Source organism: Dermochelys coriacea, chromosome 1 (genome assembly GCF_009764565.3).
Source record: "Dermochelys coriacea isolate rDerCor1 chromosome 1, rDerCor1.pri.v4, whole genome shotgun sequence".
Lineage (NCBI taxonomy): Eukaryota > Metazoa > Chordata > Testudines > Dermochelyidae > Dermochelys > Dermochelys coriacea.
In genome coordinates, this window is record NC_050068.2 from 104878187 (window position 1) to 104950275 (window position 72089).

Genomic DNA, 72089 nt, shown 5'->3' on the forward strand with positions numbered 1-72089 from the left:
ATTATAAATATTCTGCAAACCAAATTCTTCCAGTTTCACTGTGCATTCCCCATTGTTTGCAATATATCTCTCTCTTCTCATGCATAACAAGACCTTCCTATGTTTTGTAAGTTCAGGTCAAAGTACATTCTACTATATCCAGTTTGTAAGAAGTTTTCCAGAGATTTAAAATGTGTAACAGCTCAGATGTATTTTATGCATTATTATTTGTATTACTGTAATGCCTAGGGGTCCCAGTCATGGATCAGGGCCCATTGTCCTAGGAAACTATACAAACACAGAACAAAGAGGCTGTCACCTGTCTCAAAGAATTTACAATCTAAGTATAACCCAAGAAACAACAGATGGATAGACAGACTGACCAATGGGGCAGTACAAGGAAACAATATTGATCAGCATGATACGCCTTCGGTCAGCAGACCAGAACCCTAATTGTTGTCCAGTGTTTGTAGGCCTCTGGACAGCCTGGCCAGGGCTGGGGAAGCTCATGATCCATCCAGAAGACCAAATTCGGTGATGAATCCTCGTCACTTGCCACCTGAGGCAAGTTGTCCATATAATAAGAAAAAGAGCAAAGGAGAGTTTTAAGAAGGGTTTTAATGAGCTGCTAGTTTTGCATATGTTTCCATGGAGATTGTCACAGGTGTGAGGGGCAGTGTGGGAGAAAACACAAAGGTGATTGTTTGAAAATGTAACAAGTGGGGGATGAAGGTCGACATCATGGGTCAATTGAGGCGGGAGCTGACCTTTCAATAGTGAATGAGAAATAATAGGTAGGTAGGGTGGGGAGAGGTTATGAAGGCCCTTAAAAGTGAAAACAAATAGCTAATGTTTGATGTGATAGAGAAGGGGAAGCAAGTGAAGGGATACAAAGAGAGGGGTGACATCCATCTTGTAAAAAGAACAGGAGTACTTGTGGCACCTGTTCTTTTTGCAGATACAGACTAACACGACTGCTTGAAATCCATCTTGTAAGTAGTTTCTGAGAGGTTCAAAAAGGTCTAACATCTCCAAAGTACTGATCATTAATACATAAACATTAATAAACAGTTCTATGACAGATCTGAGCAAGTTCTATTCACCTGTAAAATAGGGGTAATGACAGTTACCTCCTTTGTAAAGCACTTTAAGATCTACTGATGACAAGTGCTACATAAGAACTAGGTGGTAGTAGTAGTAGTAGTTCCTGTTTTCCATTAATATTGTAGATTTTTTTAAATTTGTATGATCTTACATTTCTATTTTAATAAACATTGGCAATAATTTTTTCCCCCCACACCATTAATGTACAAATTCCAGCATGGATTAGCTAGAAAAGAACAACAAGCAATAGATATACACTAGCACCCTGTTTCTTGAAGGCTGGAACTTTCTTCTTGTTTAGGCTAAATTATCCAAGTAAAGCACCAAGACACCTACAAGTAATTAGCCCTGGTTTATAAAGTGTTGTGAAAGTTTTCTACTCTGACCAAATCTATTTTCACCGACTGCACTTCTGCACCAGTATGGATCCAATGATCCAGAATTTCTCAGAAATTCATGTAAAAGTATTTTGGTTCAGGTATCCACTGGAAGAAAAAGGAGAATCTTTCTATCACAAAAAGTGGCCAAACAATTTTAGAACGCTATTGTTCAATACATACATAAGAGCCCTTATCAATAATATTACATTGATTTTCCTCACCATTTTGTAAGAAAAGTAAGGCCAAACTGAAGCTGCAAAAACACAAAAACAAAAAACACCTGATCCATGTTCCCTACTGGTGTAAATAAGTATAACTCATTTTAGTGAAGCTATGCTCATTTATACCAGCTGTGGATCTGGCTCATTTATTTACACTGAAAGGCCCTGATGCACCAAACTGGTCTACAGAGGCCTGGTGTGTGCCCAGCACATTAAATTAAACGGTTTAACTAAAATGGAACCCTTTTAAATCAAAATTACAACACACACACACACACACACACACACACACACACACACACACACACACACTAGAATCACTTCATAAAACAGAATATTTAAATAAGGCCTGGAGTCAGGCCAGTACTTAGGCATGTGTTTAAAGTTAAGTCCATCAAAGTTAATTATGGCTACACTAGGGGCGGAAAGGGTTATTTTTAACATGTTAACTGTCATATGTTATCTAATACATGTTAAAATCCAAGTTGTAATTTTAACACGTTAGCTGAGTGAGGTAAACTGTAGATCCCTCCTTAGGATTTATCTCAACCAACTAACTAATGTTGGAACTACCGCTTGCCTAGTCTATGCTCAGATTATTAACATGCGATAGCTAACGTGTTGATAATGCATCTTTTCCACCTCCACAACTGCTGATGGGACTGAAACTCTTCCCTAAAGTTAAACATGCTGCCCTGAACTGGGGCCCTAATACTCTACCCTTCTGTAGTTCATGCAAGACAAGATGACATTTTCCTTCAAAACTCACTGGCTGTGACTACAGACTTCTGCAGTCATAGCTATGTTGCTCAGAGTGTAAAAGGTGTAATACCTGACAGACATATCTATCCCAGCAGAAATCTGTAGTGTACAACCTGTAGATGCAATTATACTGGCAAAACTGTGCTTTTACTGGTATAGCTTGTTTCATTCAGGGTTGGTAGAATAAGCTATACCAGTAATAGTGCTTTTTGCCAGTATAAACTGCATCCACACTAGGAGCACTTTGCCAGTGTGGTATGCTATACCAGTAAAGAGTTCCTATTGTAGACACGTCCATCATTCAAGTGTGATCCATCTCTTGCCTTAAAGTAGTTTTAATAAATGCATTATTTAACTTGGGTCTATTGTATATAGACTGCATTGGTATACATGTACACACACACACACACACACACACACACACACACAGTATATAACAATGATTGTCCTTTCGACCCCATGATAGATGGCTTCTTTCTTTAGTTAATAACAGTGACCGAAATCAGTCTTACAGCAACAGATGTTATGACACAAACAGAGAATTATGCTTTCTAGTATAAATAGTTAGGGTGTGAAGTGAAATTTCAGGGAAATATTTCCTGTTTAGATACATTTATCTTCAACAATAAGTGATGGAGGGAAGAAAAGATCCTGTAAATATATTATAGGTAAAAACTCATGTTTTAGTAATATCTTCTTAAAGTTTGACCTGACATGAAAACTTATTTAAATTAAATTAATTGTCGCTTTCTCCACCTACACTCAGGCTCAGATGCACTTATTAAACCACTTATTAAACTACATCTCCATTTTAAAATATAATTGTGTATCTTTCTGGTCTAATATGTATACCAACGAGTTACAGTCAACATCTCTAATTGGACTGGAAGGCAGTAAACTGAACACTCAATAGTCCCTGCTTAATAACAGAGTACCTAGTCTATTGCAGAGTTTTGGAGAAAGTGGCATAGGAAATGTAGCCCTAAATATTAAAATATTCATCAGATTTTCCGTATACTTCTCACCTAGCAGAACTATGTCTCTTAGAATACAATTCAAATTATCCGTTAAGAGAAGAAAATATCAGAAGAGGCAACTGATAGGTTACTAGTGTAGTTGCATTTTGTTACAGGATTAATTCAGTTTTTCCTCAGATGGTGACTTAGAGAGGACACAGTAGTGTACTACGACAAAATTAACAAAACTAGTGGTGAGTCAAGGAGATGTCGTCTAATCCTTGAGATAAAACTTTTCAAAATTCCAGTGATAAAGCTTCAGCCTTTCCATTAGTTTGAACAATTCTACCATAGAATATGAGGGTTGGAAGGGACCTCAGGAGGTCATCTAGTCCAACCCCCTGCTCAAAACAGGGCCAATCCCCAACTAAATCATCCCAGCCAGGGCTTTGTCAAGCCTGACCTTGAAAACCACTAAGGAAGGAGATTCCACCACCTCCCTAGGCAACGCATTCCAGTGCTTCACTACCCTCCTAGTGAAAAAGTTTCCTAATATCCAACCTAAACCTCCCCCACTGCAACTTGAGACCATTACTCCTTGTTCTTAATTTTTAATGAATCTGTAAACTCAGGAGTTGTACAGAATGATTGGAGAATTGCTAATATAGTTCCTATTTTTAACAAGGGGAAAAAAAAAAAAAAAGTGATCCGGGTAACTACAGGCCAGTTAGTTTGACATCTGTAGTATGCAAGGTCCTGGAAAAAATTTTGAAGGAGAAATTAATTAAGGACATTGAAGTCAATGGTAAATGGGACAAAATACAACATGGTTTTACAAAAGGTAAATCATGCCAAACCAACCTGATCTCCTTCTTTGAAAAAGTAACAGATTTTTTAGATAAAGGAAATGCAGTGGATTTAATTTACCTAGATTTCAGTAAGGCATTTGATACCGTGCCACATGGAGAATTAGTTAAATTGGAGAAGATGGGGATCAATATGAACATCAAAAGGTGGATAACGAATTGGTTAAAGGGGAGACTGCAACGGGTCCTACTGAAAGGCGAACTGTCAGGTTGGAGGGAGGTTACCAGTGGAGTTCCTCAGGGATCGGTTTGGGGACCAATCTTTTTATTACTGACCTTAGCACAAAAAGTGGGAGTGTGCTAATAAAGTGTTCAAATGATACAAAGCTGGGAGGTATTGCCAATTCAGAGAAGGAACGGGATATTATACAGGAGGATCTGGAAGACCTTGTAAACTGGATTACTAGTAATAGGATGAAATTTAATAGTGAGAAGTGTAAGGTTATGCATTTAGGGATTAATAACAAGAATTTTAGTTATAAGTTGGGGACGCATCAATTAGAAGCAACAGAAGAGGAGAAGGACCTTGGAGTAGCAATTTTACTTCCTGGGCTCCAGCTGGCAAGCACCTCCAGAGGTTCAGAGGAATCACAGGTTCTGCATAGACCCTGGACAGCATCAGACTCCAGACACCTATGAACAGCAGAGTGCTGGTGCAACAGTGGGATGTCATAGCTCGTGTTCGGGACCTGTGAGGGGGCAGAGAAGAGAGAACAAACTTCCACACTCTCCCAGTATGTCCTGGAAGAGTCTGGGACCAATATTGCAGGGTGAGCATGAAGCAATGACCTATGTGAGGGTGGCCATAATAAAAGTCAAGGACTTCTCTGGCCTTTTCCTGCCTCAACGTCAGGGTAGGCACTGACAAGTCTGCCTGACGTGTATTTTCCAAGCGGGGAGGGATAGCTCAGTGGTTTAAGCATTGGCCTGGGTTGTGAGTTCAATCCTTGAGGGGGCCATTTAGGGATCTGGGGCAAAAATTGGGAATTGGTCCTGCTTTGAGCAGGGGGTTGGACTAGATGACCTCCTGAGGTCCCTTCCAACTCTGATATTCTATTGGTTGATCATAGGATGACTATGAGCTGCCAATGTGATATGGCTGTGAAAAAAGCTAATGCGGTTTTGGGATGCATCAGGAGAGGCATTTCCAGTAGGGATAAGGAGGTTTTAGCACCATTATACAAGGCACTGGTGAGACCTCACCTAGAATACTGTGTGCAGTTCTGGTCTCCCATGTTTAAAAAGGATGAATTCAAACTGGAGCTGGTACAGAGAAGGGCTACTAGGATGATCCGAGGAATGGAAAACGTGTCTTATGAAAGGAGACTTAAGGAGCTTGGCTTGTTTAGCCTAACTAAAAGAAGGTTGAGGGGAGATATGATTGCTCTCTATAAATATATCAGAGGGATAAATTCAGGAGAGGGAGAGGAATTATTTCAGCTCAGCACCAATGTGGACACAAGAACAAATGGGTATAAACTGGCCACCAGGAAGTTTAGATTTGAAATCAGATGAAGGTTTCTAACCATCAGAGGAGTGAAGTTTTGGCATAGCCTTCCAAGGGAAGCAGTGGGGGCAAAAGATCTATCTGGTTTTGAGATTCTACTCGATAAGTTTATGGAGGAGATGGTATGATGGGATAATGGGATTTTGGTAAGTAATTAATCTTTAAATATTCAGGAGAAATAGGACTAATGCCCTGAGATGGGATATTAGATGGATGGGATCCGAGTTACCCAGGAAAGAATTTTCTGTAGTATCTGGCTGGTGAATCTTGCCCATATGCTCAGGGTTTAGCCGATTGCCATATTTGGGGTCGGGAAGGAATTTTCCTCCAGGGCAGATTGGAGAGGCCCTGGAGGTTTTTTGCCTTCCTCTGTAGCATGGGGCACGGCTGAGGGAGGCTTCTCTTCTCCTTGAATTCTTTAAACCGTGATTTGAGGACTTCAATAGCTCAGACATAGGTGAGGTTTTTCATAGGAGTGGGTGGGTGAGATTCTGTGGCCTGCGCTGTGCAGGAGATCGGACTAGATGATCAGAATGGTCCCTTCTGACCTTAGTATCTATGAATCTATGTTCTGTCATCTGCTACCACTGAGAACAGTCTAGATCCATCCTCTCTGGAACCCCCTTTCAGGCAGTTGAAAGTGTTACACTAATAAAAATGACACCAATAGGATCTTGCAAGAGGGACAAGACAAATTGCCACGTTTATTGTAACTACAACAAAATATTCCTATATGCAATTTCTATATAGATCCATTCACACACACATTCACACACAGGTTCTACATAAAGGTTGTTTTAGTTACCAGCCTAGATGTTGCTCGTGCCAAGTCACTGGCCAGGTAGCCTGGACACGAGAGTGGAGCTGAGTCATTGTCAGATGCGCATCCGATGCTCCTGGAGGGTGGTCTTAGAACCAGACTCAAAAAACACAGTCCCTGGACCAAATTTTTATAGGTCTCTGGTTCAGTACAAGTCTATGGAAGTTGCTTCATCATGCTGAATTTACAATAGAGATGACCATCAATCAGCAGGTGGTACATCCATGACAGTTCCATGATGGCTAGGTGTTATCTTCTTGTTCTTCCTGGATGCGTTTTGGGTGGACGTTTTCGAGCGGCAGCGAACCAGCGGAGCAGCGGGGACAGCAGAGCAGCTCACAGCAGGAGTTTGCCTGGGACTGGTAAGTATCCGAGTGTGTGTGTTTGCTTGCTGAGGAAGTATCCGAGCGTGTGTTTGCTGGGACGGCAGGGAGAGAGCCTGAGTGAGTGTCTGATTGGCTGCTAGCCTGCAGGGGGCGGGCATTAGGGTGTCTGTGTGTTTGCGTCAGGGAAGCCTGGCTGTTTAAAAATAGCCAGAGCCTCGCGAACCAGCTGAGCGGCAGCGGAGCAGCGGGGACAGCAGAGCAGCTCACAGCAGGAGTTTGCCTGGGAGTTCGCCTGGAGTGAGCCCAGTGAGGCTTACATCTTGCCAACGTCTCTGAGGAAGCTCATAGTAGGTAGGTGATATGGAAGGGGGGGGTTCAGCTGTTGTGACCTGCACTGGATGTGCCATGTTTGTCTTTCTTCCACAGGACAGAAGCGACTTTGTCTGTACAAAGTGCAAGCTGGTCTCCATATTGGAAGAGAAGATTGAAGGTCTGGAGCAACAGGTAACGACCCTGCGTTGTATACGAGAGACTGAGGATTTCCTGGACCAAACTCAGGATAGCCTTCTAGGGGCACAAAGCTCTAAAGATATAGAGCAGGTTGCACAGAGGAGCCAAGAGGCCAGTGAAGAAGCTTGGCAACATGTGACCTCCAGAAGAGGTAAGCGGAATGTCCGGGTTCCAGTAACACAGACACAGGTAACTAACCGCTTTCATGTTCTCTCCACAGGTACCATTGCGGAGAGTGGACCAGATGATAGGTCTGGGGGGAGAAAGCGGAAGGAGACTCCGCTGGTTGGGAGGCATGAGATGCGATGTCCTGAGGTTGGGGGTTCCACGACCACCACTCCCAAGAGGAGAAGGCGGGTGGTGGTGGTCGGGGACTCTCTCCTCCGGGGGACTGAGTCATCTATCTGCCGCCCTGACCGGGAAAACCGAGAAGTCTGCTGCTTGCCAGGGGCTAAGATTCGTGATGTGACGGAGAGACTGCCGAGACTCATCAAGCCCTCGGATCGCTACCCCTTCCTGCTTCTCCACGTGGGCACCAATGATACTGCCAAGAATGACCTTGAGCGGATCACTGCGGACTACGTGGCTCTGGGAAGAAGGATAAAGGAGTTGGAGGCGCAAGTGGTGTTCTCGTCCATCCTCCCCGTGGAAGGAAAAGGCCTGGGTAGGGACCGTCGAATCGTGGAGGTCAACGAATGGCTACGCAGGTGGTGTCGGAGAGAAGGCTTTGGATTCTTTGACCATGGGATGGTGTTCCATGAAGGAGGAGTGCTGGGCAGAGACGGGCTCCATCTTACGAAGAGAGGGAAGAACATCTTTGCCAGCAGGCTGGCTAACCTAGTGAGGAGGGCTTTAAACTAGGTTCACCGGGGGAAGGAGACCAAAGCCCTGAGGTAAGTGGGAAAGCGGGATACCGGGAGGAAGCACAGGCAGGAATGTCTGTGAGGGGAGGGCTCCTGCCTCATACTGGGAATGAGGGGCGATCAACAGGTTATCTCAAGTGCTTATATACAAATGCACAAAGCCTTGGAAACAAGCAGGGAGAACTGGAGGTCCTGGTGATGTCAAAGAATTATGACGTGATTGGAACAACAGAGACTTGGTGGGATAACTCACATGACTGGAGTACAGTCATGGATGGTTATAAACTGTTCAGGAAGGACAGGCAGGGCAGAAAAGGTGGGGGAGTAGCACTGTATGTAAGGGAGCAGTATGACTGCTCAGAGCTCCGGTACGAAACTGTGGAAAAACCTGAGTGTCTCTGGATTAAGTTTAGAAGTGTGTGCAACAAGAGTGATGTCATGGTGGGAGTCTGCTATAGACCACCGGACCAGGGGGATGAGGTGGATGAGGCTTTCTTCCGGCAACTCACGGAAGCTACTAGATCGCATGCCCTGATTCTCATGGGTGACTTTAATTTTCCTGATATCTGCTGGGAGAGCAATACAGCGGTGCATAGACAATCCAGGAAGTTTTTGGAAAGCGTAGGGGACAATTTCCTGGTGCAAGTGCTAGGGGAGCCAACTAGGGGGAGCGCTTTTCTTGACCTGCTGCTCACAAACCGGGTAGAATTAGTGGGGGAAGCAAAAGTGGATGGGAATCTGGGAGGCAGTGACCATGAGTTGGTTGAGTTCAGGATCCTGACGCAGGGAAGAAAGGTAAGCAGCAGGATACGGACCCTGGACTTCAGGAAAGCAGACTGACTCCCTCAGGGAACAGATGGCCAGGATCCCCTGGGGGACTAACATGAAAGGGAAGGGAGTCCAGGAGAGCTGGCTGTATTTCAAGGAATCCCTGTTGAGGTTACAGGGACAAACCATCCCGATGAGTCGAAAGAATAGTAAATATGGCAGGCGACCAGCTTGGCTTAATGGTGAAATCCTAGCGGATCTTAAACATAAAAAAGAAGCTTACAAGAAGTGGAAGGTTGGACATATGACCAGGGAAGAGTATAAAAATATTGCTCGGGCATGTAGGAAAGATATCAGGAGGGCCAAATCGCACCTGGAGCTGCAGCTAGCAAGAGATGTCAAGAGTAACAAGAAGGGTTTCTTCAGGTATGTTGGCAACAAGAAGAAAGCCAAGGAAAGTGTGGGCCCCTTACTGAATGAGGGAGGCAAGCTAGTGACAGAGGATGTGGAAAAAGCTAATGTACTCAATGCTTTTTTTGCCTCTGTTTTCACTAACAAGGTCAGCTCCCAGACTGCTGTGCTGGGCATCACAAAATGGGGAAGAGATGGCCAGCCCTCTGTAGAGATAGAGGTGGTTAGGGACTATTTAGAAAAGCTGGACGTGCACAAGTCCATGGGGCCGGACGAATTGCATCCGAGAGTGCTGAGGGAATTGGCGGCTGTGATTGCAGAGCCCTTGGCCATTATCTTTGAAAACTCGTGGCGAACGGGGGAAGTCCCGGATGACTGGAAAAAGGCTAATGTAGTGCCCATCTTTAAAAAAGGGAAGAAGGAGGATCCTGGGAACTACAGGCCGGTCAGCCTCACCTCAGTCCCTGGAAAAATCATGGAGCAGGTCCTCAAAGAATCAATCCTGAAGCACTTAGAGGAGAGGAAAGTGATCAGGAACAGTCAGCATGGATTCACCAAGGGAAGGTCATGCCTGACTAATCTAATCGCCTTTTATGATGAGATTACTGGTTCTGTGGATGAAGGGAAAGCAGTGGATGTATTGTTTCTTGACTTTAGCAAAGCTTTTGACACGGTCTCCCACAGCATTCTTGTCAGCAAGTTAAGGAAGTATGGGCTGGATGAATGCACTATAAGGTGGGTAGAAAGCTGGCTAGATTGTCGGGCTCAACGGGTAGTGATCAATGGCTCCATGTCTAGTTGGCAGCCGGTGTCAAGTGGAGTGCCGCAGGGGTCGGTCCTGGGGCCCGTTTTGTTCAATATCTTCATAAATGATCTGGAGGATGGTGTGGATTGCACTCTCAGCAAATTTGCGGATGATACTAAACTGGGAGGAGTGGTAGATACGCTGGAGGGGAGGGATAGGATACAGAAGGACCTAGACAAATTGGAGGATTGGGCCAAAAGAAATCTAATGAGGTTCAATAAGGATAAGTGCAGGGTCCTGCACTTAGGATGGAAGAATCCAATGCACCGCTACAGACTAGGGACCGAATGGCTCGGCAGCAGTTCTGCGGAAAAGGACCTAGGGGTGACAGTGGATGAGAAGCTGGATATGAGTCAGCAGTGTGCCCTTGTTGCCAAGAAGGCCAATGGCATTTTGGGATGTATAAGTAGGGGCATAGCGAGCAGATCGAGGGACGTGATCGTTCCCCTCTATTCGACACTGGTGAGGCCTCATCTGGAGTACTGTGTCCAGTTTTGGGCCCCACACTACAAGAAGGATGTGGATAAATTGGAAAGAGTACAGCGAAGGGCAACGAAAATGATTAGGGGTCTAGAGCACATGACTTATGAGGAGAGGCTGAGGGAGCTGGGATTGTTTAGTCTGCAGAAGAGAAGAATGAGGGGGCATTTGATAGCTGCTTTCAACTACCTGAAAGGGGGTTTCAAAGAGGATGGCTCTAGACTGTTCTCAATGGTAGCAGATGACAGAACGAGGAGTAATGGTCTCAAGTTGCAATGGGGGAGGTTTAGATTGGATATTAGGAAAAACTTTTTCACTAAGAGGGTGGTGAAACACTGGAATGCGTTACCTAGGGAGGTGGTAGAATCTCCTTCCTTAGAGGTTTTTAAGGTCAGGCTTGACAAAGCCCTGGCTAGGATGATTTAACTGGGACTTGGTCCTGCTTTGAGCAGGGGGTTGGACTAGATGACCTTCTGGGGTCCCTTCCAACCCTGATATTCTATGATTCTATGATTCTATGGATTCCGGTTCGCCCTCCAGGGGTCATCCAGTTATCTCCACTTTGCATATTCTTTGGCCCATCTATACCAAGGTTGAAATTCTTAGGATTAGGCTGGCACCATTTACTAACCAATTATTTTCCTGCTTCAGGCTCTCAATTCCATGCACTCATTCATTCTTTTACTTAACACAATCTATGACTCTTGATTCATAGAAGCAGTTTTATCCCACTATCTATTTTTCCCCTCTTTGGATACCAAGATTTACATAGGCATGACAAGGGGCCCCTGCGGGCTAAGTGCATCAGGGTGTTGTTTTAAAGAACAGCATTGTTTCCTCAAAGTTCTTTCCAGCACAGACTTTGTCCTGTACCGGCCTGAAATAATTAGTACGTCGACTTCAGCTATGTTATTCATGTAGCTGAAGTTGCATAACTTAGATCGATTTCCCCCCCACCCCCGCCAAGTGTAGACCAGGGCTAATTTCACTGATATTTTTGACTTAAACTAACAAAATAAAATCAGACAATCAGATGTCCTCAGTGTAACCTATGTAGTCAAAGTGGGTTATGCTTCGGTGGTGGGGTAGTAATCCTTCCTATGCATTTCAGGTGGTAATCTGACAAATTTGAAGCATTATATCTTAATACGTTTATCTTAGTATAGATAGTTATAAATGTTAATTTTGTTTCCCTGACAGGCTGGAAAACATGAGGCCATTTTTAAGAATGTACATGATCTCCTTGCAAAGTTGGCTTGGGATTTCTCTCCTGAGCAACTTGATCACCTGTTTGATTGCTTTAAGGTAACACACATTTTTCAGCTGTTTTATTACTGTAAATACTGAATATAGTTAACTTGCCTTTAATGTACTGGATGTAATAATTAGTATTTTGATTATGCATAATCTGCTAAAAGCATTTTTACATATTCAAATTAGCACAGTAGAACTCTTTAAATTGACTGTCATACTCTTTAGATAAATTCTGTGCAGTCTCCTTAGCACTTTGGCCTTGCATTTGTTACAGAGTGAAATTCAACAGCATGGAACTGATGTTCATACCTTTACAATACCTATATATTCTTTTGTCCATCTTTATTTCTACTACATAATTATAATTCTATCATGCTTATATAACCTTGAGGGTGACCCAACAGAAAGCAGCTATCAAATCCCCCCTCATTCTTCTCTTCTGCAGACTAAACAATCCCAGTTCCCTCAGCCTCTCCTCATCAGTCATGTGTTCCATTCCCCTAATCATTTTTGCTGCCCTCTGCTGGATGCTTTCCAATTTTTTTTTCCACATCCTTCTTGTAGTGTGGGGCCCAAAACTTGACAAAGTCCTCCAGATGAGGCCTCACCAATGTTGAGTAGAGGGGAACGATCACGTCCCTTGATCTGCTGGCAATGCCCCTACTTATACAACCCAAAATGCCGTTAGCCTTCTTGGCAACAAGGGCACACTGTTGACTCATATCCAGCTTCTTGTCCACTGTAACCCCTAGGTCCCTTTCTGCAGAACTGCTGCCAAACCATTCTATTCCTAGTCTGTAGCAGTGCATGGCATTATTCTGTCCTAAGTGCAGGATTCTGCATTTGTCTTTGTTGAACCTCATCAGATTGCTTTTGGCTCAATCCTCTTGTCTAGGTCCCTCTGTATCCTATCCCTACCCTCCAGCATATCTACCACTCCTCCCAGTTTAGTGTCATCTGCAAACTTGCTGAGGGTACAGTACATGCCATCCTCCAGATTAATGAAGATATTGAACAAAACTGGCCCCAGGACAGACCCTTTGGGTACTCTGCTTGATACCAGCTGCCAACTAGACATGGAGCCATTGATCACTACCGGTTGAGCCCAACGATCTAGCCAGCTTTCTATCCACCTTATAGTCCATTCATCCAGCCCATACTACTTTAACTTGCTGGCAAGAATACTGTGGGAGATCATATCAAAAGATTTTCTAAAGTCAAGGAACACGTCCACTGCTTTCCCCTCATCCACTGATCCAGTTATTTCATCATAGAAAGCAATTAGATTAGTCAGGCATGACTTTCCCCTGGTGAATCCATGCTGACTGTTCCTGATTACTTTCCTCTCCTCTAAGTGCTTCAGAATTGATTCCTTGAGGACCTGCTCTATGATTTTTCCAGGGATTGAGGTGAGGCTGATTGGCCTGTAGTTCTCCAGATCCTCCTTTTTCCCCTTTCTTAAAATGGGCACTATATTAGCCTTTTTCCAGTTGTTTTGGATGTCCCCCGATCACCATGAGTTTTCAAAGATAATGGCCAATGGCTCTCCAATCACATCTGCCAACTTCTTTAGCACTCTCAGATGCAACACATCTGGCCCCATGGACTTGTGCTCATCCAGCTTTTCTAAATAGTCCTGAACCACTTTTCTCCATAGAGGGCTGGTCGCCTCCTCCCCATGCTGTGCTGCCCATGCAGTAGTCTTGGAGTTGACTTTATTCATGAAGACAGAGGCCAAAAAAAAAAAAAAAAAAAAAAAAAAAGTATTGAGTACATTAGCTCTTTCCACATCCTCTGTCATTAGGTTGCCCCCTGCATTCAATAAGGGGCCCACACTTTCCTTGACTTTCTTCTTGTTGCTAACATACCTGAAGAAGCCCTTCTTGTTACTCTTAACATCTCTTGCTAGCTGCAACTCCAAGTGTGATTTGGCCTTCCCGATTTCACTCCTGCATGCCTGAGCAATATTTTTATATTCCTTCTTGGTCATTTGTCCAATCTTCCACTTCTTGTAAGTTTCTTGGTAAGCTTCATGTCTAGGTTTGTTTCAAGACCAGTCTTCCAAAAGAAACATCTTACTCACTTTAAATTCAGTATAACAATTTGAGCACAATGGAGAGCTCTACCACTTTATGAAAGAATAGCTCAATTATATAAGGTTTTGGAAGGGTTTCTGAATTCTGGTGTTTAATTTCTTTTCGTTGTCTTTGCCCTTCCACTTACACAAGTAGTAGTTATTTCTAATGCAACCACTTGCATTAGGTGAAGAGACAAGAATTCAGGTAAACCTCTCAAAGAATTTATGATTAATCAGGAAGAAATGTCTTTTCTCATAAGGTATAGATTTAAAAGAGGATTGTAGTTCATTTTAGAAGAGGAATTGGAAAGAGTATTGCATACCAGCAGAGCAAGAAAATCAGGGCCATTTGCTTTTTAAATGTTGGAAACTTAGCATGTAATGCCAGTTTTTCATATTGAATTTCTTTAGGCTATTTAAAAAAATAAAAAAAACACAAAAGTTTGTGTTAAAAACCCTATGATATGTGCAAGCAATATTTAAAGCCCATCTTGAACTGATTAAGACCCAATCAAGCAAAGGAAGTGTAATTTAGTGTAGTAAAGTTGAACTTTACTACTATGAGCAGTGGCATTGATTTCATCTGTACTGCTCACAGTAGGAAAATTAAGTATATGTATAAGTGTTTGCAGGATGCCTGCCTGAGACAGCAGTGTTCATGCCCGGAGCAGAAATTTAGGTGCTCAGAGACGCTTACAGCAAAGCGTTAGGCTTTCATGAGTTCAGGGTTCAAAGCTCAGCTGAGTGGGGGTTTTGTGGATCACAGTGGTGCTAAATCTGGGCCTAATTTGGGGGTTTTAGGCCTAAGCCCCTTTCTGAATCAGAGCCATTGTGATTGGAACTGCCTGAACCTTTTTAAAATGAATTTATTCAAAAATATTATGTAATTATTTTGTTTGGAAAAATAATGTTTGACCACCTTAATTAAGGCCATTCAAGTTCAATGTAAAACCTTGATTTTTAAATGAAAATTTAGAACTTGCAAATTAGCCCATAGGATTATTTTGCTAGCTATTATATCCTACTAATCCAGCCAGCAGTATCAATTAATATTTTATTCTTATATTTTATCAGTATTAGTTCCTTGGAATTTAGGATGTGTTGAGGCATGTGTTTCCTAATAATAAATTTTGCTGAAATGCAATAAGCCTACCAGCCTGTAAAATCCAGTAAGATCTGCTATATAGCAAAAAGTATAATCAGCAAAAAGCATAAAAGCTGGCAACCTTTGGCATCAGATAAGAATGGTCCCTGAACTTTGGGGAACAAAAGGAAGGAACTATCCACATCACATCACAGGTTTATCCAGCATCTACAACCTGTTCGTAGCTGCAGGGTACACCACAACTTGGAGGTCATCAAGAAAGCCTAGGTTGGGAGTTTTGGAATGAGAATCCTTTTTCATTTATTTAGAAAGTAAGTGTCAAAATCCACTAACCTATAAGAGAAGGGTACCCATAAATTTCTTAGGGTATGGAAATAAGATTTGGGTATAGTAGGTTGGGCGTGAATTACATAGGTCAAGATCCTATAAAATACTTGTAAGAGACTCTTCTAGGCTTTAAGCTCTTCTAACTCCTGAAGCTTTTCTTTGAGTGCTTTTTCCTGTTCTCCTATAGTCTAGAGACTTTTCATCTGTCTATCTATTGTATCTTCTATCATGCTATCAGCTCAGCTTGTGCTGTATAGTAAAACTACTCAACATTCCTAACCATTGGGGAAGCCAGCACCATTGTGTAATCGGGCAAGCCAGGAGTGAGGCTGGTCCTTCACCTCCTATTACCGGCTCCTCAAGGAAGGGTGTGAGTATGTTAGGTTAAGATACTTATAATAGAAATGGTACCACCAGGAGTTTTGGAATTTTTACTGTTTTGCAGTTAGTTTCATTGCATTTCTTATTTTTATGTTAATTTCAATAAAGGTTTTATCAATTTGGTATTGTCCTCAGTGTACGTGTTCTTGCCAAGAGTCCTCTCCCAATATAGAACGCGCTGAGTTCTTGAACTCTAGTCTGAATGGGATAGGAACCTATAAATCTTCTGGTCAGATGTGATCAGTGGTGAGCCGTAACAACTAACCCATCAAATTCAGGTCAACAAAATTCTTCTTCCAGATCATTGTTAATATAAATTATTCTTTCCACTTTCCCTCAACTTAAGAATAGCTGAGAGGATTTTGCTCAGACAAGTCTAGAAGAGTCCACTTTCAGTCAAATGAAAAGTAAAGTGAGCATTTCAGAAATGTATACACGTGTGCAGGTGAAATCCTGCTTCTCCTGACGTAAAAACTCCCATTCGCTTCGGTTGGTCCAGGATTTCACCCAGCAAGTGAAAGTGGAAACTGTTTGAAATCTTAACTACAGTCATTCCTGGTGAAGACTATGGCTCCAAATATGAAATCAGTCCTACGCAGACAGACCCTTTCTATCTATTGAGTCCCATTGAAGCCAATGGCACTTTCATAGGCCCAGGGCTCAACTCATACAGATCAGATTGAAGATTGGACCTATAATTCTAATTGAAATACAAAATGCATTGTAGTCCATCTGGAGAGAAAGTGTTATACAAAAGTAGTCAGTATCATTAAATGAAACCTGATTCATGGGTTTGGTTATTTCTCTCCAATTACTCTTTGCAAATCTAGTAAGTTTCATGAGTACTCAGGTATTCAATATGTTCAACAGCTGAAAGAGTATTGGTTAGTTATTACATTGTATTGTATTCTTAACCTCCTAAAATACTTTCACAATAATAAATGAGACTATTAATTTCTATGTAAGGAAACAAATGAGTTACTATATGTAAGAGAAACTAGATAATCTTTCAAAATGCTCATTGCATATACTCCTCACAGTGCTCAGTCTAACACATCGCCTTTCTTAAATTCATTTTTCCTTTTTATAAAACCTGCTGACATTTCTAACACTGCTGATACGAATTTCAATGCACATTTGTGTCTTTTATATTGTTGGGTATTTTTTGTGTGTTAAACAGACCTGTTATCATAACTCTTTCAATCACATTTTCACCAGCTCCTGGGATATTTTACTTTAGCCCATGGGAAACGTACTCAGCTACAGCAAGAGATTGGGTCTTATCTTGAAAACTATTTCGCTCTTTTATAAAAATATATTTTACAATAAAATCAGAATCACCTTTAAAACAAAATCCCAATTAAAGTAGAGAGCTCCTTGGGATGTTTATACTGCACCAGTAATTTCTACTTATTTTCTATTATACTTATAAGTAAACTAGCAATAAGACACCACCACTACCACATATGTGGGTATTTGAGCCTCATTAAGCATTTGATTGGGGTAGTTAACATTCTGCAAAGTCATTGTGAAAAAAAAAAACCACACAGAAAAGAACTCAGCACCACATTACATATGTCCAAACCTTTCAAAATTGTTTGCAAGCCCAGATGCAGAAACTAACTTCTCACAACCCACATCCAAACAGCTAATTTCTGATTTTGAAAGGACTAATTTAAACTCCCTAGAAATAGATAGACATAATGCAGGCCAGGGCTTCTGCATGTCTGTGAATCCTGTATACTAGAAGTTATACTGCTCTTAAGGCTTGCAAAACCATGAGTTATTCAGACTACTTATTTTTTAGTTTCAAGAAATCCCATTCAGTTTTGCTGTGATATAAACTGTTAAAAATAGTCATTTCCCTTCTCTCACTTACATTCCTCAGGAAAAACTTTGGCAGTATGCCAAAATAATAACACGCAGAAATATTCTAAGGCCGGGCGAATGTTGTTGCTGCTGCAGCCACAGCTATTGCATTAGGAATGCCTGGGAGCTGCCAGAGCAGCTGTAGCAGGCAAGTGGGGAGCACTGAATTGTGCTCCTCTCCCCCAGACCTAGTATATGGTCCCAGTGGCCCACTCGCCACTCTGGGGAATCACAGAAGCTCTCTGCTTGGCAGGCGTTCCGCCAGCTATCAAACAGAGAAGTGATGGACTTGGCTCCCTTCCACGAGCATCCCCAGGACCCAGCACCTGCATCCAGTGTCCCATCTCCCATCTGGGATAAAAGATAAATTCCTGATATAAGTACCTGTTATAATACTTAGTCTTGCCTTGAGTGCAGGGCTGGACTAGATGACCTCTCGAGGTCCCTTCCAGTTCTATGATAATTATAAATTATGGCAGAAACGTCATCTCCTGTGATGAAAAATATTAAGGCTGTCTTGGATCCTGGGGGATTTACTAGATTACTAATCACTTGTCCTCATACTACCACATGGATGTCAGTAACAGTACCTCAAAACAGATAGGGTGAGGAAAGTAGAAAAAAATTTCCACCCATGCCTCTGCTAAATAGAAAGCTTTCATTAGCTAGAAGACCATGATTAGCACCAGCTGCTGTCATTCACCCAGAGAAGACCAACAGTTGATAGCCTTGGAGTGGAAAGTTGAGTTACCCCTCTGTATCATGTAAGTAGTTTGAAATTATTTCTTGAGTAGAGCTGTCCATCAACTGATCAACCAATTAAGCATTGAATCCCAGCTTCTTTCAGTGATAGGTGTTGGTGTGTCAAGCTTAACAGATTGGGTGGTCTAAAGTAAGTAACAGCTGTATGAAAAAAATTGAGAGGGCAAGTAGAACCAAAGTAACAAGGTGAATGGGAGAGAGAGAGTGAAAGACAAGCCAAAGTAGAAGAATTAGATAAGTTCATAGAGTGCATGAGTGAGAGCATTTAAGTGTAAAGATAGCACAGATAGTGCATTTACAGAGATTTAAACTCGAGTAGAGGGATGGAAACTGGGAAGGAGATGACCACACACAATAAGAAAAAAGTAAACTCAACAGAAATATAATGTATTATTTTTCTGACAGTCTGTACAGAAAATTGCAAGAAGTCTCTAGGAATTGCCATCTCTTGGAAAGCAACACAAATCAACCTTAAATGGATTCCATGACTGTACTTCAAGTATAGACTATAAATATCTTCCCAGCAAGGAGTAGAGTGATTTTTGGTTGGGACCACAAGCACTTCCAAGTGGAACCTCTCATACAGAACATACAACTCACTGCCCTCTAACCCCCAAAATCTTTCTTCCTCATTTCACCAGCTCTCCCCATTTTCTCCCCATCCTGAGCACCTGGTTCTTTAACCATCTAGAGACTAAGCCCTCCCTGTGTAAGGTATGGTGTGTACTCTTCTTTAGTGGCTGTTACATAAAAGCTTTCAAGCATCTACTCTCAGCTAATATAGAATAGAGATGGATTAAGGCGCTATCCATATTGTAGCTTTAAAGAGAGTTTGTAACCAATTACTGGAATGGTTGTCTCTAATTATGGTTTGTAGCCACATAACAGTTAAATCTGATGAGTGACTATGGTCAGCAAACAGCATTTCAACCATGCTAGAAACCTCATCTCACACTTCATCTTCCAGTCACCACTCCTATTTGCACTGTGGATAGTAACACCTTAATCATGTTGGAAATAAGGTTAGCTGGTGCTCCTTCCTCCCAGCTATCTAGGCCACATCCTGCATTGTGTCTAAGATGCTCTTGGTGGCTTTAAGACAGCTTTTATACTACATCCCTCACCCATCCTTACATCTTCTGGTTACTGGTCTAGTTCTCGGCATACAATACAGAAAACAGCTCTCCATGGACCATCAGTGAACTCTCCATGGGCCACAATTTGAGAATCACTGAACTGGTGTTTCCTTTCCCTGGATTCCCAGGGATTTAGCTGTCACACTCCCTGCCTCACTTGAGGGGTGCACTTTTTAGGGGCATATTTAAAAGAAAATCTATGAGTTTCCTGTGCCCTTTTGTTCTTCCTTCTGAGTGTTTTGCAATGGATATGTATTGAATCAGCTGTCAAGCTTTTGCTTTCCCATTCCTTACATAAAATCTTTACTCTTCTCCATGAATTTTTGTCTGTTTATTTCCTATTTCTCACCACTTTGGAGGTGCTATACCTAAAGACATTTATAAAAAAAATGTATAGTGACTTACTTTATATACAGTACTCATTGTATATAATGTGCTGTTTCCATCTCGGTGGGAATTAGGAAGCTACTAGAAATATCAAACAGTTTGTTCATGTGAAATTTTGAGGCAAGATCCAAACCAAAGAGTTTAGATAAATTTTGAATAAGCTTCTGAACTTTTGGATGCTTAACTGAGCCTTTTGAGATTTACTCATCACTAACTGAAACAGTGGTACTAGTAAAAAGGAAATACAAGTCTGAAATGGAATCAATAAATAATTTAAGAAATACAACTTCACTCCCTTTTGCTTTCTCTTTGGATAGAATTTTCCCTAAACTAAATGTATCTGTATCCTGTATTCATTTGATGGCAAATGAGAGCACTTCCCAGAAGATGTAAATTAAACTTAGTAGCATTTTCACATATCCCTACAGTTTTATATTTGAGACACAGTTTGAGATCAACCAATAACAAACTGAATTATGTGACATTTTTATATACTGACATTTTTATACTGAAATATATATCCAATATTCTCTTTTGGTATGAGCTGTTGAACATTCTCTCTATAATATGTATATTTGTACATACACAAACTTTATATATGCACATATGGGATCATGTGTATAAAATACATAATGATGTGATAAAATGGTTTCATCAACACAAGTTAAGATTGCAAACATTTTCAAACCTGCTTGCCAAAAGTTAGGCGTCTAAATTCATGTGTAGGCACTTAAGTAAAAATGGACTGATTTTTCAAGATGCCAAGCACCTGCAGCTCCCTCTGACTCAATGCCTCCAAGATGCCTAAATATAAATACAGGAGCTGAATTTTAGGCATACAGATCAGAAATACTTGGTCATTACCTATGTTCAGTAATAAAAAGAATAATGTATGCATTATTTTGTGTGTGTGTGTGTATCCAGATAGATAGATACACACACACACACACACAATCATTAACAGTTCTAATTAGCACTACTGATTTGTTCTAAGATTGTGAATTAGCTGCAAAATCATGCAAGAATACATTTCCATTTGAAAAAAGACTAATGATTAGATTTTGATGTGCAGTCAAATAAAATTAAGATGAAAAACATTTCTATTAAAAAGAACTGCTCAGATATTTTGCTAACTAGCTCACATGATAAGTAGTGAAAAGCTAATGCACATCAGCAGTCCATTCTCTTGGATGCCGAGAGTCACAGCCAGTAAGCAGGAGATATACTTCCACTATAAATTACTACAGATCGTCTCCAAAAAATATGCATAAGGGATTTGTGACAACTTTGTGGGCTGCCATTTTATGCCTACTTTATGGACAACAATCAGCAAAGGATTTACTGCTCTGCAAATAGTAGGAAGCCAAGCAGAGTAGATTACTATTTTTCCTGGAAGATAACAAAAGCAAATGAAGGGAGGGTTTGGCTTCTTGGTTAAAGCCACAAGAAAAAAATATGAGTTTAAAACATTGCTTATACTAATTTCCCCTTCATTGAAATCAACCTACTCAGGACAGCTACAACACCCTGGGCCAAATCCTCATCTAATTGAAGTAAATGAAAAAATTCAAACCAAACTCATGGGAGTTTCATTTGACCCTTGTTTATTGATTGGGAGATTAAGGTGTATCTGAATCCATACATTAAGATATTAAATGCCCTCATTTATTTTAGAGACACAATTGGTCTTATTTGGTGAATGACTTGGTCCTTCCAGGTAGGAGCAGGGACAGGTGAACTCCTGTTGTTCATGTGAATTGTTCTGTGGGTATAGGCCTTCTCTTACTATAGCTGTTAATCCAATATATTTTCCATGAGCACAAATGCACCTAGAAATGCACCTCTCAGCATCAGTAAATGGAAGAACACGTATGATAAGCCTTTCATTTCAAATGACATGCGTGTCACAAAATGCTAAAACCCCTACAGACTTCTTCTGGAGCCTAGCTGTTGGGAGTCAGCAAACATGGTTTCATGGAATGCCAAACAAAAGAGTTACATGACCTTTGGCTTTCTTTATGATGTGTCCATTCTGGAAAACATTGTCTGATATAAGCTATGATACCACAGTCTCTTGTATTAACTGGAATGAGCCCAATGCTCCAACATTAACATATAAATGCTTTAGATAAATCTGTTTCAAATTCGGTTAACATACTAAGTAAATTCAGAATAGAGTGTTTCTAAGGAGTCTGTTCTCTGTATGGCACCTGAAACGAAGCACCTTAAACCAGAATCCTTAGCACTGGTTGGACACTGATCAAATTATTAAGCAGTTGAAACTGCTTCTACAAACAGTTCTACATTCCAGAAAGGTATCCTTTGATGACATTGTAACTGGCCTGCTCATACACCTGCACCTTTAAGTCTTCCTGGCAGTAAGAATGGGCCCTTGATTTTCAGCACTAATGAGACTTCCATCTGTGCAAACAAAGTAAAGGACATTCTGCCATTATTTCTAAAACCAGGTAGTCATTAAGTAGGTTCTCTGTTAAGATAAACGATTTTTACTATAGGTATTGATGTAACTATTGTGCTGTTTGGTGGAAGTTATACAAAGAAGATTAACTTGACAAACTACAGGGTTCTATTTTACACTATACAATAGGACTGACCTTGAGAATTCTCCTTGATCAGATTTACCATATGGTAGAATGGTAGAATTATTCCTTTTATTTTTGCTAGCCCTTCTAATCTTCATTGTATCATCTTCCAAGGTTTTCCTCCATCAGTTTTCTTTAAATCTCACTCTTTGATTCCTTTATCTTCTCTATATACGATTGTTAATTCCTTCATACGTTCTCCTTTTTAATCTTTCCCATTCCATGTCCTTTCTGCTGTCCCCCAAAATAAACATGCTTACGCTTATCCCTGTTCCCCCAAATTCTTGGCCATACCCCAAACTCTCCTGATCCATCCCCCCAGCTTTCCACCCCATTCAAACTCCAGCCTTCTCCATTCACACTTCTGGTGATTCCACCAATCTCACACCAATCTCCTATTCAGCCCTCCAGATTGCTGCTTCCTGTTTCTTCTCCTGCTACTTCTAGGGTTTGTTCCATTGTCCAGGAAGGGAAGGGATGGGAAGGAGGTGGCATCGTTTAGACTGCCCCAGAAACTCCTGCAGGAGAGGAGTAGGGGCTGCTGCAACCAGTGCTTCTCCCTGTGAGCTGCTTTGCAGGCAGCTGTGCTTAGCAGGTGTCAAATCTGATTCCCCATTCAGGCACTGAGTGCAGAAGGTGGGGGCCCGCAAGGATTCTAAAAATTAATACTGGCCACTCCAGGCTTGTATTAAACTCCCAAGGTTACCACTTTTCTCTGACTTTGTATGGGTAGATGCTGCCATCACCCAAGTGCAAAACCCATTTGAGGATCCAGGAAGGTGCACTTGGGAATTCCTTCCTGTGGGATACTCTCAAGCCCTTTCACACCCCTCCTCTCCCGGGGAGGAGCTGAGAAAAAAAGAACAAAGGAAATTAGCTGTTGTCATCAGCTAATTAAACATATGCACAAACCTCTTAGGACACAAACATCTAATCCTGTTCTTTAAAAAAAAGAAAATTTTATTAAAACAAAAACAAAGAAAATACATCTGGAAACTCAGGCTATTGCTAGATTTAAAAAAAAAATGAGACCACAAGGATTAAGCATTAAGAATAACTTTCCTGAGGTCCACCTTAAAGGTTACAAGAAAAATAAACGCATTTGGGGTTAGCACAGAGGAGTCCAAAGCCATAAAAAAAAAATAAAAAAAAAAAGAGATAAACTTAATTGCTTCTTTCAGACATTTCCTGTTCTACTTACATATTTGGGATTTCAAATGAGTAGTTTCTAGGTAGGATACTGATGATTTTTTATTCCTGGCCCCAAGTTTTTTTTACAGCATAGTTGCTTTGTGTTTGGTTCTCCCTGAGAACAAAAACAGACAGGCAAAAGGGGAGTCTTGTTTCAATTTTAAAAAGTTCTAGCCTTCTTTTGGCCAGGTACCCACTCACTTCCTTTTACCTATGCATCACAGTGAGACTTAAACTCTTTTAAAAAAGCAAGTAGAGAACAGCTACTAAGAGAGAGTTTATAGCTAACTGGCTGGGTCCATAAAGGGATCTCCCCCCACCTTAATTTATCACAGCAGAACCTGACCAGAGGTATTGGATATGGTGCTGGTGGGAGGAAAAAAAAGCAGCTGACAGGGGCCTACAACATATAAAGGAAGGGAGTATTTCATTTTCCCCCTCCCTCTCTATCATATCACTAAGGGAACAGCAACAGCCAAAAAGAAAGTTTAAATGGGGACACACTCCTCTTACTTATGCAATGGTTACACCCATGTGGCGAAAAGCCTACAGTTCCCTATCTCCTCTTGGCTGACAGCTCTGATTCTACATTTCCCACATCACCGCCCTTGTCTTGTCAATGCAGGATGTAGCTCAAGGGAAGGGTGAGAACCAGCAGAAGCATGGACAGGTCATATAGAGAATTCAGATTGGGAAAAAATGAAGTAGGCATAGACTCACTGGTCCCAAGAGTCCCAATCTGCTCTGCTTTCCAGTAACATGGAGCCCTCTCTCCTCCATGGTCCAGTGTCCCAATGGCCAAATGACCACCAGCAAATCCTGAAAGTTGGTCAGACCCCAGGTGTTAACCAGAAGAGAATTAGCTAGTTTCCAAAGGGTGAATACACAAAATGAACTTGCCTTTAAAAACTAGCAGGCTTGTTTCAGGCCTTGAGAGTGCTTAGAAGTGAAGATCTAGTTGGGAGGGAGGCCCCAAACAGGCTTTAATGCTACCTTTATCCCATAATGTTAACAGATTACTTACTGAATAATCATAATAATTCGTTCTAGTGGAGCAAGTCAAGTGATGCTTCATATATATTACAGATTGTGATTTCAATTTTCCATTGATGCTGCTGTGCAATTCAGTACTAAAACTTCATTACCCATTCTGGCTAAAATGTTATTGCTTCATTAAAAGAAAAATCTTGAAATGTTCAAGTAATGTTTGACTTTAAACAGTGGTAATTAACTGGAACACCTAATCTATCCAGTTACACAATTACCACTTCAATATTTAGCAAATTTCAATGCACACAATCAAATTATTCACCAGATTTATTAATTTTAGGTACTAACTATATTTTCTGGAGCAGTACGACTACAATATCAATATAGTACATATAAAATACAAAGGAGTTGAGCTCATACTAGCTGCTAAAACTGAAGTGCAACAATGAAGTGGAAAGTTCCACTTTACTAAAGATGCATATTCAAATGAGATCTTAAACTAAAGTCCTTCCATATAATCGCTAGCAACTATATACACAGAAATTAAGAATACTATGGCATCTCTTAAAAAGAGGTGGAGAGAACCTTGATATCCATCATGCCGGTCAGCATTCCTTCTCTCAATGAAAATAATTCTAATATAACAACTAGGGATGAAAAAACTAATTTTACCTAATTCCAGACCTACCTAAACAATGAGAATTTGAAAATTGGACTTTAACTTAATGCTTTGGGGTTTGCATTCCTCTTAGACTTTTGGAAGGGGGAAATGAACAGAAAGAAAGAAATCCAGTGAAAAGATAGGATGGAAAGACAGGTGAGACTGCACAGTATGAAAAACATATGGGAAGAGTACGGAAAAAGAAGTGGTAGAGTGTATGTACTGTATATATGAGAAGCGCGGGATTTTAGAAAGCCCTACATTTAAGAGTGGGGATAAGGACCCTTCCCCCCCCCCCCCCCCACACACACACACACACACACACTGGATCCAGAGAGACTAGTTCAATAGCTTGGTCTCTCTGCTACTTCTTCTCTCCAAACTGGGAGTAGTAGCAGCCAGAAAGAGTTAGTAAGGGCAGATTTTGGTAAGCACCAGACCCTTGGAATTTCTTTACTACAGAGGCAGTAGCAGCTAGTCGAAGTCTAAGTGTGGAAGATCAGGTTACCAGCCTATCCTGTTGTCACACCGCAACCAGAACCAGAAGAAATCCTACACAGCTTGGCCAGCCTGAAACTTTGACTCTGGACATGCTCTTGGGGTTTTTTCCATTGCTGTATTGCCACTGATTGCTGTTATCCTTTCTCACCCCTCTCCTACCATTGGCGCCTTCCAGCTATTCATCCTCACTCTCCTTCCCTGCCCATTATTCTTCTCACTGTCTACCTCTCATTCCTATTAGGATGATTATTCTCATTTCTTTGCACAAGTGAAACTATGCCAATGTAACTGCACTTGGGCAAACCATTAGTGGAGGTGTGCTGCAATGGTGTAATTAGTGGCTTTCACCAATGCAGCCAACCTCAATTTCAACACATCACTTTTTACACTGATGCTGCACCTTTATGCTAGGGACTTGTGTCAGTGCGGCTACACCAGTGAAAATTCCCTAGTATAGACAGAACTTCACTCATGCTATCATTTTCTCTTCCTGCAGTTCCCTTCCCTGGATTCAATGACAAGTTCCCATCCAAAAATAAAATTACAGTGTTAGACTATAACTACGCTAAAAATATACTCTAATGATGAAAACAAAGACTTAGCTTACAAAAAACAATTGGGCTGAATGCATTAATCTCCAAGTAACCACACATCCTTCCTACTGTAAGCTTTATCCTCCTTTTACTCTCCCCACCCATTTTGCCTTAGAATCATAGAAAAGAATCATAGAATATCAGGGTTGGAAGGGACCTTAGAAGGTCATCTAGTCCAACCCCCCTACTCAAAGCAGAACCAATCCCCAACTAAATCAAAGAAAATAGTTTTGCACTCCAGATGGGTGCTGATGCCCTTGTATCCATTTGTTATGTCATGTCTTTATTTGGGCTGTAAGGTCCTCAGATAGGAACTGAGGCTTTTGTATCTTTTCAAGGGCAGTGGCTCTCACACTTTCCAGACTACTGTACCCCTTTCAGGAGTCTGATTTGTCTTGCAAAACCCCAAGTTCCACTTCACTTAAAAACTACTTGCTTACAAAATCAGACAAAAAACACAAAAAAGTGTAACAGCCACACTCTTACTGAAAAGTTGTTTCCTTTCTCATTTTTTACCATATAATTATAAATCAAATGGAATAGAAATATTGCACTTACATTTTGGTGTGTAGTATATAGAACAGTATAAACAAGTCATTGTCTGTATGAAATTTTAGTTTGCACTGACTTCGCTAGTGCTTTTTATGTAGCCTGTTGTAAAATTAGGCAAATATCTAGATGAGTTGATGTACTCCCTGGAAAACCTCTGTGAACCCCCAGGGGTACGTGTACCCCTGGTTAAGAACCACTGCCATAAGGCACTTTTGGAGGCTATACAACAACCAACAACTAACAGTATATGGAGTCTACTTATGCCAGCCTAGTTTTGGGAATCTAATGCAAGCTTCTCTTTAGCTAGTACAAGAGTATTGCAAAATCTCAGACACCATGAAGTTCTCCCATTACTAGTAAAAATTAGAGATGGACAAAAACTGGAATATTCAATCCAAGCTCCCTCAACTTTGGAGAAATTCAGATTCACATACAAACTTTATGACTCAACTTCAAGTTCAGTGACAAATTTTCATTTATTTTCAAGATGTAAAAAAATTGCATAGTATACAATATATACTCTTGTTTTACTCCTTTTTTAGATAACAGGACAAATATTAATTAAAGTGGGGAAAACTGTATGGACTGTAAAAATTTTGTTTTTATTTGTAGTTTTGTTAGGCAATGTGCAACTCCAGAATGTCTAGTTTCTCATGCATTCCAAAGGTAAGGCCCTTTTCAAGAATATCAAGAAGATGGCTCCATTTGATTTTTTTGAAACATGTTTAACATTTTAAACACATTTACTCTTTGCCATTATATATGGTGATTTCAAATAGTCTGTATTACATTGCAGATTCCTTTTAAAGAAATAAAAATAGGTTCAAATCAAATAACGTCATTTTGCATTGAAATACTGATGTTTCAGTTACATGGAAATGAGATACTAACCATTTTTTCTTATTTTATTAATTCTTTGGAGGGTATATTATCCCTAAACACCAGGCATGAAACCCTCATCCCATTGAAGTTAATGGGAGTGTGCGTATTAACAGGGAGCACAAGCTGGAATTGCCAGGAGCTCAGGGCCAGCTGGACCCAGGTAGCAAGGCTACCTATACATCAGAGCCCTCAGCAGCATGCAGGAAGGAATAGCTGATGCCCAGTGGGCCAAATGGAATGTCCTCACCAGAAGGTCTGCCTCTTTGTTCCCCTGCCAGGCAGCCTCTTTCCCTCCCTTCCAAGCTGGCAGGTGACTGTGCCAGGCCTGGGATGGAGATGGGGGTCCTCAAAGATGGCCAATGCAGGAGTGGGTAAAGAATCACAGGGTTCAGAGCTGCCAGGAGCCCAGGGTAGACTAGGGTTGCCAACCCTGACTGTCCTGGAGTCTCCAGGAATTAAAGATTAATCTTTAATTAAAGAGTATGTCATGTGATTAATTCTCCAGGAATTCATCCAACCAAAGTTGGCAACCCTAGGGCAGATCCAGAGGCAGATCTAGAGCTGAATAGCGGGGTTGCCCAGACAGCAGAGCCCCCAGCTGGGAGCAGAAGCCAGGAAGAGGGAGGAGGGGATGCAATGGACTCTTGGGGGAGTTGCCCCCTGCTTCTCTGGATCCCCCACTGCCTACAAAATTGATAGGGGCCCCAGAATTGAGCTTTGCAGGGGCTCCCACAGGGTAGGCCACGTTATATGTCTTTTGTTTAAGTGAGCCCTTGATTTCAATCAGGATCAGATACAGCAACTGAATGAGTGGTGCCTTGTGTCCATGCAGATCCAATTGAAGGATCAGGGCTTTAGGTCATACCACACCGATGTCTATCAGTGTTGTCCAACATTTCTATGAAACACTTCACAGACGAAAAGATTGGATAACATAACTTCACTTATGTGCAAGACTACAGTAATGAATTTTTTGCAATAGCTAATGTTAAACTGAATATAGGTCAAGTATATTGTATTGCTAGTTTGTATTTAAATCAATGTTGAAAGCATCTTAATTGTCTCATTCTGAAAACACAAACAGCAGTCAATTGCCTCTTCAAGTATATTCATGCTTATTACTGCTCTTAATATATTGTACTAAACAGAAATTGTCATAGGCAACCTTTTTATTACCTATTTTAGCCTTTATTTATGATGTATGACTTTTGAGGAAAGCATTGTCCAGGATAAGCCATCATGGGTTGATCTTTAGGTTTATCCATTGGTATCCTGGTCTTCAAGACCAAATATAAATAAATTCTAGTGAGGAAGAAAACCAGTGTACCTCTCAGTAAAGAGATTGCTAGAGAGTATTTCTTTATGCCAGAACAAAGAACCTCAGACCAACAACAAAACATGTCTAATTCTAGTTTTAAGTACAGTACTAGGTCAGTACTGAATGACATATTTCTGAAGTATACCTCTACATACATCTTCCACAGCTTGTTTGCAACTAGGTTTGCAAATAGTGATCTGCAAACATCAGTGGCAATTATCTAATTTCTCCTCCCTTTATTGTGCACATTTAATAGATCCATTAAAATCATCATCAGAAGCATTTTCATCATCAGGCCCTAAACCCCAAGTTAGCCACAAAATCCTTCGAGAATAATATGTAGCAATAATACATTTCTATTATATTTGGTGACTTCATGTGCATGCAAAACAGATAGAAGATAAACAGGAAACATGCTGAACACGCATTGTTTATCAAATGTTTTGGATTAGATGCCAGGCATGGGAACTCTTGTATAATCATAAGAGGCTCTGTAAAATATTGCATCTTCCTCTGTGTTTTATATACAGTGCCAAGCCTGTTGCCAGCACTCAGTAATAACTAACGTTCTCCTTCTAAAGCAAGATGTTATAGTCCTGATTTTTTATTGGGCAGTTTTGCCATTCAAAATTACAACAATGGTGCCCCACCTCTGGAGATGAGAAGAAAGGCCAACAGAAATTTCATAGCCTTAAAAGACAGTATAATTTTATCTATTAGTGATTATTTAATCCTGTCTAGCTGTTCAATTCTCTGGATTGTTTGCTAATTTATTACATATTGAATAAAGCTAAAATCAGAGCGCGGCTGGGCAATCTTATCTGAACTTTGCAGGTTAAAATCCTGCCCTGTACAGCCTGATGATCCTGCAGCATATGTCAGAACTGTAAGGGGGGGGGGCACGCTAAAGCCAGGGCTACTTGCAGTCCAGCAGTCAGCCTAATTGAACAACAGGGGTTTTGCAAGGAGCAGCATGCTATTAAGTCTAATTGGTAGCATATATCTGAATCTCAGAGTGTGTGTGTATATGAGGGGGAGAAGGTGGCAAGGGATGGAGGAGATACCATAGGAGTGGAAAAATATAAATCAGTATCAAGAAAGGAGCACAGGATGGAGGAATTAGAAGTTCTGAGAAGAATGCATCATCTAATGTATTCCTTTCTTTAAATGATCACAGGCCATTTCCTGGTGTCCTTACTCAGTTTTTACCCTGATTACAATTGAAGTGAATGGAAGTTTCCCTGGTAAGGACTGGATAAATGCTGTTTAAAGACCTCAGGATTTGGCCCAATAATTTTATAGACAACATAGCCACTAAGGTAATTAGGGTCCTGCACAACTAACAAAAATGAGCTATAGCTGGTTAAATAATTTGTTGTGGGTATTGTTCATCAAATTATCCATAAATAAATGTCTGTTATTCAGCAATTAGTTCTGTGACTTATCAAGTGATTTCCATCCGAGAATCTCAATGCACTTTGCAAACTTTAATAAGCCTTCTGAACACCTTGAATGAGGAAGATATGGCACAAATTGGTTAAGTGAGCAGGCAAAAGTCACCTGCCAAGTCAGTGGCAGAATGAAGAAAGAAACCCTGGGCCTCTATTCTCCCATGACAAAATACAAATAAATCCTATTAACTTCAGTTACTCATATCTGCCATTAGTCTCAGGCATGCTGGGATCTGCTATGCCAAATATAGCATGATGTGTGATATACACAACAAGCCATGCTCCTCTTGTGGTATTATATACGTAGCTCATATCTTGGACAGGGTCACACTGTTGAGGTCAACTGTGCCACTGGTGCACAAGCCCCCTATCGCTAATAGCCACTGGTGTATTTTTCAGGATCAGAGAACTGGCAACAGTCACCCAACTGGAGCTCTAGGAAGATGTTAAGCCACTTAATCAAGCAGCTGAAACAAGAAGGATCACGGGTACCATCAACAGTGGTATTAATGATAATGGTGGAGCTGCTGGCAGCTGCAGCCTAGGCAGATGAAGCATTAGTGCTGCTGGCAGATGAAAGTGACTTTAGCAGATGGAGCTGTGGTAATACCGACGGTGATCCTGTTGGGTAGTGACTGTGGCCAGTCAACCCATGACGAATGGATCATTAGTAATGATACTGGCACCTGCAGATACACAGCAGCCACTGGTTGCCCAACTGATGGACTGAGCATTCTCCAAATAAACTATATGCCAATTTAAGCCTTCCTGTGCTCACTCTCTTTTCTCTTGCTGTGTCTTTTATGTGCTGGTGTCTGTACATAAAGAGTCCCTCCAGCACACAGACACACACTGTTACTCTGCCCTTTTGTGTTCTAACAATGTGAACTGATTTACTGATTCAGATATTTATACAGGTTTCATGTGACTCAATTAACTATATATACAGTGGTGAGCTGGAGCCGGTTCACATGAACCAGTTGTTAAATTTTGAAGCCGATTTAGAACCAGTTGTTAAAGGGGTGTGGAAGATCAGGCGGGACGGACAGGATGTGGCCCACAGGACCGTCCTGCCCGAGCTCTCATCTGTGGAGGTTCCCATGTGAATTTTTACTGACCTAGTGGCATTCTGAGCCTTCAGCGGCACTTCAGCTGTGGGTCCTTCACTCACTCCAGGTCTTCGGCGGCATTTCAGCGGCGGGTCCTTCAGTGCCGCCGAAGACCGGAGGGACTGAAGGATGTGCCGCCAAAGTGCCACCGAAGACCCGAAGCAAGTAAAGGAACCAGTTCTTGAGCTTCTGGCAGTTCATCACTATACATACATACAAACTTCAGTTACTCATATCCTCCAGTAGTCTGCTCCAACTATAACTATAACTAGAGAGAGATTTCAGAGTAGCAGCCAGAGAGAGAGAGGTTTTAAAATGTCAATTATACAGGGTTGGCTTTTCAAGTGCCTCAGGGTAAATATGTTGATTTAAATATTGTTACATAATGAACAGAACTGCATTGAATTTTTTTGGTATCACATTTACACACTTCATAAATATAGCATAATACCAAAAGCCTTTAGAGAGTTAAAATGTGAATGACATAAAAAGGAGTAATTTAATAACATGTTAACTCATTGTGTGTGATATCAGGTAGTACTGCATCATGACAAAGACATGGTGTAAAGTATTCCCATATGATTTTATAACCATTAATATGAGAATTCCATATTTTATAACATCAACAAACCAGATGAACCTCATCCACTTAAAGTATGGAACAGTGAAAAGAGCAAATGTCTTGTGAACAGTGGAAATAAGAACAATGTGTGTGAGGTTAAATGGTGGAAATAAGTTGCGGATGTTGTGCATGAAGTAATTATTTCTGCAGTGGGGTTCTGCTGTTTCTGCATTTAGTTCATAAGCAGGTTAGGGGATACAATCCAGGCATATTTTAAAAAGAAAAAATACCCAATTCCTTTGACATGTCAAGAAAGTTGATTTGGACACAAAGAATCTTTAAAAGCAAATCTTTGGAAATAGAGATTTTTTTGATTAGGGTATTTAAGTAGAAATATACTTAAGTCTTTCAATGCAAAGGATATACGATTCCTAGTTCAAAAACATTTCAAGATGCTGTCTGATAGCAACTATCAGATGGGTTTCTTGAAAGTATGTGATGTCTGAATGACAATCAAGGATGTGACAAACCCTTGTCAGGACAAATAATTGTGCCAATTGTGGCAAATTGTCAGCACTACTATGAGGATTCTCATACTCTCTCTTCTTGGGGGGTGGTTCAGGGCACCAGTTCTTGCCCCTGAACTGGGGTATTAACTGCCCCACCAGTGTCCTAGAGGAGGGGAGTGGAGAGGGAGGGACCCGGGCCCACCCTCTACTCCAGGTCCCAGCCCAGGGGCCCTAGGTATAGCAGTAAACCACTAGAATTAACGGTTCCTTCCCCCGAGCTACTTTCCTCTCCTGCCCTTCAGCTTGGGGGGCTTCCTACCCTCCCTCTGCATAAATCAGGTGTCCCTTTACCTAGGGTCTTGGTCTTCTTAGCCCACCGCAGCACTTCTTCAAACTCTCCTCTGCTTCCCTCCAAACTGCTCTCTGCTCCAGCACCAATCCACTCTGCTTCACCTCCTCCTCTTGTCTGATTGAAGTAGGGGGGTTTTTATCATGTGACTGGCTTCAGGTCCTCTAATTGGCTTCAGGTGCTCTAATTAATTTATAGCAAACTTTCTTCCCTCTACAGGGAATAAAGCTTCCTTCTAACACTCTTCTACTGCTCTCTGGCTATGGTGTATCACAAATATATTCCATATACTTTCAATATGCCATTTAAATAATTTTTCCACATATATTATCTATCCAAAGTGGCATTTGAATCAGAGGGGGAAAGAATTACTCAGCTGAAAATAAATAAGCCCATGACAAATAGAAATACAAATATATGGAATACGGACATCAAATAGAAATACAACCTCCTCATGCTAAAATACCAATGGGTGAAATACTGGCCCTATTAAAATCAGTAGGCAGTCTGATATTGACTTCAATAGGGCCACAATTTCACCTCAAGTTCTACTGCTTAAAATGTATTCTATTTTATCTCTGAGCATTCAAGGTTTTAACAAGTTTGAAAGAGAAGTGATTAAAGATTCTGTATGTTCAAGTTGAATATAATCTCCTCTGCTGAAATACTGAACTTCCATTAACTACCTGACATTTGGTATCAATTATATTCTGATATTTGATGAGTTCTTGATGGTTTATTATCCCTGGACACCATTCCATCATTCTCTATACCACATCTTAGCTTTCATTGATGCCCACAATTCTGGAAAAAAAGTTTAAAGTTTTAAACAGTAAAGTCTAAAACAACAAAAAAGGAAAGAAACATCTCTTTATACATAGGTCCCAATCCTGCAAAGAGCTCAGCACATCCAATGTCCTTTGGCACGGGTCAGCCACAGGTGTCTAATTGCAATGTAGACATACCATCAGAGCTCCACTGGAAAGTTAAGCATCTTAGGTAACATTACTAGATAACATATTCATATGAGAAAAATTAGAAATGAGCCCAAGCCCAAACCCAAATTTTGGATTTGGATCTAATACCCTCTGCTCACATGCACCCACACACAGAGACAGTCAGGGTAATTCACATCTCGGGGTGTGGGGGGGAGGCTGGTTTTTAGACACAATTCTAATTAAAATAGGATTAATGATAGCAGAAACATTATCCTTCAAATCACTGCCTAGAGCTGAAGAATGAATTATTGCACTGACCGGGACTGACACACATGAGAAGCTCATGTTCAGTTTGCAAGATAAACAAGTTTGAAGATATGGAGAAAGAATTTCTAGAGTACAGTTCTGAAAGAACTGGCTTTAGTTTGTTAAGGAAGAAAGGAGTGAGCACATTTGATACATACTCATTTGTCAGTGGTAGATTTGCTATATATGAAGTTTTAATTATTTTTCTGATAGAGATGACAACAATAAGAGTAAAAGTCTGTGACAGAATGGAGATTCTCTTAACCTCAACTAAATCTCCTTCTAATTTAATTTTGTTTATTTTTTAATGAAATTTTAGTGCTTGTGAAAGATGTCAGATGTCACTTGTCCAAATGACAGTTAGGATTAGATTCTGAATCTGGCTGTGTGCCTGCACAGGAGTGTTAGAAAAACTAAGAACTGCCCCCTCTTTCCCCCCCCCCCGGCCTCTACACACACCCCTTAATCTCAGCATGAGCTAGTTGGACCTTGGGTACAGGCATATAGAAGTAACCAGGACTATGCCCCCACTTACTCTCTTCACAGAACAGGGAATGGGAAGTGGGCCAGGAAATGGGCCAAAAATGGAAGGACCCCTTGGTTCCACCCCACTATTAGCTGGCTACAAATTATCAAATGTTTGAAATTTCTCCAAAAATGTTTTGAAAATATTTTTCGGATTTTTTTGAAAAAAAAATTGCTTTTTTTCAACCAGTTTATATTGGGTGTTAGATTTTCAAAACTCCAAAATGATGTTTTTTCCTACACATTTTGAACTTCTTTTATAAATATGTTTTTCTGTATTTTCCTTAAATAGCTTTAATGGCCAGCATAGCTGCACTGGGGGTTGTTGATCTAGACCAGCAATTAATTACTATCGCCAGGGAATAAGGGCTTGTCTACACTTACCGGGGGTTTGGTGCACTGCAATCGATGCATCGGTGGTTGATTTAGCAGATCTAGTGAAGACCCACTAAATCGACCACCAATCACTCTCCCATTGACTCCTGTACTCCACCTGAATGAGAAGCGCAAGGGAAGTCGATAGGAGGATAGGATAGGAAGTCTCCAGTCAATGTCACATAGTGTGGACTCTGCGGTAAGTAGATCTAAGTACTTCAATTTCAGCTACGTTATTCATGTAGCTGAAGTTGCATAACTTAGATCAATCTCCCCCTGTAGTGTAGACAAGGCCTAATATAGGAGTAGGGTAGAGGTAGTGACTCAGAGGCAAGTCTCCGAGGTTCCGTGCCACCTGAGGCTCCTTGAGCAGATATGTGCCTATAGTCAGAATCTAGCTGATAAAGTACAGGAAACTGCAACGCTTGCTTCACCACGCTGCTTACCCATAAACCTCATCCGAAAGAGGAAGCACTTCTAGAAGTGAGAGCAAAAAGAAAAGGAGTACTTGTGGCACCTTAGAGACTAACAAATTTATTAGAGCATAAGCTTTCGTGAGCTACAGCTCACTTCATAATTCATCTCCTGATGCCCCTTGAATTCTCCATGGCCCTGTTGAGAAGGTTGCCAATTGCACAGGTAAGGAATACTTGTGGCACCTTAGAGACTAACAAATTTATTTGAGCCTAAGCTTTCGTGCACAGGTAGTTTACTTTAGATGTTAATACTTCTCACTTAAGAACTAAATTGACACTCCCATTTACTGGCTGCATTTTATACAGGCTGCTAAACAGAATCATAGAATATCAGGGTTGGAAGGGACCTCAGGAGATCATCTAGTCCAACCCCCTGCTCAAAGCAGGACCAATCCCCAATTTTTGCCCCAGATCCCTAAACGGCCCCCTCAAGGATTGAACTCACAACCCTGAGTTTAGCAGGCCAATACTCAAACCACTAAGCTATCTAGTGGTTGATGGTAATGAGTTTTCTCTCATGATCTACCTTGGGTCACATTGGCAGAGAAGAAAAGCTCCTTACCCAATTACCAGTGAATTTTAGGGCACTACAACTATTTAGAGGTTCATCAAGCAGTGACTATTTATTTAACCCTTGTTCCTACAGATGTGGAGAATTTCTCCCCCAGGAGCTGGTATGACAACATGCACTCCACACCAGCACTGGCAAGCAGCCCCAATTGTCTCACCTGAGCTCAAGGCAGAAAGAGTGAATTGCCTGCTTCCCATTACAGTGCAACTGGGTTTCATTCTCACCATTTGGATACATCTGGATTTCTGATTAGGCTTTCCCACAGCAAAAGAAAATTCTAGCCAGCCAGGTCAAACTAGCTGATGACTAAACAGCTCAAATTACTGACCTGACCTGCTGCTAACCTTCATTTAAAAAAAAAATCCTTTTCTACTTAACTCTCAAAAACCTAAAAATGGGTGTGGGTTTGGCTTTTTTAAGGTTAATTAAATGTAAATTTATGTTTCCTCCTTATTTAACCTGTACAAGTATAGAGTAGTTAGTCTTTTTATTTTTTTATTTTTGTAAATTTTAAACAAAATAGTAATAAAGCAACTTTCACATAGGAAAGAAAACACTACATTTAATGCAGCTGCAACACAAACAAACAAAAACCTAAGAAGCTCCTAGTTAAAGCTGACATTTGACTGTGATGTTTAATAACAACAGCATCTGTTGAAGGTACATTCAGACAAAGTGGGTGAGGCAATATCTTTTATTGGACCAACTTCTGCTGTGAGAGAAACAAGCTTTCAAGCTTAGACAGAGCTCTTCTTCAGGTCTGGGAAAGGTACTCAGTATGTCACAGCTAAATACAAGATGGAAGAGATAAGTACGTGAAGTGGCCAGTTAGCACCTCTGCAGTCACAGGACAAAAAACAGGGGGGTGGAGGGCAGGGGTTAATGGGTTTGTACAAGATACAGTGTCAGCCTTAATCAGGAATGTCCTACCTTTTGTTGGTTCCAGTGCATTGCTTTTTTTAACATATCTGTGAATTGCTTTAGACAAACACTCATTTACCCATGCTGAACAACTACATATACTTCACATTTAATAAATGAAGATATATAAATTGCCTCATTAAAAATGGGAATTGCTTGTATAATGGGAGGAGGATTTAGCCCATTTATTTCTGTGTGCAAACTAAAACATATGTTAATATCCATATTTGCCCAGTATAACTCAACAGATACATTGGACAGACCATTTTGTTTTCAATTGTAAAAACAAAAAATGTTCATTTAAGCATGCACTAAATTTTTATTACTAAGATATAAACCAGGAATAATACACATAAATGAAATACTTATGAGCATTGTGATAATGGAAAAGCAAGGTTTTATAATTAGGATTAATCGGTAGACTGTCTCCCCACAGGTTTCAGAGTAGCAGCCATGTTAGTCTGTATTCGCAAAAAGAAAAGGAGTACTTGTGGCACCTTAGAGACTAACAAATTTATTAGAGCATAAGCTTTCGTGAGCTACAGCTCACTTCATCAGATGCATTTGGTGGAAAAAACAGAGGAGAGATTTATATACACACACACAGAGAACATGAAACAATGGGTTTATCATACACACTGTAAGGAGAGTGATCACATTAGATAAGCCATCACCAGCAGCAGGGGGGGTGGGAAAGGAGGAAAACCTTTCATGGTGACAAGCAAGGTAGGCTAATTCCAGCAGTTAACAAGAATAATTCCAATTCAGCAGTCTCTGGTTGGAGTCACATCAGCCACACTATCAGAGGCTCGTTCACCTGCGCATCTACCAATGTGATATATGCCATCTTGCCAGCAATGCCCCTCTGCCATGTACATTGGCCAAACTGGACAGTCTCTACGTAAAAGAATGAATGGACACAAATCAGACGTCAAGAATTATAACATTCAAAAACCAGTTGGAGAACACTTCAATCTCTCTGGTCACTTGATCACAGACCTAAGAGTGGCTATACTTCAACAAAAAAGCTTCAAAAACAGACTCCAACGAGAGACTGCTGAATTGGAATTAATTTGCAAACTGGATACAATTAACTTAGGCTTGAATAGAGACTGGGAATGGATGAGTCATTACACAAAGTAAAACTATTTCCCCATGGTATTTCTCCCTCCCACTCCACCCCCCACTGTTCCTCTGATATTCTTGTTAACTGCTGGAATTAGCCTACCTTGCTTGTCACCATGAAAGGTTTTCCTCCTTTCCCCCCCCCTGCTGCTGGTGATGGCTTATCTTAAGTGATCACTCTCCTTACAGTGTGTATGATAAACCCATTGTTTCATGTTCTCTGTGTGTGTATATCAATCTCCCCTCTGTTTTTTCCACCAAATGCATCCGATGAAGTGAGCTGTAGCTCACGAAAGCTTATGCTCTAATAAATTTGTTAGTCTCTAAGGTGCCACAAGTACTCCTTTTCTTTTTGCGAATACAGACTAACACGGCTGCTACTCTGAAACCTGTCAATATTTCATTTGTTATTAAACAAGCTAACACACTCCTAACAAGAAAATAAAACACATAACATAACAAGCTTCACTCTTTCTTCTTTCGAAATGTAATCTCCCCTCATACTAGTTTATAATGATTAAAATAACAAGCAGACAGTTGGCTGATACCACAAACATACCATTTTCCATTCCTCAAACCAGGGCTCTGAGTTGGAGGTTTTTATTGTAATTTAAATTGACTCTAAGGGCTTGTCTACACTTAAAATGCTACAATGGCACAGCTGTGCTGCTGTAGCGCTTCAGTGTAGACATTACGTACACCACCGGGAGAGGTTCTCCCATCAGAGTAGATTATTCACCTCCCCAAGAGGCAGTAACTAGGTTCCTAGTGATGTCTATGATGGGACTGAGGTTGATTTAACAATGCTGCTCAGTGGTGTGGATTTTTCACACCTTTCACCAACATAGTTAAACTGATCTAATTTTCTAGTGTAGACCAGGCCTAAAACAGACTAACTTTACTTTTTATAGAGGCAAAACAGAATTCAGGTACCATTTGGGTTGCCAACCTTCTAGGATTGTCCTGGAGTCTCCAGGAATTAAAGATCAATCTTTAATGTCACGTGATTAAACATCCAGGAACTCAGCCAACCAAAGTTGGCAACCCCACTTTTCCAAGTAATTGCTGTTCTGTTCTGCTCTCCAAAGAATAATAAATTATACCATCTGTGATTAATATTGAAGAAAAGCCTGTTTGCAAATACTATTTAGTATCTGAATTCTGATTCTAGAAGTATCTTTAAAAATAACATTAAACACAGTGTTTTGTTGAAAGGGAAAGTTAAAATGGGAGGTATAGCTTCATACTGGACAATTGGGACAAGCTGTTCACTGCTACCTTGCAGACCAGCCATGCCAGGAAAAATAATAGTGGGTGGGAGCAGAAAAAAATGACTGGGAAGAAATAAGGAGTGAGATGCAGGGGCTAATGAGAGAGTGTGAAGAGGCAACTGAGCCCTTCAGCATGATTAGGTGGCTCTTTCTATTTATTGGATAAACTCCTGGATAGTCATAAAAGCCCAATCCAGAGAGGCTCAGAGCAAATCAAGGAAAGAGAACCCTGCCCAGAAGAAGTTATTGTGATTGCTTTAGTTTTATCACAGTAAAGTTCTCTTCAGCTTGTCAGATATTTCTGCACCTGTATATTCCTCTTAACTTTTCCACTCAAAAAACAACCCTAATAATATCTCAGAAACAACCTCTTCCTATCTAGTACCTATCATAGTTGGCATTCACTGAGGGGCTGTGAACAGCAATCTCCTGTTTTAGCTGGGACTAGACACAAGGAGTTTTCTGTGAGGGGGAGTAGTTTTATCAGCTGGTCTGTCAGAACTTAATTTATTGACCATCAGGCCATGCTGCAAAGTCAGTCTTTTCTCTTAGGCTTTTTTTCTTGGAAGAGGGATAAGTATTGAATTAGATGGTAAAAGAGTCCTAATTTGAGAAGGTTTGGGAAGACTTTATATTTTGGACATTAATTTCAAATTTTGCAGTTAATTGCAAAATCTGCAGTTCATATTATGTTGGCTAGCTGTGCTGCTGCTTACTTCTGTGGGGCTACTCAGAGGAGTAAACTTACTCGTGTGTTTGCAGGACCAGGTCCTCCAATTTTGCAGCATTTCCTTGATAATTCATGAAGAGAACAATGGTGATAGCTGTTGGATAAAATGTTTGTTGTAGATTATTTTTCAAGTTCTCATTTCAGTCTTAACTGCAGCATACTGTCAGCACCTAAATCACACTAATCATTGTTGTTGTAGGCTCCCTAGATAATAAATTATTTTGTTGCAGTCTCATCTGCTTTTGATGTGTGTATACACCGGATAAGATTCTAGAGAAACACCTCAAATATTAGGAAAGAAAATGTTAAATTCAGGTCAACTGAATGAAAGAACCATAAAGAGACACATTTTAACTCAAATATGTGTGAAGACGTGAGTTACAATGGCACATTGTTCCAAATAAACATTCAAAAAAGGCCTGAGTCGAATCTTTTATCTCTACACTCAAGGGTAACACATATCTCTTTGATATGAGTACAGTTTCTCTCTCCTATTTTAAGTATAGATTCATAGTTCTGAAGTTTCCTTTCTGAATTTGTTATGATAACAAAATATACGCAATTAAAAGTTTTCAGTTTGCCAATGCAGAAAGTTACTGTCTGGCTTCTCTTTGTCTTCTGGTTTAAAACAAAAATATTTTAACCATCCCATGCCACCTGCAATGTTCTCAGTATATATCTCAGTGCCTCCAAGTGTCACCCCCACACATGGAACAAGTTGCACTCACATTCCTCCAAGCTGTGTCCATCTCAGTGAGAACCAGTTGCACTGCCTGACCTTTGCTACAGGTAAGGGGAATATCCCTTTGTTAATACTTTAAAAACTAGTTAACAGATTCTGACTAAAAAAAATTTAAACCAAAAAGTGAATTTTCAGTCATCAGTAATGTCAAACCACACCTAGATGCCATGCAGACATTAAAGTGGTAAATGTTCCCTTAGGTTTAAAGTGGAGCTGCATCAAAAGATTTGCGGTATTAAAATGGATCTTTAACACAATGACTTCTAATGGCTCCATTTTATCAGTCTATCTATAGAATTCTTGTTGACATTAGTACACACATTCAGCGCTTATCAAACAAAATATCATCAGCAGGTGATTTTCAAGTGATGACTGATTTTGCTTTTAAAAAAAAGATATTCTGACCCTAGCCCATATTATGAAGCAGCTAGCAAAAAATCATATTGTAAACATACAGCTACTTTAAAAAAAAATGATAGTAGAACTATAGAAGTGATAGAAACTGCTTAATTATATTCTCATGTGTCAGGAATAATCAAACTGATTTTTTTCCCTTCCTTCTCCAATAAATTGCAAGGCAGAGATTTTATTGTATCAAGTTAAAGCCCAGAGGTGGTTGTTCAACACCCACCATTTCAGTAATAAGGCAATAAGCTTCTGCAGTGGGCAGTGCCCCACCCTCATGCCAGATTGGGCTACAACAGGCCAGAACAGCTGCTCAAGGAGGGCCTGTTAGAGAGCCAGTCAGGCCCAGTATTACAGCCAGCCAATCAGGTCTAGGCTAGGACCTATATAAAGGCTGCCCAGGCTTTCAAAGATTGAAGGTCTGTTTCCTGTGTGAGAAAAAAAAGGCTTGGCTGGTGCAAAGGGGCTGAAGGGGGAAATGGCCCAGTGAGAGAGATTGATAAAGGGAGAGAAGGAAGGAAGGCAGGAAGGCTGCTGCCAAAGGGTCCCTGGGTTGGGACCCAGAGTAGAGGGTGGGCCTGAGACCCCCCTTACACTTCCACCTGGCCATTAGGAGTGGCCATCACAGACTGCACCAGGGGTTAGACCCTGCCAAAAGGGGTTAGACTTTAGGGTGTGGTTGGCCATTGTGGCTGGGGCAAAGAGAAGGACTGCTGATAACACCAAACCCCCAGAAGGGGGTGAGAATAGAGCAGTGGACACTGCCGGAGGGCAATGTCCCAAAGAGGACGCCGCAAGCTGGGAGCAAAGCGGGTCGAGATGCCAATATAGGGCGAGAGATGGATGGGACCCCACCGGCAGAGGGCACGCTGCATGAACTGAGCTAATTCCCAGAGTGAACAGCAGGAGGTGCTGCGGTGGTGAGGCCTAACCCCGTCACAGCTTCAAAGATGTAGAACATTTGCATTGAATCTTCAAAACATTTCCATTCTATTAAGCTGCATTTATAATGATAATTGATAATGTTCTGTAGCACTTTCAGTGCTCTGTAACAAAACATTAAATTAAACTTACCAACTTTTGCAGCCCTTTTCTGTTCAACCAAACCGCCAGCCAACTGTGTATGCATTTGTATCAAAAACGTTGACAATTGACCAAAAGCTGTAGTTTGTTTCTTTTCTTGGAATTACCAAGAAAGTAAGCATCATATTATACAGTTCTTAAACAGGCAGGAAATCCATTTACATCAGTCGGAGTTCTACCCGAGTAAGATATGATCCAAAGAGTTTCTCGTGTGTGGTATAAGATACATTTGTTTACTATGGTCCAATCCTGAAAATAGTTATGCCTATGACTGACTTTATGCACTTGACTTCAATGGACTAGTCATGTGTATAAAGTTAAGCACGTATTAAACTGTTTGCAGGATCTGAGCCTATATCTATTATGTTTCAAGCAAAGCATCAAAATGGTTTTTAAATGTCTATTGTAATTTACATCTTGTTTTTGTTACAATTTAAAGTGCCGTTATTTTATGCCTCTTTGATTAATTGGCTAACCTAAGCATTGTTATGGAATCTATTTCAGTGATAGTAACATTTAAAAAAATGTAATTATAATCTACTTTTTCCTGCATCTGGTAAATTATAATAAGACTGAAATAAAAACTAAACCTTTTAACTTCCATGTGGTACATCCAGGACTAAGTTCCTGACTATTAACTAACCACCTTAAAGGGACACAAATAGATAGCTGCAGTCTAAAAATAAAATGAGAGTATTTTTTATGTTCTCAGCAATATCCTCATTGATTTAAAATAAATACTTTATGAAATAGCTGTGGATAACCATTTTTCTTGATATTTATTGTTATTTCACCAGCCTCAAAAGAGGAAATGCAAGCACTTTAGTAAATGCAGTAAGAATGGCTATCAGCTCTCACTGTATCTTCTATAAGTCTCTATATCCTTTGCCGAATTCTGTTTTGTTAAGTCTTACTGCAGTCTTTCTAGTAAATAACAGCGCTGTATCTCTTACAGCAACTGAACACATTTTCTCCCCTTTGTTGTTTAGAAGTAGAAGAATGTCACTCCCAAAGCTGGGCTAAATCAAGGCACTGGCTTTTTCTACAACTACACACATACAGTCCACTCTAGAAAATGGTATAAGCACAGGTTAAGCAATAATGTACTCCTTGCCACCCCATCACAAGAAATAAGTAATTTAAATTGGAAGACTCCAATATCAGACGTGGGCAGCACCGGGGAGATCTATGGAGGTTTAGGACTGACCACAAAGTAGGTGGTGCTGGCTAGCAAAGGCTGTCGGAAGAGGTGTTGATTCAGTTAATCTTTTCAGCATCTTCCACTAGCAAGTGTAACCCCTTGGAACCTGAAAGACATGTTAAAGCTGCCTGTTTGTGCTACCCCTCTAGGAATAGGAAAATGAGAATACAGTACCACAGAAATAAAAAATACTTCTCAGTTGGAAAGGAGAATGATACAAATTGAAGCAGTCAGATACAAAATGGTCACATGCGTCTGCCTGCATCTCCCAAATATAAAGGACAAACTTCCTGAAGTTCATGCTGGGAAATGAACCCCCATGATTCAGAGAAAACTAGGCAATTTTTATGACAGCTCTTTCTCAAAGAGTTACTCTGTCCCCAATCTGTGGGAGCAAGAGATCTGAGTAGAAAGGTTTTCAGAACTAGAGGAAGGAGCAATGCTAAGCCAAGAATTTGAAAGAGTGCTGCTATTCTTAATATAAACTGAAAACTGTTCCACAGAGACCAAAAATACTCCATGACAAGAGGGATTATTTAACAGTTAAATGGATTATTTAACAGTTAAAGCTATGTTCTAGTCTTCTAGGATAAGGAGGAATGGCTAATAAAATGATGAGCCAACTTGAAACTCAAGAGAGTGTAAACTACTAAATGATATTTAGTGTGTTAGTGGTATTGGAAGAAAGTTGTACACTTCCCCCAAAGTCAAGCTCACTGTGACTCACTCTCATGATTTTACTGCGAATCCGAAGATAGTTAGTGTTTTTCTTATACCCACAGCTCCTGGAGTCAGGTGACTTTTGTGGTTATGTGAGAATATCAGCTTTCTTTCTCTCTTTTAGTAAGTTTCTAGACCTCATGATTATGGAGCAAAGCTTGGGAACCCATAAGACTCAAAAAGTGAAGACAAATAAAAGAACCCAAAACGTATTTTTAAAACCTCATTATTTGTAAGTTGATCTGATTATTTTGACTGAGAGGTGAGGCTGACTCATCATATTTGGATGCTTGACATTGGCAATGCTGCAAACCATATTGTCTGCTATGGGCTAGATATGCTTAAACTGAGAAAAGACGTCCCCTCTTCAATAAAGAGGTGCATGAGGACATGCCACATCCTGTAGACAACAAGAAAAAAGAAAAAGCTACAGTATCATTGCCTGCCAAAAGGGAGGGGAGTTCTGCTTATAACTTTCAGATGCAAAAAGGCAACCTGAGGACTGCAAATTCTGTCTTGTCCAGATTTAGAGAAACACCTACAAAAAAGCATGCTGGGAAGGGCCCACACAACCACCTTGCTACAATGGCGAACCACAACTAGAGAGTCCTGTAATTACCAAGTATCAGACAGGTAGCCATGTTAGTCTGAATCCACAAAAACAATGAGGAGTCCAATGGACCTTAAAGACTAACAAATGTATTTGGGCATAAGCTTTCGTGGGTAAAACACCCCGCTTCTTCAGATGCTGGCTGTCCTAAAGAAGGTCATTCACAGGGAAGAAATTGAAGGCCACAGCAGAAGAGGCTGAAGGCTATGTGTCTGCAGAAATTATATCCTTTTGTTTTTCTATGGTATTTTATTTGTTATAAAACTCTAGATGCTGATTACTACCATTTCTTTGCACTCTCCCAAATGGAACCTGTGGGAGAAGGTGATGATGAAAATGCCACTTACCATCCCCTGAAGCCTTATCTGCCATTGGCCATAGGACACCTCACTTCACAAAGTGGGATGCAAATTGCACACATCTCCTACCAAGGAAGGAAGCCCAGCTGAAAAGCTATTAGCACAGTGGCAGTTTGCGGTTGCAGTCCTCGAATTACTACAATGTTTTTCAAAAAGAAAAGGAGTACTTGTGGCACCTTAGAGACTAACAAATTTATTTGAGCATAAGCTTTCGTGAGCTACAGCTCATTTCATCGGATGCATTCAGTGGAAAATACAGAGGGGAGATTTATATACATAGAGAACATGAAACAATGGGTGTTACCATACACACTGTAACGAGAGTGATCACTTAAGGTGAGCTATTACCAGCGGGACAGCAGGGGAAAAGAACCTTTTGTAGTGATAATCAATGTGGGCCATTTCCAGCAGCTGACAAGAACGACAAGAACAGTGGGTTCCTCAGACATTCTTGTCAACTGCTGGAAATGGCCCACCTTGATTATCCCTACAAAAGGTTCCCCCCCCCACACCCCCGCTCTCCTGCTGGTAATAGCTCACCTTAAGTGATCACTCTCATTACAGTGTGTATGGTAAGACCCATTGTTTCATGTTCTCTATGTATATAAATCTCCCCACTGTATTTTCCACTGAATGCATCCAATGAAGTGAGCTGTAGCTCACAAAAGCTTATGCTCAAATAAATTTGTTAGTCTCTAAGGTGCCACAAGTACTCCTTTTCTTTTTGTGAATACAGACTAACACGTCTGCTACTCTGAAACCTACAATGTTTTTAATTTTCACATATTCATAAAAACTACATCACAGTTAAGTAGAGACTTTAAAGTAAAAAGCAGTTGTGGCATTTGTGTATCATTTTAGAAGATAAATAAATACATTGCTCAGATATTATGTATCCTTGTGTGTATATACACACACCACCATTAAATATGAGACAAAAATTGAGAGCCCAAATTTATTCAGAAAACCCTGCCAGCAGATGATTGCAAAAATCCCCCAAAGTCAACTGTCTTCTAAACATATTCTTTTTTAAAAAAAATGAGATTATATGGTTCTGCTAGTATTTGTGTTTAATATCATAATTGTTGGTGGGGTTGTAGCCATATTGGTCCCAAGACATTAGAGCAGTGGTGGGCAACCTGCAGCCCGCCACTGCATTAGAGAGACAATGTGGGTAAGATAACATCTTTTATTGGACCAACTTCTGTTGGGGGGAAAAACCCAACAAGCCTTTGAGCTATATGGAGCTCTTTTTCAGGTCTGGGGAAGGTACTTAGAGTGTGACAGCTGAATACAAGGTGGAACAGATTGTTTAGCATCCATAGTTAATGCATATTCTAGGTAACCAGTCAAGGTGAAGTGGCCTGAATGAACTCACACAGAATACTGATAAAAGACAAAAACACCATAACACCCATAGGCGAATACTTTTCACAAAACGATCACTTCCTATCTGACTTCTCAGTCCTCGTCCTTAAAGGAAACCTACACAATGCCTTCAAAAGATGAGCCTAGAAGCTTAAATTCATAACTTTGATAGACACTAAAGATCATGGTCTTAATAAAGACTGTGGATTTATGGCTTATTACAATAATCTGCAACCCACTAACCCTCCTTTTTTGTCCCATAACTGGAGGGTGTTAATGGTCCACTTTATCTTGAATGGTCCCATAGAATATGCTAAACAATGCGTTCTACCTTGTGACACTCTGAGGCCTGGTCTATACTAGAAAATTAGGATGGTTTACTACCTCGGTCAGGGGTACGAAAAATCCACACTCCTGAGCGGCATTGTTAAGCCAACCTAAGTCCCTATGTAGACAGTGCTAGGCCCACGGAAGAATTCTTCCGTCAACCTAGCTACCGCCTCGCGGGAAAGTGGCTTACTTACACTGAAAGCAGATCCCCTCCCGTCGGCGTATGTAGTTTCTGCACTGAAGCACTACAGCAGCACAGCTGCAGTAGCACAGTTGTGCTTCTGTAGCATTTTAAGTGTAGACGTACCGTGAGTATCTTCCCCAGACCTGAAGAACAGCTCTGTAGCTCAAAAGCTTGTCTGTGTCACCAACAGAAGTTGGTCCAATGAAAGGTATTTTCCTCGCCCACCTTGTCTCTCTTAGGTTGTCATTGCTATTTAACTACCAGCTAAAACACAGTATTCAGACTGTGACAATAGGGTGATTTTATTTTAACACAGCTTTAAATCAAATCCTTTTAGGCAATGTGGGCGAGATTTTCTGACATTATTGCCTAAATTGCAAGAGCAAAAGAAGCGTGTGCCAGCATTGTGATCCCACATTACTGGATGCAAAATGGCATTTGAGCACATGGATTACTAGGTAACTGCAAATGAAAACTTATGATTGTCAATGCAATTACCTTTGCTTCACAATCCTAGGGAAATGGTGACATGGAGTTAAGTTCCACCCTGTACAGGGGTGAGGGGTAGCAGGAGGGCTGCGGAATCTCCCTTTGCAGCATCTATTCTTTCCAAACCCACAAGTAATGAAAACACAGTGGGTTTATGACATTTGGTCACTCCTGCACGCCCGCTTCCTTTCCCCCTCCCCTCTCCTTTAACTCCTCTCCCCCAGCTGGAATATCCTCCAAATTCCCAAAACATAATTAGAGATGTACAAAGATCCAAAGGTTTGTCAGTTGCATTCACTTATGATTCTAAAAGCATTGTTGTTTATTTGAACCTATCCAAACCTCTTACTTTGGAAATAATGCAGAAACAGGCTTTTTTGCAAGATTTCCAATATTTACATTAGAGATGGGCCTAAATACAAGAATTAAACCCCTGAAATTTGGAATAGGATCCAAAATTTGTATTTTACAGCTTGGACACAACTCTAATGGTCTTGTTTTGTCCAGGATTGAAATACAGAGTCACTAGGTTTAGGTTTTGCTCTTTCTTCTTTTGGCATTATACAACACAAGGGTGATTAGAAATCTGCAGCACTTTTTTGATCAAGCTAATTTAACTGTTTTAATCCTCAGCAAGATTTTGATGGTAGGAGAGCTGCAGTTTAGGGCAAAGATTTGAATAACTTAGTTCTTTTCTCCAGATCAGTTTCCCCTTCCCTAATAGGGAAGAATGTTTTTTGAGATTAATGACAGGAAACCAAAAAATCCATGTTCTATTCCTTGTTCTGCCACAAACTTCCTGTATAGCTTTGGGCAAGTTAATTAACCTATCTGTGCCCCAGTTTCTCCCAGCTATAAAATGGGACCGGTAATATTTGTCCTCCTCCCATGGAGGTTGTGAAACTAAGAAATAAATAGATATCTAAAGTGACCCTATGATGGAAAATGCTATGGAAATGTAAGTTATTGTTAAACATACACATGCTATTATCCAAGTCAAGATAGATATAAAATAAATGTATATCTTATAGTGTTCTATACAATATAAGAACATATATCATTACTGATTATATAATCTTCTTGCCTTTTTCTTTCTTTTTATCTTGTTTGGAAATGTGAAACAAAAACAAAGGAAATTCACTAACCAAAAAAGGGGGATTCAAAGAATGTTCCAATTGTAACCTAAGCTAGTAAAAACTAGGAAATTTATAGTTAAGGATGACTTCCAATATTTGGGCACAAGAGCGTGTCTCCTTAATCATTTCCTCATTGTGCCCCATTATGTCTACATATTGGAGGACAGCCTGAACTGTGAATTTCCTTATTAGTTCCTGTCACATTAAGATAGTTAACAATCTGTGTTGTTTGTTTGCACATTTAATACTCTCTTTTCATAATGCAGCTCTGACCTTAGAAGGATATTCTACTCTCCCACCCCGAGTATCATTTATCTTATGACTCGCTATTATGGCATTGATCTATTGACACTACAGTTAAGTAGACACATCCATTACTGCTAAGTTAAATTCTTGTTTACTGTTGCTGTTAACTTTCTGGGTGGAAAAATAGTGTTTGGTCTGAAATTTCTCAGTCCAGAGATCACTTTTTTTCAGAAAAGTGAAGAAAAATCCATTTGGCCATTTTTGAGATACCCAAGCATGAAGAAGTTTTTCATTGTTAGCTACAAAATGTTTCAGATACTTTCCAGATGGAGAATGAAAAAAACAGCTTAATTTAAAAAATATCAAACTTGTCCTGGACTCAGTACCTGATCCTGCTGTCTTTACTCATGTGAGAAACACTGACTTGATATACCCCGTAAAAAAAGCTTACATAAAAAGGGCTGCACAGGATCAGAACAAACAACTTACTTTGACATTTTTTAAAGGATTTCATTTGCAAATATAAGTGTTTGAAAACTGGGTAAATTGCATACACATTTAACACCTTTCTTTTAACTCTTTAATGCATCAAAGCAGTACATTCCAGGTATATGCTGACATAACAGCCAAGATCTCATTTGGGAGTATGTTTGATTAGGGATTTTATTTTATTTTATTTTATTTTAAGGTATATAATAAACTCTCTTATATGATGTAGCAGTTACAAAATACTTTGGGGGTTCCTTTTGCCCAACTAAACACTGCTGCTATGCTTGAATCCAAAATGAGATTCTACCACTGTGATGCACCTCCCACTGGATCGGCAGGTATCGATCAATATATCGGAGGTCGATTTATCCGGTCTAGACTAGATGTGATAAATCAATCCCCGAGCACTCTCGCGTTGACTCCAGAACTCCAGCGCCAGGAGAGGTGCAAGCGGAGTTGACATGGGAGTGGCGGCAGTCAACTCACCGCCATGAAGACGCTGTGGTAATTCGACCTAGGTACATCGACTTCAGCTACACTATTCTCATAGCTGAAGTTGCATACTTTACATCAACTCTCCCCCCCCCCCCACCAAAGTAGTCCAGGGCTAAATCTCTTAAAGATTTACTTAGTCATTTTATTTTATTTTCAAATTTCAGATGACACCTTTCTCCCTTATGGCCTGATCCTGCAAGCAACACTGTTCCCATGGGTGACCCTTATTCATGTGAATAGTCTTATTGAAACCAATAAGTAAGGACTGAAGGGTTGAGAACATCATTCTTAATTTCAATTCTAAGCCAACATCTAAAATAGTCTATCTATATTTAAATGTTTTAGCTCTCTCTGCACTGTATTCACTCTAACCTTGTAGTCTTATGACCATCCAGAGGCAATGTGTGAAAGAGGGAGGTCACATAGGGTCACATGCCCCCCCCTCCAGATTTTCTGCTTGGCTTGTACTGAGCGTGCTCAATAACATCTGCTGAAGTCACTGCCCTCAATCTAACCCCATTGGCTGGTACAGGTCATCTCTGTCATTATCCAGCCATTGTTTATCTGATCTGATATATCTTGTAGGTGTTCTTCCTCCTTCCCTCCCTCAGCCAATTACCACATATGAGCCAAGTACAGAGCTCATTTTAATTTACCAAGTCATACAATATATATGAATATGGAGGGGAACTTAGCACATGGCTTACAGATATAATATTGTAATGAGCCATATTTGAGGCACATAGAAAAATATACCTTTACCTGGCACTCAGTTCTCTAATCCTTACTCACATGAGGACTACTCAAGGGAATAAAGACTTGCAAGATTGGGTCCAAACTTAATTATGAATATATACAAACACATGTACATACAGAGATCAGAAGAATTCCTTTCCTCACATGCTTTTGGAGCACTTCTGATCTCTTAGGTAAATGTTATTACAGGAAGACTATAAGTACAGTGCTATTTATCTGATAGCCTGGAGTGGCTTTATGACTAATTATGTAAAAAATTATCTAAGACACTGCAAGTTTCAGAGCCGTTATGGTCTCTCCGGTAAATATATAATAGGAGAAAAAAACTACATAATTTACCAAGAGGCTAGAACATCTCTTGGGCAATTAAGTAATTAGGTTGCACACTATACATAGAACAAATTCTAATTTATAATGATTGGCAGAAAAAAATGCATTGCTGATTATTTTATGTTTGTTTTCCATTAGCTTCTTTTTTTTTCTTTTTTTCCTTTTTTTTGAAAAGTAGCAAAAAAAATTCTGATAATGGGGAATTACTTGTCCCATTACTGTAAGGCAACTGTGAGAATGATATGAAATCTGTGTACCTTGGTTATATTCCACTGATACAAATTATAGACCAAATCATGGTGATCCCCCTGCAGACTTTTCAGTGCCCCCCAACTAGGCATACATAGCAGTAGGTACTTTTCTTTGCCAGACATGTGACCACAATGATAAGGGTAGCATCAGAACAGAAAAGAATAGAGATCCACTTGGCACAGAAGTGAAGGGGGATATTCACCGCCTGTTCTGATTCCAATGGTGCTTAGAGTTACTTCTGGGTAGTTCTTAAATCCGTCATTGGGATAGGGTCCTTTAATCTTTACCTCGGCAATCCTATCTCAGTGGAGGATTGCTTTGTTGTACCATAAGGAGGCAGAGGCATAGGGCCTGGATCCAGTTCAGATGCACCAGCAGGGAGTTCATCTATGCTACAGAATTCTCTGCTGGCGATATGTGGCCAGAATCCAGTACAAAAGCAGAGTTAACATATACCTATATTCTGGGACTTGTTTTGTTTTGTATTTAGGACGTAATGATTTTATGGAGTTTTTTTAAAAGGGGGGATATATTAGCTCAAAGTAGAAATAATCTGTGCAGGGGGTTGAGTGTAGAGGGTATTGACAGGTCTGGGGACACACATGCATGAACATTCATCCAGACCATGTTTTCTGGCTGCTAGACCATACTCTGTAACACTCCTTTGACGTTCCTGTCATGAAAAGCCTGTGAAAGGGTATCTCTGTGACATTTCTAAAGAGCCAGCATCTGGGTGGCCAACTTCTGCAGTATGTATCACCAGCCAGAATTTGGCCTCAAATCTAAAGCATTGCCCTGGTATGTAACTTATATAGCTAAATAGGACTGAGAGTGCTAATGTGCCAGATACAAGGGAGAACATTTAGAGCACCATAGGAACATAAATTCAGAAATCCATTATTTCTGTAGGTTTAAGCATGTGCTAATGTATGTCCAAGATGGGGAGAGGGGAAGTAGCTATTTATTTTACTCTGGGCCAATAAAAGAAAACTTCATAAACTAAAGAAAGCAGGAGGGAAGATCTGAGCAAAAGTAATATAATGTGTATTTATGCATTTGTGTATTTACACAAGAAAAATCATAGCAGTAATAGCAATAAATTTTACTTGTTAATTCAGATTAAGCGGCCAGCTCTGTGGAAACCTGAAGATGAATAAATACTTGAAGGTCAATACCTAAACTTCTGACAGAGAGCTCACATAACTCCAGCACAGCAGAGTACTCTCCACATTCCTACTCTTGCACATCTTCCAGACCCCAGGATCATGCTACTTCCATCTGTCACTGCCTGCTCCTCTTTAAGAAACATTATCCCTTTCACTAAGGCACCTTATGTTGACCTAACTATATCAGTGTCTACAGTACAGCTTTGCTCCTGCCCATGTAGGTGCTGTAGTAAACAAGATAATAACTCCACCTCCACAAAAGACACAGGGCTTATGTCAGTGTAGAGTTAGGGCGACAGTGTCTGTGTAGACACTTTTCAGAGTAGCAGCCGTGTTAGTCTGTATCCGTAAAAAGAAAAGGAGGACTTGTGGCACCTTAGAGACTAACAAATTTATTAGAGCATAAGCTTTTGTGAGATACAGCTCACTTTAACGGATGCATACAGTGGAAAATATAGTGGGGAGATTTTATATACATAGAGAAAATGAAATAATGGGTGTTACCATACAGACTGTAACAAGAGTGATCAGGAAAGGTGAGCTATACCACACAGACTATGCTGACAGCTTGTGCCACACATTCTCAAAGAAACTGCGGAACCACCTGATCAACATCCTCGACAGCAAATAGGGAAAGATTAAGAATGAGCTCTCAAAACTGCTCTAATAAATTTGTTAGTCTCTAAGGTGCCACAAGTACTCCTTTTCTTTTTGCGAATACAGACTAACACGGCTGCTACTCTGAAACCTCTCAAAACTGGACATGCTCATAAAAAAACAACCTTCCACACAAGCTTCATCGTGGCTGGACTTTACAAAAACTAGACAAGCCATTTACAACACACTCTTTGCTTCTCTACTGAAGAAAAAGGACACTGAACTATCTAAACTACTACAGGTCACAAGGGGCCACAATAGTGGTTCCCTTAACCCACCCAGCAATATTGTTAATCTATCCAACTATACTCTTAGCCCAGCAGAAGAATCTGTCCTATCTCGGGGCCTCTCCTTCTGCCCCTCCACCCCCACAAACATGATACAGTTCTGTGGTGACCTAGAATCCTATTTTCGACATCTCCGACTCCAGGAATATTTCCAACACACTTCTGAACAACATACTAACCCACAGAGACTTTCCCCCAAGACTACAAAAAGAAGGATTCTGGGTGGACTCCTCCTGAAGATCGAAACAACAGACTGGATTTCTACATAGAGTGCTTCTGCCAACGTGTACGGGCTGAAATTGTGGAAAAGCAACATCACTTGCCCCATAACCTCAGCCATGCATTACACAATGCCATCCACAGCCTCAGAAACAACTCTGACATCATAATCAAAAAGGCTGACAAAGGAGGTGCTGTTGTCATCATGAATAGGTCGGAATATGAACAAGAGGCTGCTAGGCAGCTCTCCAACACCACTTTCTACAAGCCATTACCCCCTGATCCCACTGAGGATTACCAAAAGAAACTATACCATCTGCTCAGGAAACTCCCTGTAAAAGCACAAGAACAAATCTGCACAGACACACCCCTAGGACCCCAACCAGGGGTATTCTATCTGCTACCCAAGATCCATAAACCTGGAAATCCTGGACGCCCCACAATCTCAGGCATTGGCACCCTGATAGCAGGATTGTCTGTCTATGAAGACTCCCTCCTCAAGCCCTACGCTACCAGCACTCCCAGCTATCTTCAAGACACCACTGACTTCCTGAGGAAACTACAATCCATCGGTGATCTTCCTGAAAACACCATCCTGGCCACTATGGATGTAGAAGCCCTCTACACCAACATTCCACACAAAGATGGGCTACAAGCTGTCAGGAACAGTATCCCCGATAATGTCACGGCAAACCTGGTGGCTGAACTTTGTGACTTTGTCCTCACCCGTAACTATTTCACATTTGGGGACAAAGTAAACCTTCAAATCAGTTGCACTGCTATGGGTACCCGCATGGCCCCACAGTATGCCAACATTTTTATGGCTGACTTAGAACAACGCTTCCTTAGCTCTTGTCCCCTAATGCCCTTGCTCTACTTGCACAACACTGATGACATCTTCATCATCTGGACCCATGGAAAAGAAGCCCTTGAGAAATTCCACCATTATTTCAATAATTTCCATCCCACCATCAACCTCAGCCTGGACCAGTCCACACAAGAGATCCACTACCTGGACACTACAGTGCTAATAAGCGATGGTCACATAGACACCACCCTATACTGGAAACCTACTGACCACTATACTTACCTACATCCAGACCGCACCACACAATCCATTGTCTACAGCCAAGCTCTACGATACAACTGCATTTGCTCCAACCCCTCAGACAGAGACAAACACCTACAAGAGCTCTATCCAGCGTTCTTACAACTACAATACCCACCTGCTGATGTGAAGAAACAGATTGACAGAGCCAGAAGGGTACCCAGAAGTTACCTACTACAGGACAGGCCCAACAAAGAAAAGAACAGAACGCCACTAGCCATCACCTTCAGCCCCCAACTAAAACCTCTCCAATGCATCATCAAGGATCTACAACCTATCCTGAAGGATGACCCATCACTCTTACAGATCTTGGAAGACAGGCCAGTCCTTGCTTACAGACAGCCCCCAAACCTGAAGCAAATACTCACCAGCAACCATACACCACACAACAAAAACACTAACCCAGGAACCCATTCTTGCAACAAAGCCCGTTGCCAACTCTGTCCACATATCTATTCAGGAGACACCATCATAGGGCCTAATCACATCAGCCACACTATCAGAGGCTCGTTCACCTGCGCATCTACCAATGTGATATCTGCCATCATGTGCCAGCAATGCCCCTCTGCCATGTACATTGGTCAAACTGGACAGTCTCTACGTAAAAGAATAAATGGACACAAATCAGTCATCAAGAATTATAACATTCAAAAACCAGTTGGAGAACACTTCAGTCTCTCAGGTCACTCAATTACAGACCTAAGAGTGGCTATCCTTCAACAAAAAAGCTTCAAAAACAGACTCCAACGAGAGACTGCTGAATTGGAATTAATTTGCAAACTGGATACAATTAACTTAAGCTTGAATAAAGACTGGGAGTGGATGTGTCATTACACAAAGTAAAACTATTTCCCCTTGTTTATTTCCCCTCCTACTGTTCTTGTAAAGTGATCATCACTGCAAAAGGTATCCCCCACCCCGCACGCTCTCCTGCTGATAATAGCTCACCTTTCCTGATCACTCTTGTTACAGTCTGTATGGTAACACCCATTATTTCATTTTCTCTGTGTATATAAAATCTCCTCACTATATTTTCCACTGTATGCATCCGATGAAGTGAGCTGTATTTCATGAAAGCTTATGCTCTAATAAATTTGTTAGTCTCTAAGGTGCCACAAGTATTCCTTTTCTTTTTGTGTGGACACTGCGTTCCTATAGCCGCGGTTGGCTGTCATTCTTGTCAATTTCACACTTCCCAGGAGTTTTGAAATTCACAAGAAAAGCCAGCTCTCAGCTCCCCAGCTGGGCTGCCACCCACACTCATGGCTTGGGCTACCGCCCGGTTTCCCCACTATCTGTAGAGAGCCCTGCTGTCCCCTGGGGTCCTGGATCCTTGCTCCCTGCTGGGAGCACGGTAGCTGGTCTCCAGGCACAGCTCTCTGCACCACCTTTTATACCTTAGATCAGGGGTTCTCAAACTTCATTGCACCACAACCCCCTTTTGACAAAAAAAATTATTATACAATTCCAGGAGGGGGACCGAAACCTGAGCCTGCCTGAGCCCTGCTGCCCCAGGACAGGGGCTTGTAACCTGAGCTACCCCACCCAGGGTGGAAGCCCTTGGGCTTTGGCTTCAGCCCTGGGCGGTGGCGCTTGTGCTTCAGGCCCAGGTGGTAGGTCTCGGGCTTTGGCCCCGGGCCACAGCAAATCTAACACCAGCCTTCATGACCCCATTAAAACAGGGTCATGACTGACTTTGGAGTCCTGACCCACAGTTTGAGAACTACTACCTTCAATCCAACTCTAGCAATGGCCTCAGCCTACCAAACCACAGCCACATATGATCCATAGATTTAGATTGATATATTTACTATTCAAATCCACTGGTCATACATTGCATGTAAACAAATCCCTTTTGCACAATGATTTCTCACAAACCTAAACTCCATCCTTTGGAAATATATGGCTTTTAAAATATTTGACTGATATAAGATGTCCCTAAAGAAAATACAGTGGAAGTAACTGTCAGCTGGTAACCAGACTTGAAAAGTGTCTCTTCAACATTACCGAAGGTGATACTCACGCTGGCTTTCAATGGTGCAAAAGCAGAAGCTCCTCTAAGATGAGCCAAAAGGAAGAAGCCTACTCATGGGCCAAGCTAGAAGAGGTTGTGCTAAACTTTTCACAACTGAAAGTCATTCATTACATATCATACTAATAGAGCAGAGTGTCCAGGTCTACACTTTAAAGAGCTTAACAGTCAAATCCTGTGTTGCTTCTAGTTTATTTTGTCTTATTTCCGATTTGCCATAAAATTCTGAGTAGAGCTGGGTGGAGAACGATAATTCCATTTGACAGAGGATTTCTATTTTTCCAGATTTGTTTTTGTTCCAGTCTGGAATAAAAATAACAACTTTGTACATTCTCCACACAACAGAAATCTGAGGGTAAAATTGTTTTGGAAAAAAAATGAAAGTATGAAATTTCACCTAGGAGGCTGAAGGAGAGCAGGGAGCCTCGAAGCCCTGGGAGCACTGGCTGGCCTGGGAGCCTGGGAGATGGTTCTCCCAGGGCTTCCAGTCTCTTGGCTCCGTTTCAACCAACCAGGCAGGCTGCCCCAGAGCAGGAGACCCTGGTCCAGGACAGTCTGCCTGGCTGTCTGTCTTGTAACCATTAATCATGGAAGCCCTGGGGTCCCTGATTCAGAGGCACTCTGCTTGGTGGGCTGTCCTAGATCCATGGTCCTTGGAAGTCCTGGGATGCCGAGCAGTTAGGTGGGCAAGCTGGCAAGAAACCAGGCAGGATTCTGTTGGAATCCTGCCTGGTTCTGAAGGAATTCTGTTGAAATCAAACCATCTTCACTGAATGTTTCCATTTTGATGAATCTGTGAATTCTAAAGAGAAACTATTTTCTTCAAAAAACTTTCCAACCAGCTCTACTTCTGAATAACTACGTAAGAATGCATTACCAGTCCCCGGTGCAATAGTGGTTTACATTTAAGGATGCCATCTCCTTATCTCACCTGTTACACAGGCCATGCTTTAGAAGGGTTATTTTTGCAAATTGAACTTGTAAGAAAATAAGACCCACTGTCAATGTGTGCACATATATTATACGTTATTATATTTTCATAATGAGAGAAAGCATCCTAAGGATACACAAACCTTGTTATCACAGTGGGCCCAGTTCCTAGAGACCATTAATAGAAGCCAAGGTTGTATTGCTCTTTCTAATATTCATGATTTATTGAGGGCCCAATATGACCTCAGAGTAGCCATAGAATACATGAAGGAATGGAAGAGACAAGATACTCCAAGATATAAAAGATATTGTACCCCATAGAGCTCTTAATCATCAAATACAATTCAAATAACAAGGGGGATACATATTCAGTGTAATACACAAGGATTCATAGATTCCAAGGCCAGAAGGAACCATTGTGATAATCTAGTCTCACTTCCTGTATAATACAGGCCATAGTACTTCCCCAGAATAATTCCTAGCCATACGTAGATAGCCATATGATTAATATTAAAGATAAGGCGAGATGTCTGACTAAATCCTTGCAAATTACATTTATCATTGAGTCTGCTTAAACCTCCAGAAGCAAGAAAAGTTATAGCTTAGGCCCTAATCCTGCAAAGACATGTAAGTGCTTAACTGAACACACCGTGACATCAGTGAGACTAGTTCATAAATTTAAGCACTTGAATAAATCTTCTCAGGATTGGGGCAAATGCTGTGATGCCCAGCTTAGAATGCCACATTGTACTCAGTTATAATGTGTTCTATCAAAGTGTTAAATAATGATCTATATCTACTTACACTGTATGTGGGAAATCATTACATTCTGATTACATCATTAAACACTGTAACTAGAAGAATAGCAAGAAAAATAAAAATGCATGGGCATACCTACCACAGTAGTAACATATTAATCTGTGGTGTGGGCACTTCTTTGGAGACTAGGGGTCCAATCCTATCTCACTGAAGTCAATGGGAATTTTGCTGTTGACTTCAATGAGAGTATGAATTGACTTATGGTCATGGCGTCTCCCAAAGCTCACTGTTGCCTTTTTATTAATTTTTAAAAACTGAAGTCAAAACTGATAAGTAGTGAGCACTGGGGACTCTTGGACAGTTTATACTGGAATGCATATAAATGAAAACTTGACCACTTTTTAGACATCACTCATTTGTGAGTTGTATGTTTCCTGTGAGGAGTTATGGTATATGTGAAATGTTTGTGGTGTTTGCTTTTGGAATGGTCATTGCTGTGGAAGAAAGGCCCAAAACTCTCAAGAAATCATATAGAATCATTTTCTCCCTGGGAATGATTTAATGCATAATAACAACTTCAGTTAGTAAACAAATGTTTCTGTAACCTCTCATGGAAGACTATTCCACAGTCAAAGTGATGTGCTTGCTAATCTCAGACATGCAAATTCTTTAGGAAATAGAGTTAAAATTAGAGCCAAAAGACAAATAAACCAAATAAAATGTTTTTTATGCTCTTGGCCTGCCGTCTAATTCTGCAGGCCCTACTAGGGTTTATGCAACATTTAAAGGAGAATATCAGCTTTATTTTTTTTATGAAGTAACATTCAAGCCCTTATTCTTGTGAAGGTAGCCTTGAAAATGTAACCAAGGGAAACCAATCACTATGGTTGAATTCCTGTCACTGATTTTTTCATAAATGCCACAGTCCCTTCAGTCCCCCAGAGTAATGGTGGTTCAGTAAGCAGTACTTTTCCTTTGAAATGATGAATTCTCAAAAGTTTTTATAGTGTAGACTATATCTTCTCCCAAATGAGGATGAAAAGAAGATGGGACTATGGCCATCCCCTACACATGAGCCAACATGTGTTCACTAACATGTGGTAACTATCATGAGTTAAAAGCCTAATAAAGGCAAGGCAGTTGTAGTTTTAACATGAGTCAAGATAAACCCTAGGATTCACCTAGGTCTTTTCTTTGACCTGCTACCACATGTGAAAGCTACAAACTGACATTTCTTCACTAGGTTTTCACTTCACGTTATTTACCATGTGTTAGCTAACCTGAAGTAAGAACATGCCTTTTTTTTTCTAATAAAGATGCACCCAGAGTGTGCTGAGCCATAGCCCTACCAAGCCTTCCACATTAACCCACAGAGTAGGTCAGTTATGCTGCGGGAGCAAACTGCAATATCCTAATGGACAGTGCAGCCTTCATATTTCCTCTATGCGCTGGGGTATCTGGGGCATGACTGTGCCTCAGCAGTATTCTCACTGTCTGAGGTCAGCCTTAAGTGACCATCTGAGAACATCACCACAGCACAGAGCATCCTGGCCATGCCCTCATTCCCTCAGACATACCTCCAACACTGAGGTCTAAAAGGAATGTTAGGGTAGAATCTGCTATGGCAGCTCTTTCTCTCAATTTCCCTCTATACTGGTAGAATCCTCCACCAGCTGCTTCGGCGGATATAATAGCTGCCTGTGCCACAATAGCAAGGCTGAAGATCTGGCCCCCCAAATCTGTTTATTTTGTCTTTAGCACATTTCTAATTTGTTAGTGAAGATTGGTCTTTATTCACAAGGGAAAACTATTTTTGTGCTGTTGCCAAGAGACTACAGGAACTAGCAGCCTGATTAAAATAATAACTTGATGCAATGAACTATCTTGATGGTTCCACAAATGTAATTTAAATTATGTTTAACTAACAATGGGCCTGATCAGGGAGTCCTCCTCATGCAGATCTTCTGCTCCTGGATGGAGAGAGGTGGCAAAAGGATATCTATCACCCAATGTTGTTTCCCCTTTCCCTGTCCTTCACATAGAAGGTTCTCCATGAGGCCAGGGTACTCATCAGGGACGAGAACAGGCACTGGGAAGGCAGAAGAAGAGTGGGCAGGTCAGGGGAGGGGCTGGACGTGAGGCATATTATCCATGCCCCCCCCAACCCACACCATATCCAAAATAATGACAGGTTTCAGAGTAGCAGCCATGTTAGTCTCTATCCCAAAAAGAAAAGGAAGACTTGTGGCACCTTAGAGACTAACAAATTTATTTGATCATAAGCTTTCGTGAGCTATAGCTCACTTCATCGGATGCATTCCGATGAAGTGAGCTGTAGCTCACGAAAGCTTATGCTCAAATAAATTTGTTAGTCTCTAAGGTGCCACAAGTCCTCCTTTTCTTTTTGCATATCTAAAATAGATTCCCTCAGATATGTAATACAGCTAAAAGTCCATTTTAAGGGAGGTTCTGAGGAATGTCATACTGCCAGGTAGCATGAGGGGTTAATGAGAGGGGATGAGGTGCTAGAGAGACTCAGAGCAGCTGTGGAGACACAGGGCTTCTGTGTAAATGGTCCAAATTTTGAAGAAAACTGCAAGGAGAAGCAAATTTGTGGCTGTTTTTTCTCCTTTAGCCAGCTCCTTTAGGTTTTCCCAGAGGAGGGGCAATCAGGCCTAATGTCAATTAAATAATCTTAGGAAAAGTGGCACATCAGTGACTCAAAATCATTTACTTTGAGCAGCCTGCTTTACCCTTACTACTGAATTTCCCATTGTAATCTCTAATAATGCTTCGTATTTGTTTGGAAGTGCTGCCAACATTACAGGAACTCTTTCCTTCAAATAAGTGAGTCTCAGTATAAAATGATGTACTTCAAAATATATCCACTTTAAAAAAAATAAACACATAAAATGTTTTGTGTTTTACTAAAAATTGAAGAATAAGCCTCAGTAAAAAAATAACACAATTTGTCATCAGTAACGAAAATATGTTTAACAAAAATGTGTACACACTTTTCCTTTATATTTCTGTAGCTTGGCATCTACACAGTAGGAAATAATTTACCAATGATACTGGCTATTACATTAGCGATTTTGCTCCCACATAAAAATGTAAAGTATATCTCCTGATTGTAAACCTTGTGCACTTCGAAATGCAAAGTCTCCGTCCAATAAAAATCCTTCAAAGTCACCTGGCATAATATACAAAATAGCAATACAAGCTATCTGGAGAGTTTTTAAATATAAACTTTTGATTGAAAAAGGATTTGTACTACATTTATAAACTATCATCAGAATGATTGTATATTATCATATATATGATATCATAATAATTTAATAAATGAATTTTGCAGCAGTATGTTATCATACTAACAGGGCTGAAAAAAAATTCAACGCTTTCCCCTCCAGTGGAGGGATATAGATAATTACCAGAAAGGTGTAATTCCTGTATTCTATACCTTTTCAATGTCAAAAGAAAGGTTAAATTATAAGTAATTGAGAATACATAGCATTTTGCTGACACTACAACTGTGTGCTATGCTATCAAATGAGATTTTTAAGAACCTCAGATGGCTCTGGGCTAGTATTGAAACTTGAACAAAGTGCTAGGGATGGGAAAACTCCTTTTTATGAAGACAGAATGCCTTTAAGAAAATCATGGGTTCTAGATTTACAACCTAATTCAAAACCTTTGAGGTGCTAATTCAATTTGTTTCTGGCAAAACATGAATTTAGGCTTTTTTCTGCTTCCTTTCTCTGATAGTCTTAAAATCAGTGCAAGAATTCCTTTCAAACTATAAACACTTAATTTTTTAATACCTGAGGCTTCCATTTACTTGAACATTTAATTTAAAAATATTTTTGAAAGAAAAGGGGGAAGTTTAAATTAAGGAGACATATATTCTGTTAAACTTGGAAAAGTTTTGTTAAATCTAAAATTTCAAGATAAAAATATTGAAAATTCCAGAGGTTTTATGGAATGCCAAACACTAGTGGGAAATAGTGACCAGCTGGGGCACTACAAGTGAGTCATTAATCTCTAAGAAATGTCCTTGAATCATTGTTATTCTGTACTTATATCTTTTTTTTTATTTTTTGAAAGAACTGGTCTTTTGATGAGAAGAGGGTAGAGGAGGAAAAAACACTGAAACTAGAACAGAAAAATGCAAAAGCATTTGTGTGACACTGGCCAAACATGTGGCAGCTCTTGTCAAGGCTTTAGGCCTTAGCCAAGCACTGACAAATTCATTGCTGGAAACCAGTCTGTTTCACTTCTGTGTTAGTATGATTAAGAAGGGTAAGGAATTTATAACAATGTGTTTAGTGTTTAGACTTTATGGTATACTTGTAAGTTGCTGCATGCATTAATCTCACTTATAATGTCTTTATCACATATTATAGGTGATATTAAGTTTTCGCTTCATAACTATAAAAATGTTTGCTCTGAAACTGTTAACCAAGTCAGCAGAGAGAACCTCCTGCCCATCAAGAAGGCTATCAAAACTAAATGGGCCACTGTGAAATATCACAATACAAAGAATTTGTTAATTGCCTCCTCACACCATGAAGAAGTTACATGCAAAAGGGCTCATCCCATCAGCTTGAATTCTGGCAGAAAGAAATAAAAATAGCTGACAAGAAAACTTTTAGTCTTTTTAGCTGTTTGGACTGTCACAGAGCTGGAGCTACAAAACAGAAGCAGAGATTCCCAGGGTCAACCTGGGTTAACCCTAAAAGACATTCAGAGCTAACAGATTACTACGAAAAAAGAAAAGGAGTACTTGTGGCACCTTAGAGACTAACAAATTTATTTGAGCATAAGCTCATCCGATGAAGTGAGCTGTAGGTCACGAAAGCTTATGCTCTAATAAATTTGTTAGTCTCTAAGGTGCCACAAGTACTCCTTTTCTTTTTTCATAGTAAGACTGTGATAGTGCTTTAACGGTTCACTCTTGTTACTGGATTGGTGAAATCTAATTATAGAACATACAACCAGTTTGGCACTCATAGTCATGAACCACTCCTCCAGACAGTACAACAATTTGTTTTATTTGAGAATTTGACGCAAGAAACTCCTGAGTTCCATTCCTGATTCTGCTACTGATATTCTGTGTCACTTACGAAAATAAATTAACTTCTGCTTCAGGTCCCCCATCATAAAAGGGGATCATACCATATCACAGGGGTTTGACAAGGACTAATTAGTGTTTGAAAAGTGATATGGAGACATAAAGGGCTATATAAGTAATAAATATTATTGGGATTGGGTGAAGCATTTGTTACCAAAACATATGATCTATCAACATTTGCCCATTTTCAGTTAATGAACTAGAAGCAATGTTTTTAAAATTGCTAAATGTCATAACCATCCCTATATCTGCAGTATAATAAGTCTACAAAAGAGATGTGATACTCTTATTTGATCTGGCACTCATTAGATTTCACCAAAATACTTTGGGCAATACCACAGAAAGCCCTGGAGGGGACTCAACATTGTCCAGCAAAAAGATAAGAACTGAAGAACATAAATTGTGAAGAAGAATAAAGGGAGCGAAGCTTATTCACGGTGAAAAAGAAAAAAACGTAGGTAATACAATAAATAGTTTTTTTTCAAACTCGCGAAGGGTGTTGGTACCCAGTAGAGATACATTTTTCACAACTGTTTAGGCGGCTCCAAAACCAGGGGCATAATCTCTAATAACTAAAGAGGAACCTCATGCAGAACTACTTCATACTAAAGGCAAGAAGCATATGGAATAAGTTACTGATCAATGGCAACTGAAACAAAACCTATACATAAATTTAAGAGACAACTAAATTTATTTCCGGAGAGAAAGGGAATCGAAGGGTCTGGAGAAAAAGCAGGAAAATGGGATTAAGATACATTTTTTAAAAGGTAGTTAAGTTAGGCCAAACATTGTCCAGATTCTAAAGTTTCTTGTGTTCTTTGAGAAAAATCTGGTCTACTTCCTTTTGCTCTCCTCCATCTATTTACCAGACCCCAAAGGGTTTACTTCTGCTTGCAGGTCTTTCTGCATACATAACTTCTTTTAACTTCAGTGGAAACTACGTGAATATAAAACAGCAGGACTGGGTACTAGAACACCAAGATTTGGGGGAGGTAAAGAAAGGCATCAATTACAAGATGAATGTTAAATCTTGCATTCTGTCACATATTCCATCTTCCAATGTCATTTATAGCATGAACCTTATAATTTCCTGCTGAGAGAATTTAGAGAAAATAAGGCCTGGTCTATACTAAAAAGTTAAATCAACCCAGCTATGTGCCTGATGTAGTGAGTGAGGTAGTTAAGCCAAACTAGCCCCAAATACAGACAGCACTAGGCTGATGGAAGAATTTTGTTGACCTACCTACTGCCTTTCAGGGAGATGTATTATCTATGCTGATAGGAGAACTCCTTCCATTGGCATAGGCAGTGTCTACACTGAAGCACTACAGATATTTTAGCATTCCAAGTGTAGACAAGTCCCAGAGGGAGACAAGGACATAAACATAATATAACACATATCAGAGAGCATCTGTTATATGGACAAAGTCCATCATTTTAGCTTTTATTTTCTTTCAAATTTCCCCCAACATTTATCAGTGTTTATTTTTTTAAAAATGGGTAAAAATCAGTGCAAAAATTTACTTCACCATTTTCTGGGTAACAATGAGGATTAATACTGGGGGATTGTAGAACAGAAAAGAAGCAACAAGTAGATAAAAATACATGTATTGAAAGTAAAAATAGTTTTATGCGGTGATTTATGTAATGAACTGTACATTAACAGAATATATACACATATGCACGCTCATATGTGTGTATTTTCCACTACATAGCCTTTCTTTAACAGATAACCTCACATTTACACCTGTTTATTACTTATATAAACACAACTACCTAATATAATGGATTGGGTTTTCTTAACATAATCAGCATTTTCAGGTAACTGGGTGGTCCAAAATTTGGGTGAAAAATCAGTAAAAAAATAGCTTTTGTAAAACCCAGGAATTTTTCAGTAAAAACTGAAAATGAAGGTCCTTACATATGGACAATAAAGGGTGGTGATTGGATGGTGAGGAGGAACTTTGCTCTGGAAGGAGTTTTGAATTTTCTTTCTACATCAGAACAAAAACCAAGACCTTTCAAAAGTGTTCACAGGAAAGTGAGAGGCACTGCCCCAGAATAGTCAATTGCCTGGTGGTTAGGACACACAACTGAGGTATGGGAGAACCACATTCAGGTTGCTGCTGCGCCTGATTTGAATCTGCTACTCCCATATCCAAGGTAAGTGTTCTAACCACTAGGGTATTCTGGGATTTCCTGTGTGCTCTGCTTTTTCAGAAAGTCCGTCCTAGACCTAAGAAACTTTCCTAGTGACATTTACATCAAAACACATACATTTCTGTGAAAAGTCTGTTTAGACTAATCAGTATTTTCCAATTTAAAATGTTTCATCAGCAAATTCGTAGTCACTTCTAAGGCTGAGGTGGCTGGGAACTTTGTACGTATTGGAGAATATGGTTTGTAACAAGATGTGCACAACAGCTAAGTAACCATATGACATTACTTTTGTGCTCGTGTTCTGCCCACCCTCCTGTTTCTTCTACCAGTTGTTGTGGTTCTTACTTGTTGTGGCATGTCTACTATTCAAAAGTAAGTTCTTCTAGACAGGGAAGGCATCTGCCTAACTATTTGGAAAGTGCCTAGCACATTTTGCATGCTACCACAATATGCATAGAAACAGAATAATAATAATAATAGTTACGTTGTTTTTATATGGAAAAGTAATTAAGCATTATGCTATTTGGTTGAATCAAATTATTTGAAATCAGTGTTTTCCAAAGCACGGGTAGTTGAAGTGCTCTTGCCAATATATTTCTTACCATTTGATGCTGTTGGTACGTTATCTAACCTTGTTCTTGTACCACACCCTTCTGTCTTCTTGTTTTGATACATTGGGGTGAAGGCTTATTTCCATTAAAATAAGCCATTCACTGACGTCAGCAACCAGAAATTTGGAATAACAAAAGGTTATACTAATGGTAGCAACAGCAATTTTTTTTTAAAGAGGAGACTTCTGCATATCGTCCTACAGAAGAGGAAAAGATAAAAGACCTGAAATAATAATCAAATGACGAGCCATTAACTGCTCTGTCAGCAGTCTAAGGCCTTCCAAGTCTTGCTATCAACAGATGGACAATTACACTAGCCTATTTTCCTTCAAACAAAAGTGAAAGCTTTGCGTTTAACTCCTTGTGCATGCCTTATTATGATCGTTGTGTTTCTCATTAGTACTGATTTGCATTTCTATTGCTTTTAGATGCATTTAGATGTTTGACGTGTCAAAATTCCAGTTGACTTCACTGGAAAGATGATTAGATCCTTATTATATTTTGAGACTTTCCCCCTTTCTTGGATATGATCTTAACCTAGAAAACTGTAATTGATAAATACCAAGTAGTATGTAAAGAAGTAGTGAAAAGTTTTGGAAGAAAAATAATACATCATATTTTGTACATCCATTCTGTGACTTAAAAACAGTACACAGTGTTCTGAACTATATATATTGTTTCAGAAGAGGCTTTGTAACATTAAAACATCGAAGATGTAAACATACAGATTGGTAAAACATGTATTGGCTTGGTTAATATTTATGTTTGAGGAGTTTTTTGTTGGTGGGTTTTTTGTTTTTGTTTTATATGCAGTACTGCTTGAACCAACCTTCAGTGAAGGGAATGTGAGTATCTTCATTGACTTCAGTAGCACTGAATTAAGCACATAAATAGAAGGCTTGCATATTCAAGTCAGATGTAGCTCTTGGCATCAGATCCTTACATATTACGTGTCCCACTCCCAAAAATGGATTACCAATATTCAGTCTCAATGAGGGTCAAATGTGAGTTTTTTCCCCCAACTTCCCTCTCCCTGCCCCCCTCCCCCAGGGGAGTCTTGCCTGGGGCACAGAACAAAACATAAATGTCATGGTTTAAAAGAGATGCTGTTCGTTTGGAACACTTAATCTCACTGTTATGGGAAAACATTAGTTATGGGCTTGATGCAAGAGCCACTTGGTGTAATTCTATGGCCTGTGTTATGAATCAGGTCAGACAAGGTAACCATAAAGTCCTTTCTGCCCTTAAAAAACCATGAACTATGAAAACACCATCAAGGGTATAAATAACATTTAGAGTATCATCTCAGGCCCTCCTTCAGCTTTCTAGATGTCAGGGTTTATCATAATTGCCATCAATTCTATAGCAGAGCAAATCAAAAAGCTAATCTTGAAACATCCTAGATTTACAAATCCGCCAACAGTCTGGAAATAGTACAACATTACTACCACATACCTGCAGGCAAAGCACACAACATGCATAGATGGTGAGGCCCAGCAACAGAAAATTTGCCACAGCTGCTGGGATCTGCAACTTAAACATCAACAGTAAGGGAGGAAATATGGGCAAATTTATCTAAAACAATAAGATCTTTATAAAAGATTTAGCTCTAGGATTGGGATGAGGTTTGGGTTGGTTATTATTAGGAATGTGTGAAATATGTGTAATCTTTTAAGGAGGTTTTCATATTCCAGACTCAATTTTCCCCTTCATCCAACCTCAGTTTAGCATAGAGACAGGAGAGGCATCTGAGAGCCATTTGTGGTTCCCTGAGGCTATGCGACTTTGATGTCAACTAGAACAGCCTAAGTGCTGCTTTATTTACTCCAGTAAAGGATCAGCATAGCAGAGCTATGCTTTGCAAGACCTCCACCATATCCTCCCCCTCCTCCACCATACCCTGAATGCCAAGCTGAATGGGAAGCAGCTGGTGAAGAAGCCACTTGACTTGGGTTTATACCAGCAGACAGTTCCCAGTAGAGGGGAAAGTCTCTACTGTCCATTTATGGCCAGAATCCAACCTGTTGTGCCACTTGAGTGGTGCAAAGTGGCTGGACAGTATTGAAGGGTTTGGCCTTTTGTCTGAATGTATAAAATGACATAATTTTGGCGGGGGGGGGACACAAAATTCTGAAATCATCATTTAAGAATAGAACCTATTTTTGAGTGAAAACTTGAACAGGTTTTAAAAAAAAATCTAATTTCAAAATGTCATTTAAAGATCCACTTTTCTACAATGAAATTCCCATGCTTTGATGCAAATCATCCATTTTTCAGGAATCTTATGAAAAGCAAAAGTTCTAAGCAGTAAATTAGCCTAGAATATGTGTGAATATGTTACTGTTCAATTTCACCACTCAAAAAAGTCATTTTCTTACACCACTAGTACTTATTCCACTTGAACTAGCTGTCCTGTTACTAATCAAGAACCACAGTAATGCTTCAAAGCCAAGACATAATGAGGACACTGATTTGGTAGGAATTTTAAAAGCTAGGAGATGGCAAATTAGACCTGATAGTGTCCTCAGTTTGCCTAGTTAAATTGCCAGTCCAACATGACTATATTACATTTGGCTTTTTTTAAAAAAAATACTGTAACACATCTTTAGATAGCAACATAAACTACATCCATGGGGTCTGGGGCTAGGAACCGTGAATGTATGAGTTTTAATCCTGACTCCTAATGTAATACTGAGGCATCAATACTAACTGAAAGAGTGCCACCTGCCAAATCACCAACTCCACTTCCTACAGTACCAGATTTCCTCTAGTATCTCCCATATAAACACTGAACAAGCCCAATCTGCCTTCAGCATCATGAGATCATAACCCTAGATGATATGGCTGCAAAAACTTTTAATTAAATCTCTGTACAGACATCTATGTATTAGAGTACTAATTGGTGCATAGTGATTTCCTTCACAAATCTTAAAGTTGCAGTTTTTGATCACTGGCTATTCTGACTAAGGAATCCATTTCACTACTTAACTAACATATACAAAAACTGGATGTTTTCCAGAGGATTCTATCTAATAGTTTTCCAAACAAACCATACACTTGGACACATCCTAATTCCTTCATTTTCCATTTCCATAGTCTGTTTGTCTAGTAGGCTGTTACACTGATTTATTGAACAGTAAAGTAGATAGCAAGCAACTCTCATCATCTCATGCTTAATTTCTTCAGGATAGGCATTACCCATAGTAAAGTGTTTTATTACATAGTGAAAGAAGGAAGGGGAGCATGATTTAACAATTAGCTCCTTGCACTTAAATACCTAAGTTTTTTTTAAACTGAAAACTAAGCAAAGGAAAGGAGATATAGAAACTAGACAACTGTGAAATTGAACAGCCTGGTTTTCAAAATTCAGGCAAGCCAATCACTGACATTAAAGATACAATTTCTTAGGCACCAACTACAGTTCAGTTCCAGGCATCATCTTGAATGTTAGCAATGGATAATGAGATGACTGAACACTGTGAATTTGCTACATGATTTGCTTTCCTTTCAGACATGAAAAACCTCCAGAATGTGTCAGGACAGGACAGCATTCCAGAAGTGAGATTTTGGATTGAATGACATTTCGGGGAGAAACTACTGTTTTTAATAAGCTGTTAATAAATGTATACCTGGGTTCTATTTTCTGTGAAATAATAAGAGGCTATGTAAACAGCTATGAAGACTTGCTTTTGGGAATAGATTTCTAAATTCATAAATCCTGGGGGCTAAATTTTCACTGGAGAAATCACTTATTACCCAAGGAAAATCTCCGAGAAGGCAGAGCCCCTGGTGATGGTCAAACACTCAGTTCCCCCACTAGGTTAATGCCATATCTGCAATTTAGCTGGTTTCCATGATGAAATATCAAAGCTAAAATTAAATTAGACAAGCCCTACTGGTGCTTTGTTCTGTACCCCCTGGATTAGCAATGTGCAGTCTACAGAGGAGAGCACAGAGTGGAATACAATTTATAAATGTTTTTCATACTCAAAGAATCACAAAGCACATTTACCAGGACTGTGAACTAAATTCCAGTCACATAGTAAATGTGTGTGAAATTCATTGCGGTCTCCCAGATGTGAACAGTAGAAGAGCCATGTGACAATGGTAAAGAAGCACAGAAGGAGTCATTTATAAGGTTTAGATAATATTTAGTCCTGCCTTGAATGTAGGGTACTAAACTAGAAAATCTCTCGAGGTCCCTTCCAATCTTACGATTCTATGATTTCTTTGAGCATTGCACAAGGAATTTCCTTGAACTAAGGGAGCTCTGTCTGCTTCTATGTGGACTTTCAGTGCTAAAGAGTTAAAATTTCAAAAGCACCTATGTGAGCCTAAATCTCATTAGCTTTCAAGTGGAATTTTCAAAATGTTGACGTTCAATGAGACTCAGGATCCTAAATCATTTGGATGCTTTTGAAAATTGTACCCAAAGTTTCACCAGACTCCTCCAGACTAGCTTTCTACCTCAGATTTAAAAAGAAGTGTATATATCCACCCAGAACTTATTTAAAGAGAGAATGATTGCCAGAAGTCTAAGTTACATACAAGGATAATCCTCTACCCTATTCATAAAAGATCAGATTTTCAGCAACCTGGATGTTGAGCTTTTCTGAAAATCTGACCATAAAGTTTCAGAATGGGAGTTATTGAGTGCTGAGCTTTTGAAAGTGTGTCCCTAAGTGCCCTAGCATTTTTAACTTCCATTGAGTAACGTCAAAGCATCTCAGTTGAATATTTCAGGGAAAAGGTTGTAAATTTGTTATCTCCTCTGTATAATGGTATCAGGAGTGGCTACAAGCCCAGATCTGCTTGTGAGGCTTCAATCCATAGCTTCTTGCTTGGAGCCGTACTGAGAACTCAAAAGTGCCAACTCGGTTCACGTTCAGTGGGACAAATCACACGCTGTATGTGCACCCACTTGCATTTCACATCAGAGATTTGTACTAAGAAAAAAAAAGACATCTAGCAAATAGTCTGGATATCAGAGGCTTCATAGATTTAAATATTTTATTATTTTTCCTAACTTTAAGTTATTGCTTACTGCACTAGTTTTTAGTTAATGTACAGTCTGTGCGTACAGAGTGATGGAGCTATATGTATTTTGATCATAAACAAATTCAAATTCATTTTCCATATTTAACATGTTTAGGGGCTTTTTTGTTCTGGGTGGGGGGTTTGTTTGTTTGTATGTTTGGATCCTAAATCTCTGCTTCTGAAATAAACACTTACCTTGCATAAATGCTATAAAATGATATCGTACAGGATG

The 72089-nt window shown here is 40.1% G+C and overlaps 1 long non-coding RNA gene across 1 annotated transcript; it reads left to right on the forward strand.

Moving 5' to 3' along the window:
* Positions 1 to 15496: 15496 nt before the first annotated feature.
* Positions 15497 to 35598, forward strand: LOC122457663. The gene is made up of 3 exons (XR_006277317.1): positions 15497 to 15509; positions 29454 to 29459; positions 35464 to 35598. It is a non-coding gene; the product is annotated as an uncharacterized LOC122457663 (long non-coding RNA).
* Positions 35599 to 72089: the final 36491 nt, after the last annotated feature.